Source organism: Muscardinus avellanarius (genome assembly GCF_963383645.1).
Source record: "Muscardinus avellanarius genome assembly, chromosome: 16".
NCBI lineage: Eukaryota > Metazoa > Chordata > Mammalia > Rodentia > Gliridae > Muscardinus > Muscardinus avellanarius.
Genome location: NC_137802.1, coordinates 37414029 through 37485588, shown reverse-complemented (window position 1 = coordinate 37485588; position 71560 = coordinate 37414029). Strand labels below are relative to the sequence as shown.

Genomic DNA, 71560 nt, shown 5'->3' with positions numbered 1-71560 from the left:
TTATTCTAAATTTTTTTAACGTTGGATGCCAATGAACGAACGGCAGCAGAAAGACATTACAGGCCTCATGAGCGCTATGCAGGGCAAGCAATGTAGAAAGATATTCTTACAGGAGCATGGAATGGTCCGGATCCAGTGCTAACGTGGGGTCGAGGGTCAGTGTGTGTTTTCCCACAGGACAAAGACTCGCCGATTTGGGTTCCTGAAAGATTGGTGCGCCATGTACAGGAGCCAATGGAAGATGCCAAGCAACAAATGGATATTGCTAACTCTGTTGGTAATTCACATTGGAATGGGTGAAAAAGATCTTTGGGGAATTATTTCTGCTTTCCCTCTTCCTTTACCTGTGTCCACCATTGCCACCTTTCTAATAGTTCTTTGGTTAATGATAGTCTAGGTTGTTTTATTGATACCTGTTTTCTAACTTTCTGCTGGAATGCTTCTATGCACCCTTGGGCAGTAGTTCCTTGGCCAATACAAGTGAATGTAAATTCCCTTCCAGTTTTGCTGAGACGAGAAAAGAGAGACTTTGGAATTTCTGCTCTTATTGCTGTAGTTGTGGCCTCTGTGGCCGCGGCAGTTACAGCTGCTGCCGCTTTGGCAACATCTATAAATACTGCAGCCACTATGAATGCCCTATCCTCACATGTGGCTACTGCCATGGCTCAGCAAGCTCAAATAAATGGACAACTTAAAGCTGGCATATTAATGGTAAATCAAAGAGTAGACCTGTTACAAGAACAGGTTGACATTCTGGGGCAAATGGCCATGGTACCATGTATTCATAAATTATCTGGATTATGTATAACATATGTGCAGTATCAAAATTTCTCCCAGCCGGGCGTGGTGGCGCACGCTTGTAATCCCCGCGCTTGGGAGGCAGAGACAGGAGGATCGCGCAGGTTCGAAGCCAGCCGCGCGCGCTGGCTTAGGAGACCCTGTTTCCAAATAAAATTGTAAAAATAGGTCTGGGAGTGTAGCCCGGAGGTAGAAGGGCTTCCAGGAACCCCAGTACCACCAAAAAAAAAAAAAAAATTTCTCCCATGCAGGCAATTTGTCTCGTCAATTAAGCAAGACGCTTCTAGGAACTTGGAGCCGTGAATTTGAACACACCATGATTGAGCTTTGAGCATCTATCATTGCAATTAATTCTACCCGCATAGAAGTCGCCACAGTACAACAATGGATGGACTTGATACATGGAACACTGGGTTTCTTAAAAGATTGGGGTGGCATGGCATTCTGGGCATTCTTGCTGGTGGTAGCATGCTGTTTCCTGGTTGGATATATCAGGCGAACTCGACAATGCACACTGCAACAACAGCGCATATTGGTGCAAGCTATGGCAGCCTTGATGTTGGCTCATTTCCTCAGGTTTGGCTTGATATGCTGGATCGGTAGTCAAAGACGGGAAAGATCGTCCCCGGAATCATATCAACCTAAGACAGGGAAACAATCATCTATTGTTCTCCCAAAGACGGGTAAGAATGATCCTTGAGGGTCGACAACCTAAGACAGGCATGATCCCGAGCCTTATTTTTATTTATTTATTTTTATTTATTTATTTTTTTAATTTAATTTTTTATTGGTGCACTGTATTCATACATCATAGTGGGATACATACTTTTGTAGACATACATGCACACAATGCCCAGTCAGCCCCCATCCGATCCCCACCCCATTCTCTCCCTATCCCTCCCTCCCATGCTTGGCTTAGTGGTTGACATCTAGTATTATAGCAATTTATCTAAAATTAAAAATGATAATCTCACATAACAGTTTCATTTGTCTGATACCAAGCTTTTGATGACTTAAAGATAACATTTCAATTTTTCTTTTTGCTTTCTTTCTTACCAGAGAATTTTTTTTCTATTTTTTTAGGTGAAACTATCATATATTTATATATTTATTTTTCAGAAAAAAAAAATCTATCCTAAAATGGAATATGGACTCTAGGTACCCAAAACGATCTTGAAAAAGAACAAAGCTAGAAGATATATATTTTCTGATTTCAAACCATATAAAGCTACAATAATTGAAACAGTGTAGTACTATTCTAAAGGCAGATATATAAACCATTGGAGTTAAATAAAAGCCTAGAGCTAAATTCTTCCCTATATTGTCAAGTTACTTTTGACAAGGTTTCCACGAACATTTGGTGGTGGAAATATTAATCTTTTAACTAAATATTGTTGAAACATAATAATTACATGGAAAAGAATAAAATTGGACCCTTACCTAATCCCATATAAACATATTGACTCAAAATAGATAAAAGACCTAAATATAAATCTTAAGACTATAAACTTTTAGGAGAAAATCTGGGTCATAAAACCTCACAACATTGAAATTGGCAGTAATTTCTTGGTTATGATTTCAATGGCACAGGCAACAGAGGAGTATACAAACTCCCTAAAAAATAAAAAAAAAATTGTATATCCAAAGACAATGTAAACAGAGTTAACAGTTACTAATAGAATGGGATAAAATATTTTCAATTGCTATATCTGAAGGTATATTAATATTCCAACTAGAAATCCTAAACATTAACAACAATAAAGGCAAACAATACCCTTTAGAGATAGGTAAAAGACTAACATAAATAATGAATCTCCACAGATAACCAATCTTAGTTGTCTGTTGGATGGAAAATCTTGTTTCTCTAGTTCTGGTGTGTGTTACCTATTTCTTCTTTGTAGTTAATCTCTTTGAGTATTTTCTCTAGCGCTGGTTTTGAAGACATAAATTCCTTCAGTTTCTGTTTGTCATGGAAGCTTCTTATTTCTCCATCTAATTTGATAGAAAGTTTTGCTGGGTAGGAAATTTTTGGCTGGAAGTTGTTTTCTTTCAGAATTGGGAATATGTTACTCCAAGCCCTTCTGGCTCTCATGACTTGGTTTGGGAAGTCTGGAGTGATTCTAATTGGTTTGCCTCTGAATGTCACTTGGCCCTTTGCTTTTGTTGCCTTTAAGATTCTCTGCTTGGCTTCCACATTGGTCATTTTGACAATTATGTGGCGTGGGGATCCTCTTCTCCGATCCTGTCTAAAGGGAGTTCTATAAGTTTCCTGGACCTGTGTATCGGCCTCTTGCTCGATGTCTGGAAAATTTTCTGCTATTACTTCCTTGAAGAGATTGTTGATCCCTTTGGTCTCACTTTCTTCTCCCTCCTCTATTCCAATTATTCTTAGGTTAGCTCTCTTAAAATGGGCCCATATTTCTTCAATATCAGATTCCTGCTGTCGGATATTTTTTTCTAGATTAGAAACTATGCGTTCATTTTTGGAATGATCATCTTCTAAGAGCAAGATTCTGTTCTCCATGTGTTCTAATCGGTTGTTTGTACTTTGAATTGAGGCCTTTACTTCATTAATTGCATCCTTTATCTCTTTTTGGCTCTCTCTGAGTTCTTTTCGAAGCACCTCTATTATTTCTACAGTTATTTTCCTGATTTGATCTTCTAGAAATCTTTGATTTTCTGTTTTATCGGGTTCTGATGTTGTGGGGTTGTGTGCATTCATTGCTCCAGTATTCTTCCTTTCCCATGATTTTGGAAGTTTGTGCCTTCTCTGGGTTCTTCCCTTGGGTCACTATGACTTCACTTAAGGTGTTCTGGATCTCGAGTCAGTAGTATTTCAGACCCCACTACTGCTTTACTGGGTTGTATCACAGAGTCTCCGACCCAGAGAGTCGATAGAGGCTGCTTTAGACTGTGGGGGATGCCAGGTTGCACGTTCTCCTATGGTGTGATATCGCTGCCACCGCCCCTCTCCCACTGGGTCAAGTCCCAGGGAGTACAGTACTGGGATTTCTCCTTTGTGGCCCGCAATTTGACTCACTGTTGTTGAGTACACAGATGCAGCTGTACTGAATTCGGTGGCAATATGGCGCCGCTGCTATGCCCTCGGCTGTGGGGCTGGAGTTTTTCTTCTTGGTTTTGATTTCCACTCTGAATCCCTGCAGCGTGTGCTGAGCTCGGCCACTGGGAGCTTTAGGTGATGTCTGTGCTGAGAAATCCCGCCTGGCTGTTCCGCAGTGGCTCACCTCAGCTTGCTGTAGCCGTCCCGTGAATTTGCCAGTGCCACCGGCAATATGGCGCTGCTGCCGCGTCTGCCGCGTCCTCGGGCGCAAGGCCGGTGTATCTCCTCTGTGGCTCTGTTCTCAGTCCTCTTTCTCTCTGGAGCCTGGTGATTTTTTGTTTCACTGGTGATGGTGTTTTCTGGCTATGAAAGGCGCTGATTTTGTGGTAATGGAGATTTGTTGTTAGTGGGGCTCTTAAGCCCCGCTTTTCTCGGTCGCCATCTTCCCGGAAGTCTCCTTATTTTTAATAAAACAAAAAGGGGGAAATGTCGGGGCCCTCTCGGCTGGACCGAGATGGCACCCAGGTTTGTTGCCAGCGTGGACTCAAGATGGCACCTAGGCTTGCAGCCAAGTCACGAGGCTCACGAGGCTGGCGGTGCCCTGAACCTGCGCAGTGAGCCCTATCAGGCGTCCTACGGATGATCAGTGACGCAGCGCCTCGTGCTACCACCAGCCCGCCTATGAGAGGGTTAGAAATGTGCATGCCCTAGCTGTGGGAAGCTTGGGGTTGGTGGAGTGATGAGGGAGGGGTTATGAGACTGATATATATTTGCCTGCTGTGCGCATTGAAAGAGAGAGAGAGAGAGAGAGAGAGAGAGAGAGAGAGAGAGAGAGAGAGGGCATTAAAGAGGGAGCATCATCAGCAGACTCAGCATTTGTGTCCTCTTTCCTGGGGCTCTGCAGGATGGAGCCTTAGGGACGCGATAAAAAAAGAATAAAATACATAGAAAAAAAAGCGTAACCAAGAAATTGGAAGACTTGTATGCTCAATACTCCAAAACGTGTTAAAAGAAATGAATAAAAATACAAATAAATAGCTGGGCATGGTGGCACATGCTTATAATCTCAGCATTTGGGAGGTTGAGACAGGAGGATCGTGGTTCACAGATGCCTCAGCTACTTAGTGAGGCCCTTTGCAACTCTGTGAGACCCTGCCTCAAAATAAAGAATACAAAATTGGGCTGGGGGTGTAGCTTGGAGGTAGAATGCCCCTGGGTTCCATCCTCAGAACCGCTAAAATAAAAGTAAATAAATAAAGACATTTTATGTTTGTGGGTTGAAATATTTAATACTGTAAAGATGATGCTACTTCCCAAAGTGATCTAATGATTCCATAGAATCTCATCAAAATTCTAATATCCTTTTTTCATTTTTTCAGAAATGAAAAAGTCAGTCTTCAAGTTCACATGCACCTGCAAGGGTCTTCAAACAGCCAAAGCAACACCGAGAAAGAAAAGTGAAGGAGGACTCATATGCTCCAGCTTCAAAATGTACTGGAGCCATAGTAACTGAAGCAATGAGGTACCAGCATGGGGATAGATATATAGACCAATGAAATAGAATTATGTCCTGAAATAACCCAAAACATCTGTGGCCAATTGATTTTTGAAATAATGCCAAGGCCATTTTAATAGAGAACAAATAATTTCGTCAAAATATGATATTGGGCCGGGCGTGGTGGCGCACGCTTGTAATCCCCACGCTTGGGAGGCAGAGACAGGAGGATCGCGCAGTTTTGAAGCCAGCTGCGCGCGCTGGCTTAGGAGACCCTGTTTCCAAATAAAAATGTAAAAATAGGTCTGGGAGTGTAACCCGGAGGTAGAAGGGCTTCCAGGAACCCCAGTACCACCAAAAAAAAAAAAAAAGATATTGGGATAATTGGGCAATCCCATGCAAATCATGGGGTTTAACTCCTACCTCAATCTATACACAAAAAATTAAGAATGAATTAACATGTAAACCTATAAAACTCTCAGAAGAAAACATAGAAGTAAATCTTCATGACCTCTGATATGGCAATAGATTTTTAAATTTGGCCTCAAAGGCACAAGTAAAAATGACAAGAAAATCCATATATTTGATTTCATTATAAGATCTATGCATCAAATATTATTAAGAATGTGAGATAATAATCACAAAATGGGAGAAAATATTTATAAATTATATATATTCTAATGACTTAATATCCAGAATATATAAAGAAATTTATAACTCAATAACAAAAAGACAAACAACCTAATTTTTTTTTTTTTGGTGGTACTGGGGTTCCTGGAAGCCCTTCTACCTCCGGGCTACACTCCCAGCCCTATTTTTACATTTTTATTTGGAAACAGGGTCTCCTAAACCAGTGCGCTGCTGGCTTCGAACCTGCGCGATCCTCCTGTCTCTGCCTCCCAAGCGCGGGGATTACAAGAGTGCGCCACCACGCCCAGCACAAAGAACCTAATTTTAAAGTGGACAAAAGATTTGAAAAGACATTTCTCCAAATAAGTCAAAGGACCAATAAGCATATAAAAAGATACCCAACATTATTTATCATAAAAAGAAATTCAAATCAAAATTAGAAGACACTGCTTTATTCTTTTTTGGGGGGATACTGGGGATTGAATCTAGAGGCATTTTTACTTCTGAGCTATACCTCCCAGCCCTGTTTCTTATTTATTTATTTATTTATTTATTTATTTAGGGTTTGGGAATAGAACCCAGGGGCATTTGATCTCCGAGCCATACTCCCTGCACTATTTTGTATTTTTATTTTGAAACAGGGTCTCACTAAGTTGCAGAGGGCCTCACTAAGTAGCTGAGGCTGTCTGCGAACCGCGATCCTTCTGCCTCAGCCTTCCCAATGCTGGGATTACAAGTGTGTGCCACCATGCCTGGCTTCTTATTTTTTATTTTGAAACAGGATCTCACTAAGTGTGGAGGGCCTCACTAAGTAGCTGCGGCTGGCTGTGAACCTGTGATCCTTCTGCCTCATTCTCTCAAGTACTGGGATTACAAGCATGCACCATCACGCCACGCTTTACTTTATTCTTGCTAGAATGGTTATGATAAAAAGACAACTAATAATGCCGAGTGTGGTGGCGCCTATCATGCAGGTTCAAAGCCAGCCATGCTGGCTTAAGAGACCCTGTTTCCAAATAAAGTATAAAATAGGTCTGGAAGTGTAGCCCGGAGGTAGAAGGGTTTCCAGGAACCCCAGTACCACCAAAAAAAAAAAAAAAAAAGACAACTAATAAGTTTTGTGGGCATGCTGGTCCACGCTTGTAATCCCCATGCTTGGGAGGCTGAAACAGGAGGATCGCACAGGTTCGAAGCCAGACTCAACTATTTAGTGAGATGAGGCTCTCAGCAACTAAGTGAGACCCTGTTTCAAATAAAATATTAAAAAAAAATAGGTCTGTAAGTATAGCCTGGGGGTAGAAAGCCTCTGGGGTCCATCCTCAGTACCACACACAAAATAAAGAAGTTTTGGTGATGATGGAGAGAAATTCTGGTAAGCGTCATACATTTCTAGTAAGAATGCAAAATGGATAAGTATATCCATTCAACAGAATATTATTGTGTCATGAAAAGAAATGAAATGACAACGATACATTCTTCAACATGGATGAAATTTGAAAAGATATGCAAAAGAAGCAAGACATACGAAAAACAGATGATTCCACTTAATATAAAATATCCATATTAGGAAAATCCATATTAGGTTACTGCTTGCCAGGAACTGGGGAGAGAATAGAATGGGTCATGACTGCTAAAGAATGCAATGATTCTTTTTGAAATTATTAAACTATTGTGGCTTTAAAAAAACTTCATGCTTGCAAAAATACTAAAACCCACCAAATTGTACATGTTATTTTTATTTTATTTTATTTTATTTTTGTGGTACTGAGGGTGGAACCCAGGGGCTTTTCTACCTCTGGGCTATACTCCCAGACCTATTTTTAAATTTTATTTGGAAACAGGGTCTCACTAAGTTGCTGAGAGCCTCACTAAGTAGCTGAGGCTGGCTTTGAACCTGCGCGATCCGCCTGTCTCAGCCTCCCAAGTGCTGGGGTTATAAGCGTGCGCCACCACGCCTGGCTCAAATTGTACACGTTAAATGGTGACTTTTGGTATGTGTATTATGTCTTGAAGGTGCACTTAGCCCGTTAATGTTGAGAAGGCCACTCTGGCTGTGAGGAGGGCAGGTCAGAAGTTGAGATGAGTTGGTACTCTGTGGACCAGGTGACCTGGACTGTGGGAGGAAAGAGGCAGGGAGCCTTGCGCTGTTCATGGTGCTGCCCACAAGGGCCTCGGTTCTTGTGAACCTCCCTGGAAGTCCATTTCCCTTCAGGGCTCTTATTCTCCATTTCAGTCCTATGATCTGTGCTCATGAAATGTCAGCCCCAAGACGGTCTCTCAGTGATTTATCTGCATCTGATGCAACAGTGTGCAGACTTTTTTTTAATAACTCCCATTGCTCCTTCCCTTCAGCAGCCAAAGCCCTACTTCATTTCAAGATTGAAGCCTCTGTTTTGTCCCTCGAGGAATATCCCTTCCCTTAAGATAATCCTATATGTGTTTCTGGTCTGAGAGAGGGTAGGGGAAGATGGAGCTGCAGGAGAAGGTGGCCTAGAAGAGGAGGAGCCCTAAGTCTCCTTGGTCACTTTGCACTGGAGGTAGGCGAGGGCTCCAGTGTCCTTCCCAGGGTCAAGAGGACACAAAAGGCCAGGCATGGCAGTGCACCCCTCTAATCCCAATCCCAGTGTTTGCGAGGCTGAGATGAGAGGGTTGTAGGTTTGAGGACAGCCTCAGCAAGTAGTGAGACTCTCATCAGCCTTGCAATAAAAACCCTGTCTCAAAAAATAAATATAAAAAAACCAGGGCTGGGGGTGTAGTTCAGAGGTAGAATGCCCCTGGGTTCAATCCTCAGGAACACACACACACACACACACACACACACACACACACACACACACACACAGAGAAGGCTCCTGCCAGAGTCACTGTTAGACAGCTCAGGGAAGGGAAAGTATGTGGAGGCTACTGTGCAAGAGTGCTGGAGGAATGGGTTGGAGGAACAGCTGCTTTTATTTCTCGGTACTGGCTCATGTGTTGGGTGAAATTTAGGACACAGGGTGGGAGGTAGAGCAGAATATAGACACACACTGTCCCCTGCCCCTCTCACATCTCCACTGCAGCTTCTTCCCACTTCTCGGAGAAGACTCCACCAGGACCTGCTCTCACAGTCCACCCGCTAGTGTTTCCTTTTCAGCTCTCTTCTCTCCCTTCTCCGCCCTCCTCCTCCTGCCTACCGCCGCCCCCAGCACGCAGGGTTCATTCCGCCTCCTGGCCACCCCTCCACCTGGGCTTGCTGTTCTTCAACCTTGTTTATTATTTACTTCCTCTTGCTCCCAGCATGACCTAGTTTGGAATCCGTTTGTTTCTCTTCCCCTCTTCTCTCTTAGTCCTATGTGAACTGATTCTCTATGAGCAGAGACCGGCGGGCATCAACGATTGAATAGCAGCCATGCCTGGTGGCACACACTTCTAATCTCAGAACTTGAAAAAGGAGGATCGCAGGTTCCAGGCCATCCTTAGCAACTCAGTGAGGCCTTCTGCAACTTAGTGAGATCCTGTTTCAGAGTAAAAGAAATAAAAATAAAATAGGGCTTGGGGTGCAGCTCAAAGGTGTAATGTCTCTGGATTCCATACTCAATACCAGCAAAGAAAAAAAAAAGATTTAATAGCAACAGAAAGGGCCTGGATACTCTCTTCCCCAGACATATCCATGTCCTTCCCTTACATCTCTTTGTTTTATTTCCTGTCAAGAATCCCTTTAAGGAGCCTGGCGTGGTGGCGCACGCTTGTAATCCCAGCATTCGGGAGGCTAAGACTGTCGTGGTTCGCGGACAGCCTCAGCTACTTAGTGAGGCCCTCTGCAACTCAGTGAGACCCTGCTTCAAAATAAAGAATAAAAAATAGGACAGGGGGTGTAGCTCGGAGGTTGTATGCCCCTGGGTGAGGGGGCATCCCCAGACCGACAGAAAAAAAATTCCTTTAAATCAACTCTGTGTATGTAGGTGTGTAGGCAGAGGAGACGTTTCCACAGAGTCTTACGAGTCTATGGAAAGAGTGGTGACTGGTGACATGAATGTGCTAAGGCGCCAAGACGATGCTTCTAGGTTTGTGAATCTGGTCCTGTTAGGAATGAGGATTCTTGGCAGCAGCACTTCAGGATCCTTCCAGCAGCAGTCATGCGTCCAGTCTACCCTTTCTCTTCTCAACTCTCAGGGGTCTGGCCCATGCCAAAACTTCTTCCCCTACCAAACAAATCAAGCTCACTTGAGAAGTAGCTGCGAAGAAAGGCTCTGTGTGCAAGGCAACTGTCCCGCTGTGTCCTACTCGGCTTGTTGAACTCGCGTTGAGATGACTACACACGCACGTGGGTGACAGAGTTGTTCCCGTGAGCAGTACCAGTACACGGCACCGTCACAGAAGAGGTAGTGACTTTTAAGTGCATGGAGGACCTGGAGGTTAAACCGTCACAGAAGAGGTAGTGACTTTTAAGTGCATGGAGGACCTGGAGGTTAAGCCCAGGGGCATTCTACCTCCATGCTACAGCCCCAGCCCGATCTTATTTTAACTTTGAGGGTCTCACTAGGTTGATGAGAGTCTCACTTCTCGCTTAGGCTGTCCTCAAACCTGTGATCCTCTTGTTTCAGCCTCCCAAGTACTGGGATTGTAGGTGTGTGCCACCATGCCTGGCTGAGATGATGGCTCCTGAATCTCTGAAGAGGGGTAGACTTCAGGTAGGAGGACAGGATCGAAAGCCATCCAGATGGGGGTTGGCATTGACAAGACAAACAGCAGTGAGACTCACGGAGCCAAGGAGAAGCTCCGCGTCATCAAAGCAAAGGAGTCTTAGTGGGAGCCAGAATGAGGATGGCAGTTAGTGTGGATTCTGGGCTCAGTCAGACCTGGTTTAGAACCCCAGCTCTGCCTCTTGCTTTCAGTATGGTCTGGGACAATTATTTAATCTCTCTCCTCTCTATCTCTCTGTACTGCGCATTGAACCCAGGGATGTTCTACTTTTAAGCTACACACCCAGCCCTATTTTATTTTTTATTTTGACAGGGTCTTGCCAAGTTGCTGAGGGCCTTGCTAAATTGCTGAGGTTGGCCTCAAACCTGGGATCCTTCTGTGTCAGCCTCCTGAGTACCGGAATTACAGGTGTGTGTCACCATATCTGGTTTACTTACTCTCTATAAACCTCAGTTTACTTACATGTAGAGCGATAATTCATATTGCTTATTATGATTTATAAGCTTGAGAGTAATCTATGAGAATTAAATAGGACAATGCTTTTTTTTTTTTTGCGGGTCTGGGGATGGAACCCAGGGGCATTTTACCTCCGAGCTACAGCCCCTGCCCTATTTTTTTATTCTCTTTAATTTGAAACAGGGTCTCACTGAGTTGCAGAGGGCCTCCCTAAGTAGCTGAGGCTGTCCGTGAACTGCAATCCTCCGGTCTCAACCTCTCCAATACTGGGATTACAATTCTTATAAAATGTTTTGTATAATGCCTGGCATGCAGTCAATGCTTGATAAATGTTTATTATGAGGATAATTACTACTACTACTGTTACATATCACTACTACTACTACTGCTACAATGAATGATGATGATTATTATTACTAGTAATGGCAGACAGGTCTAGAAAGAAAGAGAGAAGCCCAGTTATGAGGAAGCCTCCAAAAACCCATTTGAATGTGAATTCTTTCTTTCAGACAGTAAAGAGCCATGCAAACTTGGCGAAAACATTTTGAACTGGAGGATCAAAATACTTTTTAGGCAGTTGATGAATGCACTGTGATGCACAGGAATTAGCGGGCACAGCCCGGAGGCGGGAGTCTACCCGAAGCCCATGGCAGTAAGTCAGATACAGTGATTTCAAAGGAAGAAATACTCTGCGTGGTGACAGTACATAGAACAAAGGAGCCGTCTGGCTGGGCAGGGATAGTAGACAGAATCAGAGCGAAGAGGAACGGGGGTTGGAGTAGAGAACAAACAGAATGATTATAGAATAACGACACCGAGAAGCTCTTCAGCCCACATCTTTGTTCTTTTTTGGGCTTATAATGCTCTTCTTGAGTTTTTGATTAAAAATTTATGATTATTTATAAAATATGAGAAATTTAAAAATCTGGAAAGGAGAAAAATATATTCAATCAGTCCCATCAACCAGTGATAGCTACTGTAAACAGTAACATTTTGATGTTTCATCTCCGGCGTTTTCCTTTGTTTTCATAACATATCTTAACAAACTTTGTTTTTGTAATTTCTTTTCTTGGTACTGGGGTTCCTGGAAGCCCTTCTACCTCCGGGCTACACTCCCAGACTTATTTTATATTTTTGTTTGGAAAGAGGGTCTTTTAAGCCAGTGCAGCTGGCTTTGAACCTGTGTGATATTCCTGTCTCCATCTCCCAAGCGCGGGGATTACAAGCGTGCGCCACCACGCCCGGCTTGGTTTTGTAATTTGAAGAGGGGTAGAATTCAGTTTGGGGAACAGGATTGAAAGACAATCTGGATGGAGTTCGGCACTGGCTATATGAGAAGCTCTGAGAACAGAGGAACTAAGGTGTTCTGCCACTGACCTACACCCCTACCCCTTCTTATTTTCTATATAAAACAGGGTCTTGCTAAGTTACCATGTACTCTCCTCAAACCTGCAATCCTCCTGTCTCAGGTACTGGCTTTACAGGCATTCACCACAGCCCCTGGCTGTAATTCTCTCTTTAAAATAACAAGCCGGGCGTGGTGGCAAAAGCTTGTAATCCCAGCATTCGGGAGGCTGAGACAGGAGGATTGAAGTTCCAGGACAGCCTCAGCTACTTAGTGAGGCCCTTTGCAACTCAATGAGACCCTGTTTCTAAATAAAGAATAAAAAATAGGGCTGGGGGTGTGGCTCGGAGGTAGAATGCCCCTGAGTTCCATCCCCAGAACCGCAAAAATAATAAATAAATAAATAAATAAATAAATAAATAAATAAATAAGAAAACCCCATATAACTAAGTGTATTTTAGGACACATATTAATTACTAATTAGAATTTCTTAGGTATCATATTTTATTTAGCCACTGTCTTATATTCTCATGCATTTACATTGTTTCTAGTTTATCTATATTATGATAAGCCAAGCGTGGTGACACATGCCGGTAATCCCAGTACTTGGGAGGCTGAGACAGGAGAATTGCAGGTTCAAGGACAGCCTCAGCTACTTAGCAAGGCCCTTTGCAATTCAGTGAGACCCTGTTTCAAAAATAAAGAGACTTAAAAATAGGGCCGGGGTGTAGCTCAGAGGTACAATGCCCCTGGGTTCCATCCCCAGTACTGCAAAAAAAAAAAAAAAAAAAAAAAAAAAAAGTGATGGCATGATGAACATCCTTAACTATATACACTTTTTAAATTAGATTCTCTCTCTCTCTCTCTCTCTCTCTCTCTCTCTCTCTCTCTCTCTCCTAGGAATTGAACCTAGAGGCATTCTATCTCTGAGCTAAATTGCTGAGGACCTCACCAAGTTGCTGTGGCTGTTCTCAAATTTACAATCCAAGCCAGGCGTGGTGGCGCACGCTTGTAGTCCCAGCATTCCGGAGGTTGAGACCTGGAGGATCGCGGTTCGCGGACAGCCTCAGCTACTTAGTGAGGCCCGTTGCAACTTAGTGAGACCCGGTTTCAAAATAAAAAATAAAAAATAGGGCAGGTGGTGTAGCTCAGAGGCAGAATGCCCCTGGATTCCATCCCCAGACCCGCAACAAAACAAAACAAAACAAACACTTACAATCCTCTTGTCTCAGCCTCCCAAGTACTGGAATTATGGGTATGTGCTACCACAGCCCGCAGTTTCTGTTCTCTTAAAACAGATAGTTCATGTGCACGTGCACACACACCAATTTCCTTTGTTATTTGTGTGTGTGTGTGTGTGTTACCGGGGATTGAATTTATGGGCATTCTACATCTAAGCTTATACCCCGCAGCCCTATTTTATTTTTTATTTTGAAACAGAGTCTCACTAAATTGCTGAGGGCCTTGCTAAGTTGCTGAGGTTGGCCTAGGCCCTGAGATCCTCCTGTCTCAGCCTCCCAAGTACTGGGATTACAGGCCTTCACCACCACACCCATCCCTCTGTTACATTTTAATTTTAACTTCTTGAGTAATGGTAAATTTTAGACAAGTTTGAATTATTTTTCCATAGGTAATAAGATGCCATGCACATTTTTAAAGGATGAATATTTAATCACCTAACAGTTTATAAATGTGGTGACATGTTCTAGCATCAGAGCGTGGTGTCTATCATATCTCTTATAATCATAATGAGCTCTCAAGAACGGATGGAGATTCATCTATACTAACAAGAAATTGTGACTGAAGCCGAGAGTGCTCTGTGGTACCTGGGAGTGCGGTGGCAGCAATTATAGCATGCCTTTTCATTTGTGAATAATTGTTTTGTGAGATTTTATCTGGCATATTATAAATGAATTTTACGTACTTTAGTAAGAATTACAAAATAACTGCCTATATTTCTAGGTGATACGATCCCCTCACGTTATCTTCTAACCCATTCTTTCCATCATGACTTATGCATAGTTTGTTCAGAGTAAAAATACCCAAATAAGACAAAAGCACCGGCATCAAAACTAGACAATCCCTGAGCTGTTTCATGCTGTTTTATCATAGAGGTATTTAAGCATCCCCAAAGTAGCGAGTGCTGTACTGAATTCAGATGTACCTATCACCATTTTCCAGCAAGTACTACCAGTTTGCCCATCTTCACACACCTCTCTTCCCTTTCAGGGAGATATTTTCGCTTGGTTTTGTTTTCCCATTATTGGGGATTGAATCCAGGGAAGCTCTACCACTGAGCTCTACCCCTGGCTATCTTTATTTTTTATTTTCAAACAGGATCTCACTAAGTTTCCCAGCTTAGTCTCAAACTTGTGATCCTCCAGCCTCGGCCTCCAGAGTCCCTGGGATGGGCATGTGCCTCCAACACCTACCCGGTGTGGCTTTTCACAGAGTATTGTAAGGCAGGACCAAGACATCTGTATACCCAGAGTGCATCTCTGACTGATAAGAGTATGTGGTGATTGTAATTTTTTTTTTTTTCCGGCGGGTCTGGGGATGGAACCCAGGGGCATTCGACCTCTGGGCTACACCCCCTGCCCTATTTTTTTTAATTCTTTATTTTGAAACCAGGTCTCACTGAGTTGCAGAGGGCATCACTAAGTAGCTGAGGCTGTCCGCGAACCGCGATCTTCCGGTCTCAGCCTCCGAATGCTGGGATTACAAGCGTGAGCCACCACGCCCGGCTTATTTTTTATTCTTTATTTTGAAACTGGGTCTCACCGAGTTGCAGAGGGCCTCACTAAGTAGCTGAGGCTGTCCGCGAACCGTGATCCTCCGGTCTCAGCCTCCCGAATGCTGGGATTACAAGCGTGCGCCACCACGCTCGGCGACTGTAATCTTAATAGGAACAAAGGGCCTAAGATACAATGATGATCGACGCCGGTGGCATTTCCGAAGTCAGTAGTTGAGCGGGAGGGTTAGGTTGGGGCTTTCTCAGGGAGGCCAAAGCATGCCTTGTAAACCGCTGCGCACGCAGCCTCCCCTTGGTTTCCAAAGCCAGGGACTAGGAGTATCTCCTCTGCGGGGGCTGCTGCAGTGAGGTCTCGCGCTGGTCCTGGGGAGTCAGCCCGTTCTCACCCTGCTTCGCATGCCATGGCCACTGAAGAGCTCGAAGGCTTCTCAGTGGCCCGTGAGGACATTTCCAAATGGTTCAATGCTGAAGACTGACTGCCGCTGAGTCAACAAGAGCACGTCTTCCTGCAGCGCCATTTGAGGATATTGGAGGGCAACTATGAGTTTCATGTGAAAATAAGCATGCCAATATTCTGGTCAGTGTAATCCCTTATGGATAATTTTAGAGATAATTCTGTTTTCTATTTGTCTAGAGAGGTTGATCAAGGTCTTTTTTGTGTGTGGGTCTGGGGATGGAACCCAGGGGCATTCGACCCCCAAGCTACACCCCCTGCCTTATTTTTTATTCTTTATTTGGAAACAGGTTCTCACTAAGTTGCAGAGAGCCCCACTAAGTAGCTGAGGCTGGCTTTGAACCTGCGCGATCCTCCTGTCTCAGCCTCCCAAGCGCGGGGATTACAAGCCAGCATTTGGGAGACCTGAGGATTGCGGTTTGCCGACAGCCTCAGCTACTTAGTGAGGCCCTCTGCAACTCAGTGAGACCCGGTTTCAAAATAAAGAATAAAAAATAGGGCAGGGGGTGTAGCTCAGAGGTCGAACGCCCCTGGGTTCCATCCCCAGACCTGCAAAAAAAAAAAAAAAAAAAAAAATATTTGTACGTTTTTTATAATGATTGTTTTCCTTTCTGTTGTCTTCACAGAGCAGTGCCTCAGGCCTCAGGGCAGAGTTTCTGAAGAGTTAGAAAACACAGTTTGGGGACAGAGTAACCCAAAGGAAAAAGAGTTAACACTTGGTTCATGTTTCAAGTGAATGTCTTCTAGACATTGACTTGCTCAACTAAAAAGCATGCTTCTCCCTTATCTTCTATTTTCTATCACACCTTGGTCTTGTCAATCAGTTTCACAAACAAAAATACTTTCATTTTAAAAATCTTCCCAGCCGGGCGTGGTGGTGCACACTTGTAATCCCCGCTCTTGGGAGGCTGGGACAGGAGGATCGCGCAGGTTCGAAGCCAGCCTCAGCTACTTAGTGAGGCTCTCAGCAACTTAGTGAGACCCTGTTTCCAAATAAAATATAAAATAGGTCTGGGAGTATAGCCCGGAGGTAGAAAGCCTCTGGGTTCCACCCCCAGTACCACTAAATAAATAAATAAATAAATAAATATAAAAAATATTCCCAAAGGCTGGGTGTGGTGACAGACACATGCCTGTAATCCCAGTACTTAGGAGGCTGAGATGGGAGGAGTGCAGGTTTGAGGACAGCCTCAGCAATGTAATGAGACTTCTGGCAACTTAGCAAACCTCTTTTCAAAACAATTCTGCCAAAAAAGAAAAAAAAGCCTAAAAACAAAACAAAACAAAATCTTCCCAAAGACTGTCTAGGGATATGTGCATTATAGAAAATTTGCATAAAATTTAAATATAAAACAGGAGATTTCAAGGAAAATTTGTACTTATTCTGAGCTTCCCTGAGCCATCTCTGCAGACGGCCCATGGCAAAGCTGCCATTAGGGAAGAGGTATTTTATGCAGCACAAATCATCTCAGGATCACTACCCCAAGACCATCAGCTTGCTTTGCTTTACACTTAAGCTTGAATTTGTACATGATAATTTCTTTTGTCACACATCTCTTTTCTTTCAACAATGAACCATATATAGTCTCCCAAACTTCTGCCATGAAGAAATATCTTTACCTAGAAATTAGAGATGGGCATGGTGGCAGTACTGTGATCCTAGTACTTGGGAGGCCGAGACAGGAGGATTGCAAGTTCTAGGCCAGCCTCTGCAATTTAGTGAGAGCTTATTTCAAAATAAAAAGCCTGGGGGTACAGTTCAGTGGTAGAGGGCCCCTGGATTCAACCCTCAGTACCACAAAAATAAAATAATTAGTCTCTACTCCGCATCCTTCAAGATTTATGCACACAGGTTGGTCAGGCTTGCAGCCATAACTAATTATTGATTGTGCATTTGTTAACTGATTCAAGCAGATCTGTGAAGCCTGTGATTCACAAGACACTATATCAGGCACAAGAGATAGGGAGGAAGCAGACATAAACCCATGAACAATGACTGCATGGTCAAAAGGGGGAAATAAATGCCTATGATACAAGATAGGGTGTGGTGAGGGAAATAGATTTGTGGGAGCTCTGAAAATGTACTTATCCTCATGATAGGCTCTCCTAAGCTGCATCTCAGAATGGAACTCAACAATGACTTTGATAAACTCAAACCTGATTTTCCAAAGAAAAATAATTCAGGGCGTGGTGTGGTACACTTGTAATCCCAATATGGGAAGCTGAGACAGGAGGATCTCAGGTTCAAGGAGAGACTCAGGAACCTAGCTAAGTCCTGACCAAGCGTTCATGATTTTTTGTTTTGTACAGTCTCTCTCTAGGCACATGGGGAAGATCCCATGGAACTACGGAATGTCACATGGGTGTCAGAGTTTGTCCTCTTAGGGTTCTCACAGACCCAGGAGCTCCAGAAACTCCTCTTCCTGGTATTTCTATTTATTTATGTCACCACCGTTGTGGGGAACCTCCTTATCATGATCACAGTGACTTCTGACCCCCGGCTCCAGATGCCTATGTATTTTCTACTTCGAAACCTGGCCGTCATCGACCTCTGCTATTCCACAGTCACCTGTCCGAAGATGCTGGTGGACTTTCTTCATGAGACCAAAACTATCTCCTACTGGGGCTGCATGGCCCAGATCTTCTTCTTTCACCTCTTGGGAGGGGGGACAGTCTTCTTTCTCTCAGTGATGGCCTACGACCGCTACATAGCCATCTCTCGGCCCCTCCGCTACGTCACCATCATGAACACGCGAGTGTGTGTGGGGCTGGTGGTGGCTGCCTGGGCGGGAGGCTTTGTCCACTCCATTGTCCAGCTGGTTCTGATGCTCCCATTGCCTTATTGTGGCCCCAATGTCCTGGATAACTTCTACTGTGACGTCCCCCAAGTTCTGAGACTGGCCTGCACGGACACGTCCCTCCTGGAGCTGCTCATGATCTCCAACAGTGGGATGCTGGTCCTTATCTGGTTCCTCCTCCTTCTCATGTCTTACACTGTCATCCTGGTGATGCTGAGGTCTCACTCGGGTCAGGCCAGGAGGAAGGCGGTGTCCACCTGCACTACCCACATCATCGTGGTATCTATGATCTTCATCCCCTGTATCTACATCTACTCCCGGCCCTTCACTCCCTTCCCCCTGGACAAGGCCGTGTCCATCAGCTACACAGTCATGACTCCCATGCTCAACCCCATGATCTACACCCTGCGCAACCAGGAGATGCAGGCAGCCATGAAGAGGTTAGGCAAACGCTTGGTGGTATGTGGCAGGGAGTGAACTTGATGTGGGTGACTTCGAATGGCAAATCTTCTCTCTGAACTTGTACTATCCTGTGTGAAAAATGGTGGGGACTCTTTGTAAGGTACAACAAATCAGATTATACTAACAGTTCTAAGGACCTACTCCCGTGTTGGGTACTGTGTTGGGCACTTCTGCACTTTTATCTCACACCTTCTCATAAAACAGATAGTGGGTATATCCTTATTATATTAGACAGCTTTACAAATGAGAAAATTCTGAGAGCGGTTACTTGCGCCAAGGTAAACGAGTAAGTGAGTAGCCAAACGTGGTTCCTCTGACTCCGAGTTTTTAGAGGGAGAAGACAAGAATGGTATTTGAAACTCAGACTCTCCCTCAAACCGCCAGTGAAAACCTAGTGTTGCTTATCTGCAGATGGTTAGCTGTGATGAGTGGTCCACTGTTCCATCTTAACTACCGATGGTCACATTCTTTTCTGCTCCTGTCTCTCCACCTCGGTCCCCACTGTGGTATTTAGCAAGTGGTCTGACTCAGCATCCTATTTCCCATTACGACATCTGCCCTTGTTTTCATTCCTTCTCCACTAAATACATCATGGATAATCTTCAAACCATGCAACTTACTGCTATGTTTTAAATGTGCTTTCTCAAAGTTCACATGTTGGAAACTTAATTCCCACATTCATATGTTGGTGGTATTTGCAATGGGGGGTTGGGGAGGTACTGAAGGGTGAGATGAAGTCATAGGTGGCACTAGTGGCTTGATAAGAAGAGGAAGGGAGCCGGGCGTGGTGGCGCACGCTTGTAATCCCTGCACTTGGGAGGCAGAGGCAGGAGGATCGCGCAGGTTCGAAGCCAGCCGCGCACGCTGGCTTAGGAGACCCTGTTTCCACATAAAAATGTAAAAATAGGTCTGGGAGTGTAGCCCGGAGGTAGAAGGGCTCCCAGGAACCCCAGTACCACCAAAGAAGAAGAAGAAGAAGAAGAAGAAGAAGAAGAAGAAGAAGAAGAGGAGGAGGAGGAGGAGGAGGAGGAGGAGGAGGAGGAGGAGGAGGAGGAGGAGGAAGGGAGGCTGAGCTGATTCTCTTGACCCCGTATGAAACCTCCCCCATGTCATGACACAGCTAGAAAGCCCTCATCCAATGCCGGTACCCTGATATTGGACTTCTCAGCCTCCAGCACTAAGAAATCCATTTCTTTCTTTATAATTTATCCAGTTGGGCGTAGCAGCAGATGGAGTGAGACAGTTGGCCAAGGTGAGAGCAGTAAGAGGTGAGCCTCTAAGGTGAGTAGGTCACAAGGAGTTCTCTCTTGTGAGTAGTAGTTGCTGTCTTACTCTTTCGGCCATGGGAGGACACAGCAATCCTCTCCTCCTAAGGATGCAGTGACCAGGTGCAGTCTTGGAAGCAGAGAGCAGCCTTCAACAGACAACCATCCCTGCCAAGATGTTGAGCTTGGACTTCTCAGCACCTAGGGCTGTGCAAAAATAAATTTTTTGTTCTTTATAAATTTCGCCGTTTCAGGTGTGTGTGTGTGTGTGTGTGTGTGTGTGTGTGTGTGTGTGAAACTATGGATTAAACCCAGGAGCCTTCTACTCCTGAGCTACGCCCCCAGCCCTTTAATTTTTTTTGTGTGTGTGTGTGTGTATGGTACTGGGGATAGAACCAGGGGCCTTCTACCTCTGGGCTGCACTCCCAGACCTATTTTATAATTTTTATTTGGAAACAGGGTCTCACTAAGTTGCTGAGAGCTTCACTAAGTAGTTGAGGCTGGCTTTTTTTTTTTTTTTTGCGGGTCTGGGGATGGAACCCAGGGGCATTCAACCTCTGAGCTACACCCCCTGCCCTATATTTTATTCTTTATTTTGAAACAGGGTCTCACTAAGTTGCGAAGGGCCTCACGATCCTCCGGTCTCAGCCTCCCAAATGCTGGGATTACAAGCGTGTCCCACCACGCCTGGCTTTGAAGCTGGTTTTGAACCTGTGAAATCCTCCAGTCTCAGCCTCCCAAGTCCTAGGATTACAAGCATGTGCCACCATGCCTGCCTCTAAAAGTTTTTTTTTAAAATAGTATCTTGTTAACTTATCGAGGGCCTCACTAAGTTGCTGACTTTGGCCTCAAACCTGTGATACTTCTGTCTCAGACTCCCAAGTACTAGAATTATAGATGTGCACCACCATGCCTGGCTAAACTTTTATTTTGAAGTCATTGTAAGTTCACTTGAAGTTGTAAGGAATGATAAAGAGCTCTTATGTATCCTTTATCCAGTTGTTCTCAATGGCAACCGCTGCAGACTAAATATTATGTCCCCAAAATTCATGTGTTGAAACATAATCCCCAATATGATGATATTTAGGGTGGTGGTTAGTTCATGAGGATGGAGCCTTTAGGAATGATACTAGCGCCCATATAAAAGAAGCTCCAGGCAGCTCCCGCTTCCTCCCACCACGTGAGAACTCAGGGCCAAGTCAGCTGTCTATAAACCAAGAAGCTGACCTTCATGACACGCCTGGTAAACCAGCACTTTGGTCTCAGACTCCCCAGCCCCCAGGAACTGTGAGAAGAAACTCTCTGTGCTTACAAGCCACCAATCTTTGGTGCACCGCTGCAGTGGTTCAAACAGGCTGAAGCCTAAAGTGTAATATAATATCACAGCCAGGATGTTAACACCAGCACAATCAAGACATGGAAGAAGGGACTTTAAAAATCCTTATAATTGATATCCACAAAAAGTTGAGAGAGGTATTGCACTCATGAAACAAGATTAGGATGCCAGTCTAGAAAGGTGCAATCAAGGCTGGCATGGAGCTCAGTGGCAAAGCATTTTCCTTGCATTCAAAACACCCTGAGTTCAATCCCCACAACCAAAAAAGGAAAAGAAATAGCTAAGGGGAGAGGCACAGCCAAAGAGAAAAGTTCTTGGAGGCCGGGCATAGTGGTGCACACTTGTCATCCCAGTACTTGGGAGGCTGAGACAGGAGGCTTGCAGGTTCATGGCCAGCCTCAGCAACTTAGTGAGAACCTGTCTCAATAATAGAAAATAAAATAGGGCTGGGAGTGTAGTTCAGAGGTAGAACCCCCAACTCAATCCCAGCACCCCATACAGATGTGGTTTGTGGCATACTGTGTTTTCCTAGGATGATCACATTAACACCTTCCATTCTGCATTCTCTTCTTTATAATATGACTTTCATTTTTTTTCTCATTGACTTTTCTTTTTTGGTACAAGGGATTTAACCCAGGGGGTGCTGTACTGCTGAGCTACATCTCCAGGCCTTTTTATTTTTTATTTTAAGACAGGGCCTTGCTAAGCTTCAGATTGTCTCAAACTTGTGATCCTCCTGCTTCAGCCTTCCAAGCAGCTGAAATTACAGGTGTAAGCCATGCCTGGAACATTCTTCTCATAGAGAGGGAGGATCTTCAATTCTTCCCCTTGGGTCTAGAAGTGAACTCTGTTAAAAAAAAAAGTCACCATTTTTACAACAATCAGTTACAATTGTAAACAATCAGTTTACAATTCCAGTTAATTTGAGTTTTTATTAATTCTTCATAATGAGAACATATATGGATTTCTTGCACCAATTCTTATAATAAAGGGAGTAATAATTCACAAGCAAAGAATTCTAAGGCTTAACTGGGCGCAATGGCACATACCTGTAATTCTTGTACTTGGGAACTGATACGGGAGGTTGAAACCCTCAGCAACTTATTTTATGTTTCAAAATAAAAAGGGCTTGGGGGTGTAGCTCAGAGGTAGAGTGCCCCCAGGTTCAATCTCAAGTAAAACAAAAACAAACAGAGAGAGAGAGAGAGAGAGAGAGAGAGAGAGAGAGAGAGAGAGAGAGAGAGAAGTGTTCTAGTGCAAGTAGAGTTGGATACTGGTGGGAAATCAACCATTCATCTATCTGGTGGGCAAAATAAAGGACATGGTTTATGAGTATTAATTTACTGCTGTACTATAAAAATAATTTCCCACCTATTACTTTGACTAAGTAAAGATTAATTCAGTTTAAAAGAAGAAGAAATCACACCGGGCATGGTGGCACACACTTGTAATCCCCGCGCTTGGGAGGTGGAGACAGGAGGATCGCGCAGGTTTGAAGCCAGCCATGCTGGCTTTAGAGACCCTGTTTCCAAATAAAAAAGTATAAAATAGGTCTGGGAGTGTAGCTCGGAGGTAGAAGGGTTTCCAGAAACCACAGTACCACCAAAAAGAAGAAGAAGGAGGAGGAAGAGGAGGAGGAGGAGGAGGAGGAGGAGGAGGAGGAGGAGGAGGAGGAGGAGAAAAAGAAGAAGAAATCAAACCAGTTTTCTTGTGACTTATGTGAGCAAGAGCTGTCCATTGTGCTGAAGAGCAAGTCGATGGTTCTTAATGTCTGGTCCCTTGAACAGGTGGTCAGTATCAATGGAGAACTTGTTACAAATGCAGATTGTTTACCAATAATCTAATGGATGAAATTCATGCCATAATGGATGAGAACATTTGGGCTGGGCACACCAATCTGCTTCCTAATAAGGTCTCCAGATGATGCTCTGAAGCGTAGGAAATCAATGGTCTAAGAAACAGGTTCTAATACTTGCAGAAACTCTCTTTTGAAGACTATCTTGTTCTCTGAAATGTTGTCATGCAAATCCTACATTCCAAAAAATCTCTAAAATTTTCCATGTCCTTGGTACTTTGGTTCTCCAAGGAGGACCTCTCAAAGAGTATTTGTTTTGAGACATCTAGAAACTTTTTAACAACTCCCATTGCTGCCTCCTCCCCAGTGGAAATCAGCCCAGCTCTGATTCCTGAGCCCTGTCCAATAATTCTTCCCCAAGGATTTGCCTCCTTACTCTAGGGTCCACGAACACTAGTACCCTTGAGGAACGGCCAGGGGCTGGAAGCAGAGGCTGCGGCAGAGGATCCCCAAGAAGATGTAAGATCTGAAGCCCCGTTCTGGGCCAAAGGAAGGTGTGAGAACAGGGTTCGCTCGCCTGCAATGAGGCAGTTGCTAGGGGCACCTGGCGACATCTGCTAGAGGGTGGGAGTAATAAGAGAGTGGCGGGCTTAGTGGGAGGTTAGCCTACAGTATAAGGAGAGACTCGGGAAGTACTCAGGAGGAACGTGATGGTGAAAACAGATACTCGGGTCACGCATGGGAACAGCCAAGCATAGAATTGGTCTTGTGATTTCGAGCCAGGATGCTGAGAGCAAAGGATAAATAGGGTGCGGAGAACTGCCACAAAACTCCCCACATATAACAAGGTCCCATAATTACCTGCCAAAACATTAAGTGGGCAAACTCTTTTTTGAGGAATTACTGTCAGAGTTGCTGTCATAGATGTGGAGTCTATTGTGTTAGTAAGTTGATTAGATAGTAAAGCCGGAAAATAGGAAAAAAATGATAAGTGCTATTTTGGAGGTGTTTATAAATTGTTACTAGAGAAATGAACAATTAATTCTGCGTGGAAGAGATGGAGGACCGAGCCAGAGAGAAGGTGATATCTCAGTGTTTCTAGGTTGAAAAGACAGCAAAAGGTATTTGAAGAAACAGAAATCATTACCAAAGATACATAAATAACTAAATAGTATCTTTAGAAACTATGAATTTCTTAAGCAGTAACTGGTTCCTGGGTGACAGGGATACTGATTAGAAATGTATATGGGGAGCCAGGTGTGGTGGTGCACGCCTGTAATCTCAGTGCTTGGGAGGTTGAGACGGGAGGACTGCGGGTTCGAGGCCAGCCTCAGAAACTTAGCTAGATTCTGTTTTGAAATAAAAAATAAAAAGATCTGGGGATGTAGCTCAGAGGTAGAATGTCCCAAGGTTCAATCCCTAGTACTAAAAAAAGAAAAGGAAAACAGAAAAGAAAAGAACAGACAGAATAGTATATGAAACACAAACACCAGTTCAAATTAGAGCACAGTCAAAGAAATTAACTGTAAAGAATGCCTGAATCTTAAAATAAGAATGTTCAAACGGGTGTGGTAGTGCACGCATGTAATCCCAGTACTTGGGAGGCTGAGGCAGGAGGATCACAGGTTTAAGGACAGCCACAGCAAGTAGTGAGACTCTCATTAACCTAGTGAGACCCTGTTTCCAAATAAGAAATAAAATTGGGCTGGGGGTATAGCTTGAAGGTAGAGTGCCTCTGATTCAATCCCTGGTATCCCCCTCCGCACAAAATACAAGCTTTTAATAAGCAGGGAATTTTTTTTTTTTTTTTGGTGGTACTGGGGTTCCTGGAAGCCCTTCTACTTCTGGGCTACACTCCCAGACCTATTTTTTATACTTTTTTATTTGGAAACAGGGTCTCATAAGCCAGCGCGCGCGGCTGGCTTCGAACCTGCGTGATCCTCCTGTCTCTGCCTCCCAAGCGCGGGGATTACAAGCGTGCGCCACCACGCCCGGCAAGCAGGGGATTTTTTTTAAAGTTTCTTTTTTTGTACTTTTGTATAGAAAAATTTAGTCTCTTTATCATAATTTCTTGTATTTTTATTGCTTTTTAAATATTGATATTTTCTTTTTCTCAAAATTCTATAAATTTTTATACACATATAAGGGTTTTGGTGTAAAGAAAATTTAAAAAAAAGAAAGGATGTGGGGCAACATCTCATAGCCTGGTGTGAAGGGCTGAGAGGGAACGCAGGCAGGTGGGTAGTATTTCTTTCTGCCTGCGTCTACCACAAGGCATTGTGGGTCACTTCTAAGGTGTGAGTTCTAACCGAGGGCCCTAGCCAGTCATTCAAGGTGACGGCAAGACAGGATTGGGATCAGATCAGCACTCAGGGCCTTGTGGCCGCTGGGAAAAAGCGCAGATGTGACGCACACGTGAGTGCAGGGCGAGGAGAGGACAAATGACAGACAGATGAACAGGTGAGGGAGCAAGGCCTGAGTTGGAGACGGGGCGGGGCCACGTGCCCACCTGCGCTCTCCTCCTCGCCCCATCGGCTTTTCCAAGGGCCCTTTCCCTCCCTAACTCCACCATTTTCATTCTGCCACCCTTCACCCATTCTATTATCTCATTTTTCCTCCTTGTAACCTTCCTTTATCTATTCCCATTTCTTTCCTTTCAATTCCTTCCTTTTTACCCTTAGATTTAGTAACATTTTCTAAAATTGCTGTCTTTTCAGAAGAGACAAGAGTCCTCTTTGAACAATATCCTTCCTCTTTCCTTCCTCTTCCTCTCCCTTCCTTCCTTCCTTTCTTTATTTTTTTTTCTATTCCTTAGCCAAAAATATGGAATGCTTCACGAATTTGCGTGTCATCCTTGCGCAGGGGCTATGCTAATCTTCTCTGTATCGTTCCAATTTTAGTATATGTGCTGCCAAAGCAAGCACTTTTCCTTCCTTCCTTCCTTCCTTTCCTTATTTTTTTCTTTCTTTCTTCTTTCTTTCTTTCCTTATGGTACTGGTGATTGAACCCAGAGGCATTCTACTTCTGAGCTACATCCCCAGCCCTTTTTATTTTTTATTTTTTGTTTTGAAATAGGGTCTCACCAGCCGGGCGTGGTGGTGCACGCTTGCAATCCTCACGCTTGGGAGGCAGAGACAGGAGGATCGCACAGGTTCGAAGCCAGCCGCACTGGCTTAAGAGACCCTGTTTAAAAAAAAAAAAAAGTATAAAATAGGACTGGGAGTGTAGCACAGAGGTAGAAGGGCTTCTGGGAACCCCAGTACCACACACACACAAAAAAAGACAGAAATAGGGTCTCACTAAATCGCTGAAAGTCTCACTAAGCTGCTGAGGCTAGCCTTAAACTTGAGATCCTCCTGTCTCTACCTCCCAACTACTGGGATTGCAGGCATGGGCCACCACACCGGGCTCACCATCTATTTCTTATTCTAATAAACTTCTCTACCCAACCTTCCTCTTGCCTATACATATGTTCTACAGAACCTCACCAATTAAAGGGTCCCTTCGTTGAGAAGTGGGAATAAACGGGACCAGTCCAGGCACCTAGCTGTGTCCAGAGGCTCTTGCACAAGGACTTGCACATCCTATGCCTTCTGCCCTGCAGTCGGTACCTGAGCCTCGTGAGGTAATGAGAATGGCAAGGATGTGCACAGATGGGCACAGATAAGTTGTGAATTTAAGACCCAGGTCTCTAGGACGTTATGATTGAATTGTGGAGGAAAACCAGACACGTGAAAGGCTTGCTAATGGTTTACTGTATTAACTGCTGTGTGAAGTCAGGTGTGGTGGTGCACACCTGTAACCTCAGGACTCAGGAGGCAGGCATAGGAGAATCACAGGTTTGAGGACAAACCTCAAGTAGTGAGACTCTCATCAACCTAGTGAGACCTTGTCTCAAAATAAAAATAAAATAGGGCTGGGGGTATGGTTTGGATAGAATGTCCCCGGGTTCGATCCTCAGTAACACACACACACACACACACACACACACACACACACACACAATGTTGTGTGAAACTGCTTTAAAAACCTAAGGACTGGAAGAAGGGAGGATGGCTTTAGACCTGGAGTCTTCACAGAGGAGAGTGAGGACTGTTAATTATTCCAGCCACTTTTTAGGAACTTTTCCTCCCCGGTGCTAGGGATTGAATCCAGGGGCACTCTACCCCTGAGCTACACCCTCAGCCCTATTTTATTTTTTATTTTGAGACAGGGTCTTGCTAAGATGCGGAGAACCTCTCCAACCTGCAATTATCCTATCTCAGCCTCTCAAGTCCTGGAACTACAGGTATGCACCGCCTTGCCCTGCTCGAGGTACTTTATATGCATAATTCTGCTTAAACCCACAGAGAATGTTGGAAGAAAGCCTCCTATTCCCACCGTACAGATGCAGAACCTGAGATTCTGACAAAATAAGTTACTCATGGCCAAATCTCAAGGAAACTGAAGATCTGAAATTGACTCTGGATCTGTCTGACTGCAAGTGTTTTCCCAGCGCTCTATCTATCTTTGAAAGGCAGGCTGCACAGGCTTCTGGACGGCTGGAGGGCAGCTCATGAATGTGGACTGCAGCACCTACCTACGGATTCTCCAGAGTCAAGGCAGCATCTCCTATCACACGTGAGGACGCCCATCACATGGACCTGGATACTGGTTCTGATCCCTGAGCCCTCGCAGAGAAAGTAGTGGCTTCATGCATCTATATCTGTGGTCCATCTTCTTTAGGTGGACACCATGGACCCACAGAACCTCACTTGGGTATCGGATTTTGTTTTCCTTGGACTCTCACAGTCTCCAGAGCTCCAGCTTGTCCTGTTTCTGCTCTTCCTATTTGTCTACGTCACTACCATTGTGGGAAACACCCTCATCATAGTCACAGTGACCTCAGACTCGCGACTCCACACACCCATGTACTTCCTGCTCCGAAATCTAGCTGTCATAGACCTCTGCTTCTCCTCAGTCACTGCACCCAAGATGCTGGTGGACCTCCTCTCTGACACGAAGACCATCTCCTTCCAGGGGTGCCTGGCCCAGCTCTTCTTCTTCCACTTTCTGGGAGGCGCCATGGTCTTCTTCCTCTCCGTGATGGCCTATGATCGCCTGGTCGCCATCTCCCGGCCTCTGCACTATGTCACCATCATGAACACTCAGCTCTGCCTGGGTCTGGTGGCGATGGCCTGGGTTGGAGGCTTCATCCATTCCATCGTCCAGTTATCTCTGATACTCCCGCTGCCCTTCTGTGGCCCCAACATCTTGGATAACTTCTACTGTGATGTCCCCCAAGTCTTGAGACTGGCCTGCACAGACACGTCCCTCTTGGAGATCCTCGTGATCTCCAACAGTGGGATGCTAGATGTCGTCTGGTTCTTTTTCCTTCTGATCTCCTACGTGGCCATCTTGTTGATGCTAAGGTCCCACCCGGGGGAGGCGAGGAGGAAGGCGGCGTCTACCTGCACCACCCACATCATTGTGGTGTCTATGATCTTCATTCCGAGCATTTACCTGTACGCCCGGCCCTTCACCCCATTCCCCATGGACAAGGCTGTGTCCATCAGCCACACGGTCATGACGCCCATGCTCAACCCCTTGGTCTACACCCTGAGGAACCAGGAGATGCAGGCAGCGCTGAAGAGACTAAGGATGCGCTGGCTGGCCTGTAAAAAGGCGTGACTGTGAGCAGGCCACTTCCCTTCGGCCTGTTTCCCTTTGTAAAGTGGGGAGGGCTGTGACATCTACTCGACTGAGAGCCCTTGAATGTGTCAAAGGAATGTGTTCTTTTGTGAGGAAGGTTCTAACACTCCTGCAAGCATTTGTCCCTGGGGAACAGTTCACACCCTCCTTTGTCCCTTCTGGGAAATCTTTCTTTATAATAGCACTCCCCCGGAGCATTTCTATTTTCTGGATCTCGTCTCTCATCATTTTGTTCTGAGTCTAGAGTACTGGAGAGAGCCTGAGATTTGTGGTCTCGATCCTCAGTTTGGAGCTGTGACCCTTCACTTATCAAACTGGTGACCTTGGCTAAGCCACCTAAACTCTCCTGTCTCATGGCTTCTTCCTCAGCAAACTGAGGAAACAGTCCTGGCTCCAACAGTGTCACAGATTTGCTATAAGATCCAAATTTTTCAAAGCGCAGGAAAACATTTTGGAACTCATAGAAGCGGTGGAAAGATTCTTGTGATTATTATCCTTGACATCTACTCTTCTAGCAGTTGAATCATGTTTCGGAAGCAGGGCAGAGATTCCTATGTGAGGTGAGAGAGGCCTAGAGAGGGCCCGTGACATGCCCGAGAGCAAGACCACTCCAGGCCAGGGTCACACTACAAACCGTGACCCCTGCCAACCTCCACTGGCAGACTCAACAGTCCTTACAGCTGGCAATCAGAAGACCCATTCAGGGGGGAGAGGGCACCAAATATAGTTTAAATGTATACTATTTATGTTCAATAAAAAAATTGTTAAAAGAAAAAAATAACATATCTGGAAATAAAAAAAGTGTTAATAAACAAAACTGGTGAAATCCAAAAATAAATAAATAAATAAATAAATAAATAATAGTGCAATCTGCAAGTATTTTTGCTGGCTCCTCTTAAATAAATAATGTACATGACAAGTTTTTTGGTTTGCTTTTTAAAGTAGGCATCTAGGAAATATATAAAAATGACTGTGATGTGTATGATTTTGATATATAATAAAAATACAACAGAAAAAAAAGAAGACCCATTCAGTTGGCTGCTCATTCATTCACCTCCATTCACATGCATAGATATGCATTTGGAGCAAAACGCAATACTTAATCCATAGAAGGTGCTCTCTAATGGCTCGTGGACTCTAACTTGTCGGGTCTGTTTCCACTCCTCCTTCCTTCTCCCCTCCCTACGTGGATTGCAGGCACAGTCTTTACATCCATCCAGGCCTCTTCTTTTTCCAGTTCCCTGGTGCCTTGCGCTCTCCCCATCTGGAGCTCTTTGCCACACACCCATGATATCTCTCCTTCACTACCAAATTTGGGGTGTTGGGTCAGACTGTTAGGTAGAGCTGAAGAGAAGAAACAGGTTACAGTTTAAGTTGCCAGAAAATGTAGCCTGAGCACTTTTCAAGCAGAAGAGGAGGGGTGCTGTTTTAAGGATCTGAAGGTGTCCTGGATGTAGTGGAGCCAGCTGCTGTGGGATTAGAAAGCTGCCGGGAGCCGGGTGTGGTGGCGCACGCTTGTAATCCCAGGACGTGGGAGGCTGAGACAGGAGGATCTCAGTTTGTGGCCAGCCTCAGCTACTTAGCAAGACTCTCTGCAACTTAGTAAGACCCTGTTTCAAGAAAAAGAATACAAAACAGGGCTGGGAGCATATCTCAGAGGTAGAATGCCCCTGGGTTCCATCCCCAGTACCACAAAAAGAAAGAAAGAAAAAGAAAGAACAAAAGGAAGGAAGGAAGGAAGGAAGGAAGAAAGCAAGCCATCAGGAATGACATAGCTGCTCTTCCTTTCTTCCTTGTCTGTGACTCATCTTGCATGTAGCCTATGTGGGAGTCTCAGCTCCACAATCCAGCTTGTCTGCCGTCCCTTTCCTTCCTCCCTCCCTTCCTTCCTTCCTTCCTTCTTTTCTTCCTTCCTTCCTTCTTTCCTTCCTTCCTTCCTTCTTTCCTTCCTTCCTTTATAATGGGGATTGAATCCAAGGGAATTCTACCTTCAAGCAACATCCTCAGCCATTTTTGTATTTTCCTTTTGACCCAGCATCTTGCTAAATTACTGAGGCTATCCTGGAACTTGCAATCCTCTTGCCTCAGCCTCTCAAGTACTGAGAATACAGGCCTGTGCCTGGCCCATTTTACTTTCTGAAGCTGACTAGCTCAGTCTGTCCGGGTTTGAATTCCAAAGTCCTATCAGAATAATCTGATGGGCAGAGGCTGAGCCATGTGTACCCCTTGGCTGGGGGATATGCGGGTCTCATGACATAAGTGTGACTGACTATCCAGTCTCCCTTTAGCGGAGTAAGGGTTGTTCCCAGAGAAAGAGTATATGAGTGGACGGATCCTCCCAACAATGTCTATCATGAAAGCAATAAGAAGGGCACTCCTTAAATGGCACTGTCTAATGGGTTTGTCTGAACATTCATGATTTTATTTGTTTGCTAGCCAATTATTTATTGAGTACTTACAGCTTACCCTTTGGGTCCTATTTTCTCCTCTTGACCTGGAGGTTCTTAGGGGAGGTTCCTGACTTTGTTTTGGTTGATCCAAGGAAAGAAAGAAAAGCCATGTCTACCCTTGTTGGGCAGCCTGGGGAAGAAAGGCACCCCAAGGGAACACACATGGCAGTAGATGTGGCTGGCCCATTAGGAGCCATGAACAAGAGTTGAGGAAGCCGAGGTGAAGAGAGAGCTGAGCACAGAAGGGGAGGCCACTGGGGCGGCAGGGCCGGTGACTCTCCCTGATGTTCCCTCACAGATGCAGGGACATGCAGTGGAAGGGCAGTAGCCTCTGTGCAAATCAAAAAAGCAACAATAAGGACACCTGTAATTCTAGTACTTGGGAACTTGGGAGGCTGAGACAGGAGGATCACAGGTTCATGGCCAGCCTCAGCAACTTAGTGAGGCCGTCAATAACCGAGACTCTGTTTAAAAATAAAAAAAGAAAACAGGACTGGGGGTGTAGCTCAAAGGTATAATGCCCCTGGGTTCAGTGTCCAGTCCCACCATCAAAAACAACAATGAAGTCACGGCAAATGGCTTCTTATTATCATCTAGCCTGGACTTTTGAAACCCCAGAGGTCAAATACTTCTCCCTGCCTAGTGGTTTTCCACTCATCACTCTGCCCTTCAAAAGCTCTGTGTGTGTGTGTGTGTGTGTGTGTGTGTGTGTGTGTGTGTGTGTGTGTCAGTTAGCAGCAAGCTCCAGGGCCATGGTGGGCTAAGTGCACCTGGGCTGAGGGAGGAGGAGAGCTGAGATGGCCTGAGCCTCCCCTGCCAGGGAACAGAAGGGAGAGCCCTGCTACAGCCTCCCAGGACCTGGGCGATGGAGCCCACGGGCGTGGCCTGCCCCACGGCAAGGACTGACAGAGAAGCCATGAGACCAGGAGCCGGCTGCTCTGCTGTGGGAGCATCATGAAGGAAGGACACGCCATTCTCCATTTCTTCCTCCCACTCGAACAGACAGTAGATACTGCAAAGAGGGAGGAAGAAGAGGAAGAAAGCGACAGCCCGCACTCCTCCCTGCCACCCAGGCTGCTGCTACCCGAGGTGAGGGGCAGGGGGCCCTGGAATCAAATGTAGGATATTTTTAATAAATAGGTCCATCTTGACCAGGATGAGACTATTGTACTTGTTAGCCCCCCCACCCCCCAAAAAAAAAGGGACGGAATGTCACAGATTTGGACTGAGATGCTTTTGTTTATTTTCTTTGGTTTGGATCCTGGGAATTGAACCCGGGGGCATTGTACACCCAGCTACAGTTAAATTGCTGAGTCTGGCCTTGAACCTAGGCTTCTCCTGACAGCCTCCCAAGTTCTGGGATTACAGGCCTGGGCCACAGTGCTAGGCTTAAACTGAGACGTTGTTAACAGAGAGAGTCACCCAGCAAGAAGCAGAGGCTGACAAGGCTCCTTTGGGAGCAGTTTGAAGAAAACAAAAATTATTTTCTGTTTATTTCTCTAGTGAGTAGAGACAACTTGCTAAATAGATCACAAGGCGGCCGGGCGTGGTGGCGCACGCTGTAATCCCCGCGCTTGGGAGGCTGAGACGGGAGGACCGCACAGGTTCGAAGCCAGCCTCAGCTACTTAGTGAGGCTCTCAGCAACTTAGTGAAACCCTGTTTCCAAATAAAGTGTAAAATATGTCTGGGAGTATAGCCTCCCCTGGGTTCACCCCCAGTACCACCACACACACACACAAAAAAAAATCACAAGGTGTTTCTCAAGCCTAACTATTGTGGACAAAGGCAAACTGTACTGGGATCTCTAAGGCTGGCTCAAACTCTTTATGTGGTGTTATTTAAGTATGTTATGTTCAATTACAATGCTGGGTACAATTTCCTTATTCTCTCTTCTAGGACTCCAAAAGCAAATAAATGTGCTTAGAAAATACAAATTTAAAAAAAATTTTTGTTTTTGTTTGTTTGTTTGTTTGTTTTTGGTACTGGGGATGGAACCCAGGGACAGTCTATCTCCAAGCTACACCCCCAGCCCTGTTTTGTAGTCTTTTTATTTTTTGAAACAGAGTCTTACCGAGTTGCAAAGAGTCTCACTAAGTAGCTGAGGCTGTCCGTGAACCGTGAGCCTCCCAAATGCTGGGATTATAAGTGTGAACCACCATGTCCGACTCAAATCAAATTTTAAAAGTTCACTGACATTAGCAATGAATTTGTCCTGAATGCTCTGGCAGAGCTCTTTTAAATGCAGTATGGTCATTTTTCCAAGCATACAAATTTGGGACTCAAATTTCCCTACCACTGTCCTCTTGTTTTTTTTTTTTCTTTTCTGAGTGTATGTGTGTGTGTGTGTGTTTGTGTGTATGTGTGTGTGTGTGTGTGTGTGTGTGTGTGTGTGCGTGCGCATACATGCGTTACTGGCGATTGAACCCAGGGGAATTCTACTTCTCACCTACAACCCCAGCCTTATATTTTAATTTTTGAAACAGCATCTCACTAAGTTGCAGAAGACTTCACTAAATTGCTGAGACTAGCTGTGAACCTGCGATCCTCTTGTCTCAGCTTCCCAAGTATTGGAATTGCAGCATGTGCCATCGTGCCCAGCTTCCTTTTGATGTTTCATTTAAACAATGGTTCATTTGAAAGGCATCAAAGCATTATTATGAGAAGTACTTTTTAAAAGGCAAGACTATTTGAGGCCATCTCTGTTGTAAACCCATCTGCAAACCTGAAGATTGAAATCATGTGATAGTATTTGGCTATTAAAAACAATAGAGTCGGGCGTGGTGGCGCACGCTTGTAATCCCTGCGCTTGGGAGGCAGAGACAGGAGGATCGCGCAGGTTCAAAGCCAGCCGCACATGCTGGCTTAGGAGACCCTGTTTCCAAATAAGTATAAAATAGGTCTGGGAGTGTAGCCCGGAGGTAGACGGGTTTCCAGGAAGCTCAGTACCACCAAAAAAAAAACAAACCCAAAAAACAAAAAACAAAACAAAACAAAACAAAAAAAATAATAGAAGCATGCCTATAATCCCAGTACTGTAGGGTGAGAAAGGAGGATTACAGATTTGAGGACAGCCTCAGCAACTCAGTGAGACTTTCAGCAAAAAAAAAATCGACAACAAAATTATTTATTTTGATTTTTCTATATATGATTGTACATATTAAGGGGGACCTGAGGTCTACAGGCCAAGTCAGCAGTGAGCTCCATGGCCAGGTCCTTCGGCTCCAGCCAAATCCATCACACACGGCCGGGCACGGTGGCGCACACTGTGACCCCAGCATTTGGGAGGCTGAGACAGGATCGTGGTTCGAGGACAGCCTCAGCTACTACTTAGTGAGGGCGGCCCTTTGCGCCTCAGTAAGACTGTTTCAAAATAAAGAATAAAAAATAGGGCTGGGGGCGTAGCTCGGAGGTAGAATGCCCCTGGATTCCATCCCCAGTACCACAAATAAAACAAAAACAAACAAACAAACAAACAAACAAACAAAAAACAACCAACACTGCAGCCAGGCGTGGTGGCGCATGCCTGTGATCTCTACTACTTGGAAGGCTGAAACAGGAGGACCACAGGTTCAAAGCCAGCCTTGGCAACCTAGCAAGGCTCTCAGCAACCTAGTGAGATCCTGTTTTCAAATAATAAATAAAATCAGACTCGGGGTGTAGCTTGGAGGTAGAATGCCTCTAGTTTCAATTCCCAGTACCAAAAAACAAACAAACAAAACAAAAAACAAAGACAAAAAAAATCACTGCTGCCAAGATGGACACAGAGGGACGTAAGAGCCACTCTTGCCCGGAGCCCAGCACTTGTGGCAGATTCAGGACAGCCTCTGAGGGGCCACAGGCTACATTAAACAACAGCACATTTATGGCTGATTAAAGTGTTTCAGGGAAGTGAGGAGGGGCTGAGAGAGCCTTACCCTTTCCCGTGGCACCTACAGAAGACAGCATGATGGTGGGTAGGACAGAGAGAATGGACAGCAACTTTGCCTGGCACTAAGGGCCCCAGCTGCCGGGCTCCTGTCCTCGGCACTTGGCGCCTCCAGTGGCCGAGGGATTGGGACCACCAAGGTCACCACCCTATCGCCACAGCTGCCAGACAGATGCTGGGAGCAGATCCTCATTTTGCATTTTTAAGTCTTTAAGATTGTAAGTGCCCCCAGACAAGAGATGTGTTCACTCACATAGGTATCTGAATTCCTACAGCCTTCATCCATTTATTCTTTCTGGTTATTGAGATACTAAGATGCAAAAGCAGGTAACTGTGGGTCCTTAGCACAGCAATAAATAAATAAATAAATAAAGTATAAAAAATAAGGCTGGGGGTATAGCCCAGAGGTAGAATACCCCTAGGTTCAATTCCCAGTACCACAAAAAATAAAATAAAATAAAATAAAAAATAAAGTGTATGGGCCAAGAGGGACTGAGGGAGGATGTAGCCTCCCTCTCAGGCCTCCACCAGATCGTATTTAGGTAGCTGCTCCTTCTGGAGTAGCTTCTACTTCCAGGAGGCCCTCTGGGCTGGCTGCAGAGTCAGGACAATTGGAGCTGTGCAGCCTGCCAGACTCCCCTCAACCTCTGAGGACCCCACCTTTTTCTGGCCTCTTGTCCCCAGTCCCCAAGTAGTCTTGTCACCTCCTGCCACCCTGAGAGTGGTCCCGCCTCGTGCCCACCCTGCGGCTCCCCCCTCTACATCACCTGATGTGGGGCTCTCAGTCTCCTCTCTGTACTGCTCTTCCAGAAGGAGCAGGAGAAGAGCTTCCTGCAGAATCAGGAGTGGCCAGAAGAAGCCACAATGTTCCCAGCACCCCAGGCTGGAGGCTGGAGGCCTTGCTCGGGGTCTACCGGACTGCGTTCAGTCACCAGCCCATATAAGAAATAAGAGAAAACCATCTGGAAAAAAATGATTTTTTTGGTACTGGATATTGAACCCTGGGGGATTCTACCTCCAAGCTACATCCCCAGCCCTTTTAATCTCTTATTTTGGAACAGTTTCACTGAGGTGCTGAGGGCCTTGCAAAGCTGCTGTATTAGCTGTTTGGTGTGGGCACCAAAGAATCTATCCCAAGAAAGAAGAAAGACTAGGAACAGTTATGTGTAATTCATTTAGTCCTCCTACTGACCTTGACAAGCAGTCATTACAGCCGTGTGTGTGTGTGTGTGTGTGTGTGTGTGTGTGTGTGTGTGTAACCAGGGGTGGAACCCAGGGTCTTTTTTACCCCGGGCTATACTCCCAAACCTATTTTATACTTTATTTGGAAACAGGGTCTCACTAAGTTGCTGAGAGCCTCACTAAGTAGTTGAGGTTGGCTTCAAACCTGTGCGATCTTCCTGTTCTGGCCTCCCAAGTGTTGGGATTACAAGCATGTGCCTCCCATACCCAGCTACAGCCATTTTATATAGGAGAAAATAAGCTCAGAGACAGCTACTAATTTGCCCAAGTCCACCCAGGTAGAAAGTAGTAAAAACATGAAATTAAATAAAAAATGTAGCCAGGTGTGGTGGCACATGCTAGTAATCCCGGCACTTGGGAAGCTGAGACAGGAAGATCACAGGTTTGCGGCCAGCCTCAGCAACTTAGCGAGGCCCTTTGCATTGTAGTGAGGCCCCAGTTCAAAATAAAAAGTGGTGTCGGGGGTGTAACTCAGAGGTGGAATACCCCTGGGTTCAGTCCCCAGTACCACACAGGTGTGCAAGTGCGCATGCGTACACACACACACACACATACCACAATTTTTTGGTGTGGTGCTAGGGATTAAACCCAGGGGCATTCTACCTCTTAGCTACATCCACCGCCCTATTTTTATTCTTTATTTTTTGAAACAAGGTCTACTAAATTGTAGAGGGCCTCAGTAAGTAGTTGAGGCCTGCCTTGAACCTGCAATCCTCCTGTCTCAGCCTCCCAAATACTGGGATTATAATCATGTGCGACTACACCTGACTACACACACACACACACACACACACACACACACACACACACACACGTTTTTAATGTGTCCCTTCTCCCCACTGTTCTACCCCATCCAGTACCTTTAGGGGTACTGAAGGCTAAACTCTCTTCGGTCCCTACCTCCTGCCTCTCTTTCTTGATAGAACCTGAAGCCCCAGCCCTGGCTGATCTTTCACCATGTATAAAGTGGTCCAAGGACTTCCTACTGCCCACTCCACTTAACCCAGCACCGAGCAGATGCACAGCAAGCAGTCAAGAACCCTGAGTTTCTTCTCTTAAACTTGGGTGCTCCAGACACCTGAGAAGCTGCAGGCGCCCCTGCTGGAGGACGGGGATCACCAGCCGCCCAAGGTTTCCCCTTGGACACTGGCTCCCTCCGTAACATCCCAGAAATATCATCCCATGTTAGCTCTTGTGGTTTCCTCTGATCCCTACTGAAATCCAGTGCCAGGTTTGGGATTGGATTACCTAATCTGAGCTCCGCTGAATAGTGAACCAACCTTGGACGAGTCATGGTTGCTCAACTTTAAATATACTAGGTGTAATTTTTTTTTTTTTCGGTACTAGGAATTGAACCCAAGTTGTTCTACCTCCGAGCTACACCCCAACCCTATTTTATTTTTAATTTTGAAACAAGGTCTTCTCAGTAAGTTGTGAAGGACCTCACTAAGTAGCTGAGGCTGGCCGTGAACCTGCGATCCTCCTGTCTCAGCCTCCCAAGTGCTGGGATTACAAGCGTGCGCCACCACGCCTGGCTTACCAGGCGCAATTAACATGCCATGAAAGTGCCTCGCCAAGGCTTGTGAAGGTTCTGAGAGATATTTATGCAACGGTGCCTGGTAATGAAACATCGCATGGCTTTCCTTGTCCAGTCGGAGGACATTTGGTGAGTTGTGGTTCAACAGATGACATAGGCCTGGTGCGTCTTCAGGTGGTGGCGTTGCTTACCTTGACTGTCCAGTGCATCCTGCGGCCTGGTCCTGGTACAGCATCCTGATAGCTGAGAAATCAGTGTGGCTAGTTCTTAGAAGTTTCTCACATGAAACTCTGTGTGTGTGTGTGTGTGTGTGTGTGTGTGTGTGTGTGTGTGTCACTGGGGATCAAACCCAGGGGCATTCTACCTCCAACCTACACTCCCAGCCCTATTTTATTTGTATTTTGAAACAAGGTCTTGCTAGGTTGATAAGAGTCTCATTACTTAGGAGGCTGTCCTCAAACCTGCAATCCTCCTGCCTCAGCCTCCCAAGTACTAGGATTACAGGCATGTGCCATCACGCCCAGCATGAAATCTTTTTTTAAAATAGTTTTATTGAATTGTTTCTCGGCCTTTTGGCTAAGATCTAGTATCTGTTCTTATCAGTTTAATATCTGATACGTGCTCTGAGTGTCCTCATATGAGCACGTATATGGATCTTTGGAAATAGGAGATGGAATAGGAGCTTTCTTGCTCCATTCACTCCATGCATCGACTTGGTATTGCAGTGCCTCCAGGAACGGTGCACCATTTAAAAAAAAAATAAAATAGCCGGGCGTGGTGGCGCACACTTGTAATCCCCGCGCTTGGGAGGCAGAGACAGGAGGATCGCGCTGGTTCGGAGCCAGCTGCGCTGGCTTAAGAGACCCTGTTTCCAAATATAAAAATATAAAATAGGTCTGGGAGTGTAGCCCGTGGGAGTGTATCCCAGAGGTAGAAGGGCTTCCAGGAACACCAGTACCACCAAAATAATAATAATAATAATAATAATAATAATAATAATAATAATAAACTAAAAATAAAATAAAATACAAAGTTTTATTGAGATATAATTAACATACCACAAAATCTACCTATATGAAGTATACAATTCAATGATTTTAGCATATTGAGGGGTCTGGGGCCATCACCAGGACCAATATCAGAATGTTCTCATCACCCCTAAAATGTGCGTGTCCATGATGGCCACTCCCTGTCCCCCCAGCCCCTGATGGCCACTCATTGACTTTTTGTCTTTACATATTTGCCTATTCTGGCCCTCTCATATATGCAGAATCCTAAGTCCTTTTATGAGTTTTGAAATTTTATTCATGCTTCTCATTTGTCCTTTCTCTTGTTCATTCATTCTACAAACCTGATTGAGTTTTTTATGTTCTGAGTACTATGGCTAGCTAAAGCACGAGTCCAATAACATGCAAAGTGTCAGATTTGTGGTTTTGAGGTTTTGTTACAACAGCCTTTTACATTAGGACGTACTCTGCGCATGGCCACCCCGTCACGCTGCAGATTAAAGGACAGTGATCTAGTGTTTGGATCAGCAAGGATCTTCGAGTTTGGCCCAATGGTGCCTGACCACAGAGCTTTCTCTGGAGAACTTGTGGAGAGAAGAGAAGCTAACAGATTGGCACAGCTGACGCTGCCTCTCCCTTCCTCTACAGAGGACAATGGCTGGTGCTTCTGCGGGCTCTCCCAGCCCCGGAACTTGGCACAGCTTAGCCGGGCACTGAAAAGTACAATCTGGCAAGGGAGTTCCTGGATCTGCGCAGGACACCTGACAACACTGGAACCTGGGTTGGGGCCATCATGGAGCCTCTTTGGCTGGGGGCCCAAGTGGGACTTCTTCTGGCACTTTTCTTTTTTTTTTAATGTGTGTGTGTGTGTGTGTGTGTGTGTGTGTGTGTGTGTGTGTTTACTGGAGATTAAACCCAAGGGCATTCTACCTCCTAGTTATATTCCTAGCCCTATTTTTTTTTTTTTTTTTTGGTGGTACTGGTACTGGGGGTGGAACCCAGAGGCTTTCTACCTCCGGGCTATACTCCCAGACCTATTTTCTATTTTATTTGGAAACAGGGTCTCACTAAGTTGCTGAGAGCCTCACCAAGTAGCTGAGGCTGGCTTCGAACCTGCGCGATCCTCCTGTCTCAGCCTCCCAAGCGCGGGGATTACAAGTGTGTGCCACCACGCCTGGCTTCCAGCCCTATTTTTAATCATTTATTTTGAAACAGGTTCTAAGTTGCAGGGGGGATCACTATGTTGCTGAGGCTGGCCTTAAACCTGTGATTCTCCCGTCTCAGCCTCCCAAGTACTGGGATTACAGGCACGTGCCACCATGCCCAGCTTCCATATTGGATATGGAATTTGCATAGGTTCAAATCCAGCCCTGGCCACTTAAAATACTGTGCACTAATACTGGGTAACTTATGTAACCACTAAGCCTGTTTCTTCATGAAATTTGTAAGAACTGAGTGAAATGCTGTGTGCAAAATATCTGGTACACAACAGATGCTCATGCTCCTTCTCCTCCATTTCTTGACCACCTGGGAGGTTCTGCTGGCAGAAATGGGGTGTTCTCACCGAGAGACAACACAGAGGCCTGCACCAGATTTCCTTGTCTCGAATCATGTGTGACAATGCTGGTATCACCACCTCGAGGTACATCCCGGGCCAGCATCCGGCCCTGTGACTCTGAGCTGCGGCCGTATTCCCAAGCTGAACCTGTCAGCCTGGTGAGGCCAATGAGGCTTCTGCAGGTAGGGGAGCCTGGGATGGGTCGGGCCCTCACATCCTTCCTGGACAGATGGCTGAGTCCTCTTAGGTCTCTAAACAGACAACAGAACTTGTAGCTAGGGACAGGGGCTCTTTCCTAGCTGCTTTCTGATCTGCTAGCTTCCGGGCTGTCAATCCAAGAGCCTAGGACTTTGGGGGACAATTAGGAAGTGTCCAACTACCCTCAGCATGGTCACTGACACCCTAAATCAGCTCCACTCCTGATGCACAGCAAATCCCTCGTGTAAGAGTTCTGGCATTTACACAGGAGTCTGCCAAGCCCAGCCCTGGAGTCAAGGGGAAGAGACTGAGGATGTTTTCCCACAGAACAACTGTTTCCCGCTGGTTGCTTTTGCTGGCTACAGCTCAGTTGGCTTCATTGGCTGAGAACGAGGGCAGAGACGCCTAGTGGTGATGGACCCACCCACCTCGGGAGCCAATTTTTTGTTATAATCAGCACCTGGTACAAGGACCTGCCAGCCAAGCCATGAGGCCTTGAGGTCCCAGCAAGAGTCAACTGGAGGGTTTCCAGCACTTTCTCTTGTCCTCGCCCCAACCACTACCATGACTAGACGATGTGGTCCCAGCATCTAGCCACCCCACTGTCCTCCTGAGCCTGCAGGCTGGGCAGCGCGCTCTACTTTACCAACAAATAAAGCACTGCTGAGGGCAGGGGCCGCCTTCTCTAGGTTGGGTGGGGTAGTGTGTGGCGTTTTGCCCAGTTGAAGACAATAACTGCTAAGAAGCAAATTGGCATTCTCCTTAAAGAGGAGGGGCTGAATTAAGACAGGCATAAAAGATACTCTGGGGGAGGGAAAGTCAGAAAGAGCAAAAGGGCGGGAGCATCAGAGCCCCGACATCAAGCATACCCCAGCCAGGTAAGTGACGTGAGCAGAGAAATAGCTGACAGAATATGAGTCAACATAAATAGTTTTCATTTGAGCAAAAAACAATAATAGACACCGCCTAGCTAGCAGGAAGGACTGGAACTGCTTTCAGCCTTCATTTATCCCAGAAGTCAGCTGGGAAAGTCAGTCAGTCACATCCCAAACTCAGCAAGCCCCAAGCAGCTGCGGAGAGCTACCCTGGAAAGAAGGGGCTGAGACTCACTGGCCAAACCTGAGATCTCTCTTGCCCTGCTCTTTTCTTGGAGGAAGGCAGGCTCCATCTTTAAAAGATGTAGAACCAGAGATCCCTGTAGCCTTCTGCAACTGAGATTGACAGGCCGGACAGGAGGCTTATGCCAAAGACAAGCTAATTATGGGGTCACCCAAAGCAGCTTCCATTAAAAAGCCTTCTTTGTTGTGGTGCCCATGTATAGTAGCTAAAATATGAAAGGGGGGGCACAGTCTCTTTATGTCCACATGGCAAGAAGACCCTGCGGAAGCCCAGGCAGAGAGGCAGGCCTGGGAATTTCCCAGCTCTTCCGGTCCTCAGCAGCCAATATGGTTTCCAGTAATAAAGGGATAGCCCAGATATCCTTGTCTTGTCCTCTTGCGCCACAGGCCAGCATGGCGGTGAGTTAGGAGAGCAAGGTTCCCGAGGGGCTCACGAGGTCCTGGGGGAGGCTCTCTCGGGCCTCCTGCATGCGGCGCCGGGCTCGGCGGAAGGCCTCTGCAAGGGAAGGAGAGTCTGCTGTGTAGTCAGGTGCCACGGTGCAGGGGGATCATGGCCTCTGCTGACTCTGGGTGGCCAGCTGCGGGACGGGAGCACCTACCCAGCACATTGTGAATGGAGCTCTGCTGGCTGAACCCTTCCAGACGGTCCAACACGCTCCGCATCCTTTTCCGGAGAGAGCTCGATTCCATGAAGGCCCTGCAGGAAGCCCACAAATGAACACAACTGCTCTCCGGCCCTGAGGGCAGAGAAGCCCAACACAGAGGGCGAGGCTACTCACCTGGACTGTTGCAGACAGTGCAAGCGGAAGGTGACGCTGCCTGTGGTCTCTGTGCGGAGTCCAAAGCGGCTCAGGCGCTCCCCCTGGGTACAAGGAGACCGCATCTGTCTGCGCAGACCCTGGGCCCAGGCGCCAGGCTACCTCACTGCAGCTCCAATTCCCACTTGGGGAGAGCAGCACTGTTGGGGAAACCTCATTCCATCACCCGAGCCCGCCACCACAAAGCTGGCTCCATGTGCCCAACTAGCTCACAGAACATCACAACCTTGCTGTGAATAAGCAGGCTTGCATGTTTGCCGCCAGTCCTGGCTACATTTGAGTACCCAGGTCTTCAGTAACATCATCCGGATCTAACTAGGGCCAGTGATCTAGGGGCCAGTGATCTAACAGGCACTGGAGGAAATCTCTAGGTATACCATGTTCCAGAGATCTTCTAGGATAGCAGTTAGCTATTTGTACCTGATTAATGTGGCCACGACTTCCAGCTTAAGCCATAGGGAGTTAAGGTCTAAGTAAAACTGAAGCAAGGGAGGGCCCAGACTCCACCTTCTACAGAAAAGCAATAGGAACATAAGTTCCCAGCATGAAGTCTCCCCAGGGGCAGGTCACCTTGAAGGTTCCTGGTATCCGCACGTAAGACAGGTCTTCCAGCTCCAGAGAACCACCAATAAAGAACCTCCTGAGCTCGGCCACGGGGCTGAGGTCCACAGGCCTCCACGTGGAGACTGTCAGGGTGTGGGAGCCTGTCAAGGGAGGAGGAGATGGGGCCGGGCCCACCAAGGACAGATCGCCCCTCTGATGCCCCAGCAATGACACAAGCCTTGACACTGCTAAGTCGCCTGGTGTGATGGTGACCTGACCTCTGGTGAAGTTTATGGCTGAGGTTAAGAGTGCGTGTTTGAAGATCAAGCAGAAATCCAAAGGTCTGCTCTGCCAGGATCACGTGTGCCCAGAACAGGCTTCTTAACCTCTGAAGCCTCCTTCTCTTCATCCAGCAAGATGGAAACAATAACATCTCCACCTCACAAGAGGTTGGGAGAGTAGATGAGAAGCTTTAGTACAGCGCCTGGCACTCAGCAACAGACCATCACTTTTACTTCAAAACAAATGCAAGCCGGGTGTGGTGGCGCATGCTTTTAATCCCTGTACCTGGGAGGCTGAGACAGGAGGATCACACAGGTTCGAAGCCAGCCTCAGCTACTTAGTGAGGCTCTCAGCAACTTAGTGAGACTGTTTCCAAATAAAGTATAAAGTAGGTCTGGGAGTATAGCCCAGAGGTAGAAAGCCTCTGGGTTCCATCCCCAGTACCACCAAACAAAACAAAACAAAACAAAAGAAATGCGGATTCCTTCAATACCATGTGCAGAAAGCCCACTCACCATGCAGCTTCTCCCTCTAGCCTATAAATTCAACCAGAGGGACATGGAGCACATAACAGAGACCACCGGGCTTCTGGAAGGTAATTCCAATTTCACTAGGTTCTTGCTGATGGAGGAGGGAGAGATTCCTCAAAGAAACAAGGACTCTTTCGAGTTAAATGCTCCTAAGTCCTCATTGTTCCTAGTTCTCACCAGAAGCACTGGAACCCTTTGGGAGTGTCAGTTCCTAGGGCCCAGGGAATGTAAGCTACCTGAGGGGCAGGGCAAGCGGTTACCTGGGGTGGAAGGCAGCACCACGGCCCCGTAGCCTTCCACACGGTACCTCTGCCAGAAGTCCAGTGAGAGGACCTCGCAGTAGAGCACAGGCCACTCTGGAAGGGCATCTAGGAGCAAGCAGGGACACGCCAGGTCAGGCCTTCCCCAGGACGGGGCTGGGGCTGAGCAGACCGGCAGCTCATGGTCACCGCTGAGCTACTTACCAGCAGATTCGTCCTCATGGAGGAAGAGGGCCTCAAATGTGAAAGGGTAGCAGAAGTAAGCCACCTTGTCCTAAAAAACAGTGTCACTTTATACTTGGTGTTGCAGGATGGGCAAGACCTCTCTTAGAATCTGTTCTCTCTGTGGCTGATAACAAGATCACCTTCACACAGAAAAAAAGGAAATTACTACCCGGTGGAAAATACGAGGCTGAGAAGCAAAGGGACAACCCAATACAAGCTGCTGCCATTCTCAAAACGAGTGAGAGAGGCCCCTGGACAGGCACCCTGCAGAGCCCACATGGAAGGGTGAAGCCCACTCCCAGCTCCTCGCCACGATGCATGGCTGTTGGCCTGATAAGGCCCCGATGCCACCCAGTGAGCAGATGTGTGTTGCTGATTAGGTACTCTCTCTCGCCCTCCATACCATTCCCAGGGACTTGGTGGCACAGGTCTGTGTTACTCCTGAGAGCTGCTGGAATGCGGGGCCTGACCAGTCTGAAAGACAAAGACCAGACAGTAAGTTCACCTGGGGGAGAGCAACGCCCCGAGAGAAAGCGAAGTTCCCTGGTCATCACTGGTTCACGTAATGAACCGTTTGCTACCTGCCTCGTGCCAGTGTAGCCTGGGGCTATGCTGGTGACCAGGTAAGTAGAGCCCCGTCTCATGGAGCTAGCATTCCAGTACACACGGCAGGGAGACAGCTGAGACCCGCAAGAGACTGGGGTGGTGACAAGCACTGTACTAAAAACAGGGCAGGGAGAAGGGGCTGAGAGGCTGGGCGGCTCATCTAGAGTGAGGTGAGAAGGCCTCACAGTAGTGACACGGGCCTCCCAAATGCAAGAGGAGGCAGCCAGGCTGAGATCCAGCAGGAAGCGTTTCAGACAAAGGAGATGGTCTGAATGGACTGAAGATGAAACTGAAGTTGACGGTGTTGGAGAATAGGAAGAATAACTGGGATGCTGTAAGGGGAGGGAGCAGGAGCCAGCCCGTGCAGGGCACGGGGACTGGGTTTGACTCTGAGTGGGAGGGAAGTTGTTGGGGTTTTCAGCTCCAACAAGACACAGGTTCACATTTTTTTTGTCTGTCTGTTTGTTTTTGCAGGTCTGGGGTTGGAACCCAGGGGCATTCGACCTACGAGCTACACCCCCTGCCCTATTTTTTATTCTTTATTTTGAAATCAGGTGTCACTGAGTTGCAGAGGGCCTCACTAAGTAGCTGAGGCTGTCCGTGAACCGTGATCCCCGGGTTTCAGCCTCCCGAATGCTGGGATTACAAACGTGCGCCACCACGCCCGGCTTGCACAGGTTCACATTTTTCAAAGTTCAATGTGGCTATGGCATATGTAGCAAAGGAAATGCAGGTGGGCGAGGAGGACAAGAAGGTAAGTCAGAAACCTAATGCACTGACCCAGGCGAAGATGGCGGTGGCCTGGTACAGGCTGCTACAGCGAACAGACTCAGGATGGCTTCTGAAGACAGAGGTCCCTGGTGGACCGCGCCACAGGGACTAGAGAAGACAAGCAGTCAAGGGTGTCCCAGGTTTGCGGCATCAAAATGGATAATAATAACTTTGTGCTATGATGGGGAAGACCAGGAAGGGACATCTGAAGGGGAGCTGAGAGTCAAACAGAAATGACCTGCGGCCACTGGACATGAGCCCGGGTCAGGGGAGAGGCTAGGGCTAGAGACAGGGCTCTGGGGGTCTGAAGTACAGATGGGATCTAAGGCATGGGACGGAGACGATCACCTGGAAAGACGAGGTAGAGAGGGATGGCGCCTGGGCACAGCCCTGGACACGCTCCTGACTTAAGATCAACAGGAGAGGAGGGATCAGCCAAGGGGCCTGGCGAGCCCCCAGTGGGAGGGAAGCGAGGAAGGCAGAGCCAGAGACAAAGCGTCTCACGGAGAAGAATGAACATGTCAAATGCTGCAGAGAGGTCGAGCATGGTGAAAACAGCGCACGGCGGGACCTGGCAGCACGTGGCGCGCTCTATGACCTGGGAAGAGCAGAGCCAGTTCTGGTGGGGACGGAGGCCTGGGACTGTCAGAATGGGGACAGAAGGAGGATGTAAGAATACCACTTACGAGCAGTCGGCAGTTCCACAAAGAAGTGGACGTAGAGGTTGTCATACTCATAGCCTTGGGCTGAAACTGAGAGAGAGAGAGACGAGGAGTAATTTTAGCTCATTTTCCTCCCACCCTTGGCACTTAACGCAGCCCCAAGAGCCCGGCATGTTCTGGAGACGAGCTTTCTGAGGGCCGGGAACCCTGTGTGTTTCCAGGAGAGGCTCGCCACCGACTGCAGACAGCCCAGGTGTGGAGAAGCCCAGGCGGCGCAGATGACTCAGGGCTCCATCGGACTCTGGTCCAAGCTCATGGGCTCTCTGTCCGACAAGACACTTACCCACCTCTCCATTCACAAAAAGCCGGAGGGTACCTGCGTCGGTCTACAGTGGAGAGAAGAGGAACAGATCAGGAGGCCTGGAGGGAATCAGCGCTTTTCCTCCAGCCCGTCCCCAGCTCTGCAGAAGACCTGACGCCAGAGAGCAGGCCCCGGGCCTCCCTGCTGTGCCTCACCACTACTGCTGCTCCTGGCACTTAAAAACATGTAGGGGGCAGGGTGGGGCGGCGCACGTTTGTGATCCCAGTACTTGGGAGGCTGAGACAGGAGGATTGAAAGTTCACAGCCTGCCTTGGCTACTTAGTGAGGCTCTCAGCAACTTAGTGAGACCCTGATTCCAAATAAAATATAAAATAGGTTGGAGATGTATCCCAGAAATAAAAGACCCCCAGGTTCCATCCCTAGTACCACACACAAAATAAATAAATAAAACACACATAGGGAACGAGTACCTCGTTTAAACGGCAGGAAGGGCAGTGCAGTAGGGCCTTACTAAAGGTAAGCAGCAGCAGTACCCTATGGCATGCAGTGCAAGAATGACCCTGGGACGGCTGAGGTCAAGAAACAGAGCTTTCTTTGTAATTATTTGTGTCTCTGTCTTATCTTTTTTTTTTTATGGTACTGGGGATTGAACTCAGGGCTACTCTACCACTGAGCTACATCCCTGACCCCCCTTTTTTTTTTTAATTTTGAGACAGGATCTGGCTAAGTTGCTGAGGCTGACCTCAAACTTGCAGTCCTCATGCCTCAGCCTCCCAAGTTGCTGTTATTACAGGTGTGTACCACCATGCCTAGATCTGTCTTAACTAACATGTATGTGTAGTACAGGTGTGCACCATCACACCTAGACCTGTCTAACATGTGCGTGTGTGTGTGCTGCTAGGGATTGAACCCAGGGGTGGCATACCTCCAAGTTCCATCCCCAGCCCTATATTTTAGTTTGAAACAGAGTCTCACTAATTTGATGTGAGCTGAGACCAGCAGGTAGTTCCATCTTTGTTTCCAGAAAAAAAAATGGAACTCCTGGGATAAGAGCAGACACAGAACAGGACTCTAGAATAACTGACCAGAACTGTTTTGCTTTGGGGTTTTAAGAGCCAAAATATTTGACAAGGAGAAAATATATCCTTTCTCTTTATGGGGCATTTTGGGAAATATATACATATAGAGTGAGGAAGACATTTTTCACCTTTATATTTATTTTTAAAAGTAAATACAGCCGGGCATGGTGATACCCACTTGTAATTCCAGCATTCAGGAGGCTGAGACAGGAGGATTGCAGGTTCATGGACAGCCTCAGCTACTTAGTAATGCCCTCTGCAACTCAGTGAGACCCTGTTTCAAAATAAAGAATAAAAAGCCGGGAGTGGTGGCGCACGCTTGTAATCCCCGCGCTTGGGAGGCGGAGACAGGAGGATCGCGCAGGTTCAAAGTCAGCCGCGCTGGCTAAAGAGACCCTGTTTCCAAAAATAAAATAGGTCTGGGAGTGTAGCCCGGAGGTAGAAGGGCTTCCAGGAACCCCAGTACAACCAAAAAAAAAAAAAAAAGAATAAAAAATAGGGCTGGGGGTGTAGCTCAGAGGTAGAATGCCCCTGGGTTCCATTTACAGTACCACACAAAAGAGAGAAATATAATCATTAATGCATTATCACTGATAAAAAAAATCCCAAACCACCTCACTTTGGGGATAAAAGTAACAGTCCCTGACATATTCATCACTCAATACTCCTCTACTACCTTCCAAACCCCTCCCATGCCTAGAGAGCCACCCACAACAAGTGTGTACCCCTTCAGACTTCTTTTCTTTAATATACTATATTAAGAGTTCTATATCCCAGGTGTGGTGGTGCATACCTATAATACCAGTACTTGAGAGGCTGAGACAGGATGATCACAGATTCAAGGGCAGCCTCAGTAACTTAGTGAGACTGTCAGCAAGCTAGCAAGACCTTGTTTCAAAATAAAAAATAAGCCAGGCGTGGTGGCGCATGCTTGTAATCCCCGTGCTTGGGAGGCAGAGACAGGAGGATCGCGCAGGTTCGAAGCCAGCCACACACGCTGGCTTAGGAGACCCTGTTTCCAAATAAAAATGTAAAAATAGGTCTGGGAGTGTAGCCCGGAGGTAGAAGGGCTTCCAGGAACCCCAGTACCACCAAAAAACAAAAACAACAACAACAAAAACAAAATAATTTAAAAAATAAAAAATAAGCCGGGAAGGACTTCCGGTAAGATGGCGACCGAGGAAAGCGGCACTTACAAGTCCCGCTAACAATCGAACTCTATTACCACAAAACCAGCGCCTTTCAGAGCCAGAAAACACCACCAGCAAAGAAATAAAAATGGTAAATACAAGGGACAGAGAAAAAGGGCTGGAAAAACAAGACACCAGAAAAAAACCAGCCCGAAGGGCCGCGCCCGCCGCGGGGCGGAGCTGCCGGAGGAGCCGGAGCAGCCAGAGCCGCAGCGCAGAGAAGTCAGAGCTGCGGCGCGAAGCGGAGCGGCCGGAGCAGCCGAGCGGAGCGGCCAGACCAGCCAGAGAGGAGCGGCCAGAACAGCCGGAGCAGCCAGAGCCGCTTCGCGGAACCGCCGGAGCGGCCGGAGTGGCCAGACCCGCGGTGCGGAGCAGCCGGATCCGCGGTGCAGAGCAGCCAGAGAGGCCGGAGCGGCCAGACCCGTGGTGTGGAGCAGCCTGAGCCACAGCGCAGAGCGGCCGGAGCGGCGCGGCTTACATCTCCCCTAGCAGCACCAGGCTCCAGAGAGGAGGGGGACTCAAAACAGAGCTCAAATCCAGAGAGGAGGTACTCTGGCCTTGCGGCCTAGGATGCAGAAGCAGCGTCTTACTGCTGGCGGCAGCGGCGAATTCACCAGACGGCCCTAGACCAACCCACACAACCAGCCACCAGACGCCTGAGAGGAGGGGTGGACAGCGAGTCAAGGTAAGCCGCTGCTGAACAGCCGGGCGGCAGTCAGCAGTTTCTCCGGTGCAAGGAGCGTCTAAAGCTCCCAAGGGCCGGGCACAGCACACCTGGCAGGGACTCAGCGGAGCTCAAAACCAGAGAAGAAATAGGCCACATCACGGCCGAGGGCGTGGCAGTGGTGCCATATTGCCAGTGGCGGCAGCAGCGAATCCACCGAGTTCACTACAGCTCCATCAGCGCACTCAACAAACGTGAGTCAAATTGCGGCCCCAAGGGGAGAAATCCCAGTACTGCACTCCCAGGGACTTGCGCAGATAGTCTCCCTGGGTCGGAGATTTTAGCAGTGCAGCCCAGTGGGGGAGTGGCAGTGGCAGAGATATCATACCATAGTCACAACTCCCCGCTAGAGAACACCCAACTTGGCACCCCCCACGGTCTAAGCAGCCTCAATTGACTCCCTGGGTCTGAGACTTTGTGATACAACTCAGTAAAGGAGTAGTGGTGACTGAGATACCACAGACTCGAGATCCAGAACATCTTAAGTGAACTCGTAGTGACTCAGGGAAGAACCCAGAGAAGGCACAAACTTCCAAAATCATGGGAAAGAGAAATAACAATGGAGCAGTGAATGCCCACAACCCCACAACATCAGAATCTGATAACACAGAAATCCAAAGATCTCTAGAAGATCAAATTAGGAAAATAACTCTAGAAATAATAGAGGACTTTTGAAAAGAATTTAGAGAGAGTCAAAAAGAGATAAAGGACGCAATTAATGAAGTGAAGGCTTCAATTCAAAGTATAAACAACAGATTAGACCACATGGAGAATAGAATCTCGCTTCTTGAAGATGACCATTCCAAAAATGAACGCATAGTTTCTAATTTAGAAAAAAAAAACCCGACAGCAGGAATCTGACATTGAAGAAATATGGGCCCATTTCAAGAGAGCTAACCTAAGAATAATTGGAATAGAGGAGGGAAAAGAAGGTGAAACCAAAGGGATCAACAATCTCATCAAGGAAGTAATAGCAGAAAATTTTCCAAACATAGAGCAAGAGGTTGATACACAGGTCCAGGAAACTTATAGAACTCCCTTTAGACAGGATCAAAGAAGAGGATCTCCACGCCACATAATTGTCAAAATGACTAATGTAGAAGCCAAGGAGAGAATCTTAAAGGCAACAAAAACAAAAGGCCACGTGACATACAGAGGCAAACCAATTAGAATCACTCCAGACTTCCCAAACCAAGTTATGAAAGCCAGAAGGGCATGGAGTAACATATTCCAAACTCTGAAAGAAAACAACTTCCAGCCAAAAATTTCCTACCCAGCAAAACTATCCATCAAATTAGATGGGGAAATAAGAAGCTTCCATGACAAACAGCAACTGAAGGAATTTATGTCCTCAAAACCAGCGCTAGAGAAAGTACTCAAGGAGATTAACTGCAAAGAGGAAATGGGTAATACACGCCAGAACCAAAGAAACAAGAATTCCCATCCAGCAGACAACTAAGCAAAGAAGAATAAACAGTATCTCAAACAGAAATAAGATCTTAACATGTTGGGAATTAAAAATTATCTCTCTATAATCACACTGAATGTAAACGGCCTCAACTCCCCAATAAAAAGACATAAAGTGGCAAAATGGATTAAAAGCCAGAATCCATCCATCTGCTGCTTACAAGAAACACACCTTACAAGTAAAGATAGGAACAAACTCAAGGTAAAGGGCTGGAGCAAGGTTATCCATGCTAATGGTACTCGAAGACAAGCAGGAGTAGCAACTATGATATCAGACAAGTTAGACTTCAAACCCAAACTTATTAGAAGAGACAAAGAAGGTCACATTTTACTGGTAAAAGGAATAGTCCAGCAAGAGGAAATAACAATAATCAACATCTATGCCCCAAACATAGGGGCAGCTACTTTCATAAATCAAACTCTTTGTGACATGAAGTCACACATAAATCCCAACACAATAATACTGGGAGACTTCAACACACCTCTCACAATACTAGACCGATCTTCCAGACAAAGGGTCAGTAAAGATATCTCAGAACTAAAGAACACCATTAATCAAATGGACCTGTTGGACACATATAGAATATTTCACCCAACTACAGCAGAGTTCACATTTTTCTCAGCTGCTCACGGAACCTTCTCCAAAATAGATCACATCCTGGGACACAAAATGAGCACTAGCAAATTTAAAAAATGTTACATACTTCCCTGTGTCATTTCAGACCATAATGGAATGAAACTAGAAATCAACTATAAGAAGACCCAAAGAAACAACATAAACATGTGGAGGCTGAACACCACACTTCTGAATGAAGAATGGGTCATAGAAGATGTAAGAGGTGAAATCAAGAAATTTCTAGAAACAAATGAAAATAAAGAAACAACATATCAAAACCTCTGGGACACTTTGAAGGCAGTATTAAGAGGAAAACTTATAGCACTGAGTGCTCACATAAGAAAAACAGAAAATCTTCAAATAAATAGCCTTACGACACACCTCAAAGCCCTTGAAAAGCAGGAACAATTGAACCCCAAAGCCAGCAGAAGACGGGAAATTATTAAAATTAGAGCAGAAATTAATGAAATAGAGAATAAAAAAACAATACAGAAAATCAACAAAACCAAAAGCTGGTTTCTTGAAAAGATTAACAAGATTGATAAACCACTGGCCAACCTAACTAAAAAAAAGAGAGAATCAACCCAAATTATGAGGATAAGGGATGAAAAAGGAGACATTACTACTGACAGTGTAGAAATCCAGAGGATTATCAGAAACTACTTTGAAAAACTATACTCCAACAAAATGGAAAATCTGGAGGAAATCGACAACTTCCTAGATAAATACAACCTTCCTAAACTGAGTCAAGAAGATATAGAACACTTAAACCAACCAATAACAATCAAAGAGATTGAAACAGCAATAAAGAGCTTACCATCAAAGAAAAGCCCAGGACCAGATGGTTTTTCAAGTGAATTCTATAAAACCTTTACAGAAAAGCTAATCCCAATACTACTCAAACTATTTCGGGAAATAGAAAAAACCGGGACTCTCCCAAATACATTCTATGAAGCCAACATCACACTAATACCCAAACCGAATAAAGACAGTTCAAGGAAGGAAAACTAAAGGCCTATATCTCTGATGAACTTGGATGCAAAACTATTAAACAAAATACTAGCAACACGTATTCAAAACCACATCAAGAAAATCATTCACCATGACCAGGTAGGGTTCATCCCAGGGATGCAAGGCTGGTTCAATATACGAAAATCAATCCATGTAATTCATCATATAAACAGAATCAAAGACAAAAACCACATGATCATCTCAATAGATGCTGAAAAAGCATTTGATAAAATTCAACATCCATTTATGATAAAAACACTGCAGAGAATTGGAATAGAAGGAACATATCTCAACATTATTAAGGCAATCTACAACAAGCCCACTGCCAGCATCATATTAAATGGGGAAAAACTTCAAGAATTCCCCCTAAAAACTGGAACGAGACAAGGATGTCCACTATCACCATTTCTCTTCAATATAGTACTAGAGACTCTAGCCAGAGCAATAAGGCAAGAAAAGGAAATCAAAGGAGTACAAATAGGAAAAGAAGAACTTAAGCTTTCACTATTTGCTGATGACATGATACTATATTTAGAAAACCCAACAAACTCAACCAAAAGGCTTATAGAACTGATCAACAAATTCAGCAAAGTATCTGGATACAAAATCAATCTTAAAAAATCAGAAGCTTTCCTGTACACCAACCATAAATCCACTGAAAAAGAAATTCAGAAAACACTTCCACTCAGGATCTCCCACAAAAAAATAAAATATCTAGGAATAAATTTGACCAAGGAGGTAAAAGATCTCTACAAAGAAAATTATAAAACACTGAAAAAAGAAATCGAAGAAGATCTTAGAAGATGGAAAGATCTTCCATGTTCATGGATTGGCAGAATAAATATCATTAAAATGGCCATCCTCCCAAAAGTGATCTACAGATTTAATGCAATGCCCATTAAACTACCAAGATCATTCCTCACAGACATAGAAAAATCAGTCCTTAAATTTATCTGGAATAACAAAAAGCCCAGAATAGCCAAGGTAGTTCTCAGTAACAAAAACCACGCAGGAGGAATCACAATACCTGACTTTAAACTATACTACAAAGCCATTGTAATAAAAACAGCATGGTACTGGCAAAAGAACAGATATATAGACCAATGGAGCAGAATAGAAGACCCAGAAACAAGCCCACACACTTTCAGCCAATTGATTTTTGACAAAGGGGCCAAAAACATACACTGGAAAAAAGATAGCCTCTTCAACAAATGGTGTTGGCAAAACTGGTTAACCATATGCAGAAAATTGGATGTTAATCCCACTTTTTCACCCTGTACAAAAGTCAACTCACGATGGATCAAAGACTTGGAAATTAAACCAGAGACTTTGAAGCTCCTTGAAGAGGGCATAGGTCCAACACTACAACACATAGGCACAGACAAACATTTCCTCAATAAGACCCCAAAGGCACAACTAATTAAAAGGAGAATCAATACATGGGATTGCATGAAACTGAAGAGCTTCTGTTCAGCAAAGGAAACTATCAAGAACCTCAATCGAGAGCCAACAGAATGGGAGAAGATTTTTGCCACCTACCCCTCTGATAGAGGACTAATATCTAGAATATACAGAGAACTCAAGAAACTCAACACTAAGAAAACAAAGCATCCAATAACAAAATGGGCAAATGAACTAAATAGACACTTCACAAAAGAAGAAATTCAAATGGCCAATAAATGCATGAAAAAATGCTCAACATCACTGGCAATCAGAGAGATGCAAATCAAAACTACCCTGAGATTTCACCTAACTCCAACTAGAATGGCACTCATTCAAAACACAAACAACAACAGATGCTGGTGAGGATGTGGAGAAGTGGGAACTCTAAGACATTGTTGGTGGGATTGCAAATTAGTGCAACCACTTTGGAAAACAGTATGGAGAATCCTCAGAAGAATGGGAACACACCTACCATTTGATCCAGCAATACCACTGTTGGGTATCTACCCAAAAGAAAAGAAACCAAACTACCAAACTAATGCATGTGTATCTATGTTCATAGCTGCACAATTCACCATAGCCAAACTATGGAACCAGCCAAGATGTCCATCAACAGATGAATGGATTACAAAACTGTGGGATATGTACACAATGGAATTTTACTCAGCCATCAAAAAAAACTCAATTACATCATTTCCAGGGAAATGGATGGAACTGGAGGACATTATGCTAAGTGAGATTAGTCAGTCACAAAAAATAAGAAATCAGATGCTTTCCCTAATATGTGAGAGTTAGGGAGAAAAGAGGAGCAAACAAGATAACCTAAAGGAAGAGAAAGGAGGGGAAGAGAAAAATCTCTAAAGCACACAATGTACCTAAACATATTGAAGTCAATCACTAAGCCAAGCAAGGAAGGGAGGGACAGGGAGGGAATGGGGTGGTATTTGGGTAGGGGTTAAATCAGCGATGAGTACATGTTTGTACACACAAGTTTTTTACCCCAATAAGTTGTATGAATATAATGCACCAATAAAAAATAATAAAAAAAAAAATAAGCCGGGCGTGGTGGCGCACCCTTGTAATCCCAGCATTCAGGAAGCTGAGACAGGAGGATTGCAGGTTCACAGATAGCCTCAGCTACTTAGTAATGCCCTCTGCAACTCAGTGAGACCCTGTTCCAAAATAAAGAATAAAAAATAGGGCTGGGGGTGTAGCTAGGAGGTCAAATGTCCCGAGTTCCATCCCCATACCCACAATAAATAAATAAATAAATAAATAAATAAATAAATAAATAAATAAGGCTGGGGTGTAGCTCAGAGGTAGAAGGCCTCAGGGTTCATTCCCCAGTACCAAAAAAAAAGAAAAGAGAAGAGTTCTATATCAATAAGAAAATTTAAAACACATAGGACTATGCCCTCTATGTTAGTCTTTAATTTTCTTTTTACACTGCAGACAGAGTATGTTTTTTTTGTTTGTTTGTTTTGGGTTTTTTTGTTGTTGTTGTTTTGGGGGTTTTTTTGGTGGTACTGGGGTTCCTGGAAGCCCTTCTACCTCCGGGCTACACTCCCAGACCTATTTTTACATTTTTATTTGGAAACAGGGTCTCCTAAGCCAGCGTGCGCGGCTGGCTTCAAACCTGCGCGATCCTCCTGTCTCTGCCTCCCAAGCGCGGGGATTACAAGCGTGCGCCACCACGCCCGGCAGCAGAGTATGTTTTGAAGATCTTTTTCTTTTCTTTTTTTACTTTCTTTTTTAATTAATTAATTGATTAATTTTGCAGTACTGGGGATGGAACCCAGGGGCATTCTATCTCCAAGCGACACCCCCAGCCTTATATTTTATTTTTAATTTGAAACAGGGCCTCACTAAATAGCTGAGGCTGTCCACAAAACGCAACCCTCCAGTCTCAACCTCCCAAATACTGAGATTACGAGCATAGGCCACCACGTCCAGCCTTGTTTTGGAGACCTTCGAGAGAGGCACTATCACTCATCCATGGCCAGAATGCTGTGGCTAAGCACAGCTCACAGAGCTGCCAGAGCCAAGTTACTCACCATCTCAAAGTCAGTGCCCACGAGGCTGTTGAGATACTCCTTGTGTCGGCCATAAAGCTGAAGAAACAAACCAAACCAAACCTCAGGGTGCAGCACAAACCAGGCCAGGGTTCAATTCAGAATGGGAGAAGAAAAGCAGGAATAATGGGAAAAGCCTAAGCATCCCAGCCGCTGCATCTTAAAAGTGCATCTTAAAGCGAAGCGCAGGCCGGGCGTGGTGGTGCACGCTTGTAATCTCAGCACTTGGGAGGCTGACACCAGAGGATCGCAGGTTTGAGGACAGCCTCAGCAAGTAGTGAGACTCTCATCAATCCAGTGAGACCCTGTTTCAAAATAAAAATAAAATAGGGCTTGGAGTATAGCTCAGAGGTAGAAGCCATGGGTGAAGCAGAGAGACTCTGGGTCTGGGCAAATCCTGGCTCTCAAAGGGACAAGCTCCATGTCCACTTAGTTCCTCAATCTGGGCTTTCTCATTTCTAAAAAAGCAATGATAAAAGTGTCTGCCTCAAAGAGCTGTTGTTAGGTCTAAATGAAATGTATGTGAAGCACCTGGCCCAGAGCACGGCAAATGCTCAAACGGCCACTGTTTTTATCTTGCAATAGGATCAAAATAAGTCCCATCTGTCAGCCACGTTTCGCAGGTGGGAAGAGGGCTGAGAAGGGAAGGGGTCTTCCCCAGCAACTGTGGACACCTGCCTCAGACGTGGCCTCGGCCCCCAGGCACAGGGCTCCCCCTCTGGGACTCAGAATGAACCAGCTCTTACATCCTTGAACACGCGCTGCTCCCGCTCTTCCTCCTCCGGCTGTGCGAGCGAGGACACGTTGTCGATTGTATACTTCCACAGCTCCTGCTTCTCCCCCTCGGTCTCAATTCTGTAAGGTCAAAGCCACAAGAGGACCACCTCTGATGACAGAGATGGGCGCCTTGAGACGGGGCCCAGGGTGAGCTGTCAGGGGCCACACACAGCACCTGAAGGACATGACGACGAAATGGCCATAACGATGACCAGGAGAGGGACAAAAGTGGCAAAGCAGAAAGGGCAGCAGACTAGATTCAGGGAGCATAGGTGCTGGGCCTACTCCCACCTAGAAGTCATGGTGAAACCCTAAAGCCCAACATCCTGGGCACCCATTTCTCTCACCTGAGAAAATGGACAGGCTGGTTGAGGCAATTTACAACTTATAGCTCTGTTGTCTGAGACTAGAGATGAGGAAGTCAGCCCAGTCTTGCTGAGTCCTCCCCCTGTTGTGATCAGTCCCATACTCAGCAGTGCAGAGAATCATTTTCCTTTAACTATACTGATGAAGAGATCATTTTCAAATTGGTTGCGCATTTTCTGAGAGTTTCCTAATAGCCTATAGCCCAGAAGAGAATGAACTCTTGCCTGGGAATGTGAACGTTGGAGCAGATGGAGGGCTTTCCAGGGATCACTGCAGGGGCAAGAAGGGAGCTAGGGGAGGGATGTCAGCCTCCACTACCCTTGCTTCCTCTCCTCACCTGTAGGGCCCTTTGAGGCCAGTGAAGTCAGGTTTCACTGTGATCACGCCATTGCTGTCCACCTTCAGGGTACAGAGGACGTGTTCGTACGTCTTATAGCCAAGCCTAGAAACCAGGAAATCAATGGCAAGCTCAGGATCACTGGTGCCACCACCAGAAAAAGGGACGAAGCAGGCAGCCACTGCAGGGGAGAGGACGGAGGACACGGGAGAACTACCGCGGTGAACTGCTTCCTTCTGAGCATACCAAGGAGAAAAAGACCCTTCCTCCCATGTGTCCCAGATGACTATGACAGGAGGTGACGGAGAGTGACAGAGAGGAGGAGGATTTGAGCTGGCAGCAGAAGCTTCACTCACTTTCCGTATGGCCCCAGGTCTGCCATGATGTACATTGTCTGAAGAGGGGTGTTAATGACGTGGTTGTTCCTGACAAACTCTTCTGAAGGTTCCCAGGTGACGATGCGTGACTTGAAGATGCCGCCCTCCCTGCGAGGAACCACAGGAAGGGTCACTCCTGTGGCACCCTGAAGAGTCAGAGAGGAGTATGGGAAAGCACAGCCCAGTGGGGGTGGATGGGACACTGAGAACACCGGTGCAGGTGGACACAGCTCGCACTCACATCCCTCGCCTGTCCTGCCGTCGCCGCCTGACATTTGCCATCCGCTCCACCAAAAACGATGGCACTTCGCTGGCTGCCGTGGTCATTTTCTGACAGTGCTGGGGAAAGAGAGCAGCCGTGTGAAAGCCATCTTTCAGGGGCACAGGGGCCAAGCCCCGGCAGGGGAGTCTCCCTCCTGAAATCTACCAAGTACAGCGACCTGAGTTATACCTGCCGATGGAGGGGAATAGGAGCACAAAACAGCCAGAGAAGATGCCTCCGGTGTCTTGACTTGCCCCAAGAGTTTAGGTGAGTTACTTATGCGAATATCAAAACTGATCTGCATTCTCTGAGCATATACCAACACTAAGTTGGGTTACTTTGCCTGGTAGATATTGAAGTTTACTAGGTGGTTGGAAAATGCCAAATGCCAAATGAAATACAAGTATTTTATGGAAAATCCCCCCTGAGTAATAACCATATTTTTATTTGCTTTTGCAAAACAGACAACCCAAACTTTATAAGCTACCAACCCGCGAACCCAAATCCTCCTGTCTCAGCATCATAAGTACTGGGATTACAAGTGTGTGCCACTATGCCCAGCTTGTGAACATTCTACTTCTGAGCTACACCCCTAGCCCAACATTTTTATTTTTTATTTTGAGAAGGAATCTCACTAAGTTGCTGAGGGTCTCACTAAATTGCTAAGGCTGGCCTTGAACCTGCAATTCTCTGGTCTCAGACTCCCAAGTACTAGGATTACAGGCCTGCACCACCTCACCCATCTACACACCAATCTTTCAAAAACACTCTTCTTACATCGACTACTTGCAGAGTCCTATAGGGTCACAGACAAAATATAAAAAATAAAAATCAAGCCAAGCATGGTGGTACACGCCTGTAATCTCAGTATTTGGGAGACTGAGACAGGAGGATCGCAGGTTTGCGGCCAGCCTCAGCTATTTAGGCCCTCCGCAACTTAGTGAGACCCTGTTTCAAAAATAAAGAATAAAAAATAGGGCTAAGGGTGTGGCTTGGAGGTAGAAGGCCACTGGGTTCCATCCCCAGTACTGCAAAAATAAATAAATAAATAAATAAATATCAGAACATATACGCTCTACCTTCGGAGTTTAAAATCTCCCTGATAAGAATGAACATATACAGTGACTTAATAAAATGTCAAGAAAATCCACAAGGGCATGTTGGGACAGGCAAATTAAAGACATGAGCCATTCCTGGATGGCTGTACTCAATTCTTCAAAACCATATATTCATCTTGGCTGAATTTTATCTAGATGATTCTAGACACCACCCACCTGTTTTCTCAGTCGGCACACTGCCAGGCTCCCTCCACCCGAGCCTTCCAGAAGGCAGAGAGGGGAGCAGCAGTCACCCCACCTGCGACCGTACCCACTCCATTCTAGCCTGGAGCCGGCAGCTCCTAGCAGCTTCTAGACAGGCTACCTGTCTTCCCTTTCCAGGCTTCTGATTTAACACACAGAACTGTGAGGCCAGAAAACCAGGGGAGGCAAAGAAAGGAAATCATGGCACCTTTGAAAGAACAATACCTCCTCCAAGTTGGTGTATCTGTCAGAGTCAGTGTAGGTGAAGATTCGTCGGTTCTTCCTGCCATTGGAATTCTCCAGCTTCAAGATCTCTTGGCGGTACTGATAATCCAAAGGGCTCTGACAGGCTGCCTCATTTTGGTACAAATCCACTTCAAACTGAGGTCGCCACAAGGAAACAGATTTAGTGAGAACACTTCAAACTTCTGTTCCTGTAATTGTTTCGTCCAACCACTTCTACAGAGTTGATGCTATTTGACATATTTTCACAACCAGCTCTCACTTATTAATTTTGGGGGGCACTGGGGGTTGAACCCAGAGGCATTCTACCTCCAAGCTATACCCCCAATTTTCTATTTCTTATTTGGAAACAGGGTCTCACTAGGTTGCTGAGATCCTCACTAAGTTGCTCAGACTGGCTTTAAACCCATGATCCTCCCATTTCAGCCTCCCAAGTACTGGGATTACAAGTGTGCACCACCATGCTTAGCTAAACTCTTACTTACTAGAATAATGGAGGTCAAGGAGATAAGAATGTTAGAGCTAAAAGCAGCTGAAGTGATGGTCTAATCCAACTCAGCCACGGCAGATGGCATCCAGCCCAGGGTAAGAAGTGCCTTACCCAGGAACATAAACCAAAACAGTGGCCGTCAGTATTTTATGTTGTCCCATCAACACAACAGGGGAAAGCACAAACTGTTAGACCTTCTCTGGAAATCAGCAGAGCAGTAAGTATCACCAGCCAGGTGGAGGCAGACTGAACTACGTGACACTGGCTCACCTGGCTAAAGAGCTTCTCCTGCCATCCAATCACGACTTCTTCCTCTTCCTCTTCCTCTGGCCTGTGTCCACCTCCAAAGACAACAGAGTCAACAGCCTGAGACAAAACAGCATCACTTCTTGCTCTGGGGCCAATTATAACCCAAGGTCCCTCTCTTGGATCTCACAAAACACTGCCTGGAGTTCATTGATTTTTTAAGCACTCAATCGCAACAAAGGCTAAAGAGGCTGTCGATATAGCCTGGTTAGTATGAGCAGAAGCAACGATTAGAATCTGACGTCTCAGTCACTACTTTAGTTTGAATAAAAGGTAGCCCAGCAGGTAGAAAATATTTTATCTCACCGAGCATCAGAAACTGAAATTTAGATATATGCTTAGAGCCGTCCCCTTCTCAATCCTAACTGTCTGCATTTACTAGATAAAGAGCCCTAGCATTTTTCCTGAAGCCATATATAGCGTCACAAATACTATAATTTAGGAGACCAAGCATCAGGAAAGGACAGGGAAGGCAAGTAAATGACTATTTAAATAACCAGATCTAGCTGGGCGTGGTGACACACACTTGCAATCCCCGCACTTGGGAGGCTGAGACAGGAGGATCACACAGGTTCAAAGCCAGCCTCAGCTACTTAGTGAGGCTCTCAGCAACTTAGTGAGACCCTGTTTCCAAATAAAATATTAAAAAATAGGTCTGGGAGTATAGCCCGGAGGTAGAAAGCCCCTGGGTTCCACCCCCAGTACCACCAAAATTAAAATAAAATTTAAAAACCAGATCTAGAGCCGAGTGTGGTGGCACATGCCTGTATTCCCAGCATTTGGGAGGCTGAGACCTGGATCCTCCTGGATAGTGGTTTGCAGACAGCCTCAGCTACTTAGTGAGGTCCTCTGCAACTCAGTGAAACCCTGTTTCAAAATAAAGAATAAAAAATAGGATTGGGAGAGTAGCTCGGAGGTAAGATGCCCCTGGGTTCCATCCCCAGTACTGCAAAGAAAGAAAGAAAGAAAGAAAGAAAGAAAGAAAGAAAGAAAGAAAGAAAGAAAGAAAGAAAGAGATCTAACACACTGTGGATGAGTGTGCCTTTTTCAGAGATATGAGCATCACAGTCCACCAGCTTACACTTGCCCTCATTTCTAAATAGAGACAACAAAAGCAGAAACACAAGTGACCTAAAGAGGACCTTGTCCTGTCTCCTTCACTCTTTTGGCTTCCTAGATAAGGAAATTTGTGAGAACACAGTTGAGGCTCACATATACATTTTTCAAGTATTCTCCAAATTTTAAAATTGTTTTTCAAAGTGTTTATATCTATATTTAGAGCCTGAAACATAATTTTCTTGGACAAAAAAAAAATGCCACAAATGGTATTTACATTGCCAGGCAACTATATAACATATCAAAAGTATGGTATTTGTTATTTAACTACGTTTGGCCACAATTTGGACTAGTATTTTTTTTCTTCTTTTGTACTTGGGGTTGAACCCAGGGTCATTCTACCTCTGAGCTATACCCTCAGCCCTATTTTAGTTTTAATTTTTAAACAGGGTCTCACTAAGTTAGCAGAGGATCTCACTTAGTTGCTGAGGCTGATTGAAAACCTGCAATCCTCCTGTCTCAACCTCCCAAGAACTGAGATTACAGACATGTGCCATCTGTAATACAGCTTGTACCAGTATTTTACGGCGTGGGTCATGCCTTATTAAATTTCATACACAATAAAGTGTAGTAGTTAAGGGTGCCTGGGTTCAAATCCTGGTTCCAACATTTACCAGATGGGTGACAATGGACCAGGAACCCATCTTTATGCTTTCCATTCCTCCTCTTTAAAAAAAGATGCGGGTTTCTCTTAAGACTACACATCTGCTCTGAGAGGTACTTCTACGGCCAGACCCTCTTCCAGACCCCCAAGAGGTAGCATCACCACAGTAACACCCACTGGCAGTTGGATGAGGCCTAAAAGTGGCCAAGTCTATGAGGTCTTTCCCCGACTGGGCAGCAGGCTGGTAATGAAGAAAGTTGCTTGATGTGATTCTTTGCAGATGAACTCTGTTTAAAAAAAAAAAAAAAAAAAAAAGGCCCAGACACATTACAAGACACACAACCAGGAGATGAACACAGCAAGAATGAGGAAACAAAGCACAGAGACGGCCTTGCAAAGGCGTGCTGGGTGCAAACAACTGAGAAGGTCTAGGTGGGACGTGGGTACCACGGGGAGCAAGTTAGGGTGGGAGGCGGTGTTGGGGACACGGCCCTGGGGAACTTGGGGGCGACAAGGACTTGAAAGGACTTGGGTGGGTCTGGAGGTGTGCTTGGAGGCTGCAGTAGAGAAGGGTCTGGACAGGACGAGAAGTGCGGAGATCAGGGAGGAGCTGGTGGGGATGGAAGGCAGAGGGGGGCCTCAGATCGCCGGAAAGTTTAGGCTAAAATTATCTAAGAGCAGGAAAGCCTGGGGCCCCAGGGCTGGGCCGTGCGACTACCGTAGGCGCAAGTTGCGCACGGGGTCCCGGGAACGATAGACTGCCTCCCCCGTGTCAGTACTCCAGACGGTGTCCGCCATGACAGCTGCGACGCGCAGCAACTGCGTCAGAAAGCGCGCCGCCCCCAGGTCTCCTAGCAACGGAGACGCTGGGTTCGGGAGGCGGCGGCGGAGCTGCGCGCGCAACTGCCCACGAGCCGCCCCCAGTAGATGCAGCCCAGGCCGAGCGTTCTCTGGCGCTCTAGAGCTTTCTTGCAGGCTCGTGGGGCTCACTAGTCACCCGAATGGGATCAAGGCTCACTCACACCCGCGACGTGACTTAATTCGGTCTACAAACGAGGAAACAGGCCCAAACACCAACGCACTTCCTTTGGGCGCAGAAACAATGATGGAAGTCCAGACCAGAGGACCCTAATCCACACTCTCCACTTCTTCCACTGTGCCACTCCGCCTTCCTCCGAATGTGCATGACCAGAAGAATACACCTATTATTCTAAAGGAGTCAAGGAAGGTGCTGTCAACGCAGACACACAAAATAAATTTTTGGAAAATAGAAATGTCAGATTTATTAGTCATGTTGGTATTCACTGAGTCAGAGAAAGAAAAAAATCAAGGAAGCCAACAGTAAAAACAAGGAAGCCAGGTCTAAGGAAGGAAAAGGTGTTTTTGTGAGCTGGTTCTTACCCTGGGTGTGTAAGTTCTGGACCAGTAAGCCAATTCTGACACCACACCAGCCCCTTGAAATGCCAACAAAGTGACATTCAGAAGTCAAATTATGCTTCGTTGAACTTTATTGAACACGACATAACCCGAGTCTGGCTCCCTGGCACCTTGGGGATGTCACATCTGCCAACCGTTGACATCTGCTACTCCCCCAACAGAGTAAGCAATTGTCCCCTGATTTCAGGATACTTATGTCAGTTTGATTATATGGCATTAGACGCCCTGGATGCCTTAAGCCACTAGACTCACCATAAGTAGCAATATTTATTTAGAATTCATGCAGCCTGAGTATTTTACATTGTCCCTAATCCTTTTAGAACCCCCTTTAACTAGGTATTTCCACTTTACAGATGAAGTTAGTGGAGGCCAGGGGTTAAAGGGCTTGCCAAGGTTGTCCTCTAGTTAAAGTGATGAAAGCCAGGCGTAGTGACCCACGCTTGTAATCCCAGCGCTTGGAAGGCTGACACAGGAGAATCACACAGGTTCGAAGCCAGCCTCAGTTACTTAGTGAGGCTCTCAGCAACTTAGTGAGACCCTGTTTCCAAATAGAGTATAAAATAGATCTGGGAGTATAGCTCGGAGGTAGAAAGCCCCTGGGTTCCCCCAGTACCACTAAATAAATAAAAATTAAAAAGTGCTAAAAGTACTGAGATTCCAGACCAGGTTTGCCTGTCTTTGAAGCCAAACACTTTCCACTCTTATAGCCTCTCATCTACCAGTTTATTCCAGTTAATTATGTGTTATTATAAGAACACATAATTTCCAACCTAAGAAGTAATTATTTAAACAGGTGAAACTATGGAGACAAGATACCAACTCCTTTAAAAATGGTCAGTCTAAAGCCGGGCGTGGTGGCACACGCTTGTAATCCCAGCATTTGGAAGGCTGAGACAGGAGCATCACAGTTCGCAGACAGCCTCAGCTACTCAGTGAGGCCCTTTGCAACTCAGTGAAAGCTTGTTTTAAAATAAAGAATAAAAAATAAGGGTGGGGTGTAGCTCGGAGGTAGAATGCCCCTGGGTTCCATCCCCAGTACCACCACAACAAAAAATGGTCCGTCTAATTTTTTCTTTCTGAGGTTGTGAATAAATAGCACTGTACCACACGAACAACCAATGATAGAAGCAGAGCCTGCATCAACAGCTTAGTGGGGTTTTTTGTTTTGTTTTGTTTGTTTGGTACAGGGGATTGTATGCTGGAACATTCTACCTTTTTTTTTTTTTTTTTTTTTTGGTAGGACTGGTGATGAATCCGTGATGGATCCTAGGGTCATTCTACTTCTGAGGTACACCCCCATCTCTATTTTTTATTCTTTTTTTTTTTTTTTTTTTGGTGGTACTGGGCTTCCTGGAAACCCTTCTACCTTCGGCCTACACTCCCAGACCTATTTTTTTATAGTTTTATTTGGAAACAGGGTCTCCTAAGCCAGCGCGTGCGGCTGGCTTCGAACCTGCGCGATCCTCCTGTCTCTGCCTCCCAAGCGCGGGGATTACAAGCGTGCGCCACCATGCCCGGGCTTATTCTTTATTTTTTTTATTTTTTTGGTGGTGGTACTGGGGTTCCTGGAAGCCCTTCTACCTCCGGGCTACACTCCCAGACCTATTTTTACATTTTTATTTGGAAACAGGGTCTCCTAAGCCAGCGCGTGTGGCTGGCTTCGAACCTGCGCGATCCTACTGTCTCTGCCTCCCAAGCGCGGGGATTACAAGCGTGCGCCACCATGCCCGGCCTTATTCTTTATTTTAAAACAGGGTCTCACTGAGTTGCAAAGGGCCTCACTAAGTAGCTGAGGCTGGCTGTGAACTGCAACCCTCCTGTCTCAGTGTCCCAAATCCTAGGATTATAATCATGCACCACCACACCCAGCTCTACCAATTTTTTTTTTTGTGTGTGTGTGGTACTGGGGGTGGAACCCAGGGGCTTTTCTACCTCCGGGCTATACTCCCACACCTATTTTTATGCTTTATTTGGAAACAGGGTCTCACTAAGTTGTTGAGAGCCTCATTCAGTAGCTGAGGCTGGCTTGGAACCTGTGCGATCCTGTCTCAGCCTCCCAAGTGCTGGGATTACAAGTGTGTGCCACCAGCCTGCCTCGCTCTACCATTTTTAAGTTAGTTAGTTAATTAATCAATTAATTATGCTGAGGGTTGAACCCAGAGGGCATTCTGTCTTTGAGCTACACCCACAGCGTGTTTTTTTTTTTTTAAAAAAGCAGGGTCTTTTTTTGTGCTAAATAGCCATAGTTTTTATTTTGTATAACTTTAATACTGGAACATAATTACTGGGAGAAAAAAGCCTCCACCCTTTTATTACCATTTCCTGCCATTTAAAATTGCACACTACTGCTGAATTAAAAAAAAAACAAAACAGTGGAACAGAAATCATCCGGACCCTGAATCAACAAACTAATTTATAAATTAAGTCCCAAGTAAACAGGCTTGTGAAACAGGGTCTTGTTCAGTTGCTGAGGGTATTGGTAAATTGCTGAAGCTGGCCTTGGACCTGTGATCTCAGCTTCCCAAGTACTAACTAAGATTATAGGCATACTCAATGGCACCCAGCTAACAGGTTGTGTTGTTTGTTTGTGGCTGGGAATTGAACCCAGAGGCACTCTACACATTGAGCCACATCCCCAGACCTTTTTATTTTATTTTATTTTATTTTCATTTTATCTTTATTTTTAGTGGTACTGGGGTTCCTGGAAACCCTTCTACCTCCGGGCTACACTCCCAGACCTATTTTATACTTTTTATTTGGAAACAGGGTCTCTTAAGCCAGCGAGGCTGGCTTCGAACCTGCATGATCCTCCTGTCTCCGCCTCCCAAGCGCAGGGATTACAAGCGTGTGCCACCATGCCCGGCGATTATTTTATGTTTTGAGACAGGGTCTCACTAAGTCGTCCAGGTTGGCTTCAAGCTTGCAATCCTCCTTGCTCAGCCTCCCAAGTAGCTGAGATTACAAGTATGTTTTACTGTGTCTTTCAGGGCAGATGTGTTAGTGACTAATTATCTCATATTTGGAGGCGGGGCAAGTAATATCTTGATCTTTCCTTCATTTTTGAAGAACAGGTTTGATGGATATGGAATTCTTGGTTAACAATCTTTTTCTTTAAACCTCTTGAATATGTAATCCACTGCCTTTTGCTCTCTGAAAAGTTAGGGAAGAAAGAAAAGAGGAGGAAAGGAGAGGAGAGGGGAGGGGAGGGAGAAACACACTAGCGCTCTATGGCAGATCAGGGCTTTATTGAGATAAAACCTACAGAGGCAGGTTTCCAGGCTGATGGTTTATATATGTTATTTTGGAGTGAAGTTCAAATTCTGGCAGACAGTTCTTAAGGTGGGAAAGCAGGGAGTCCTCAGGACAAGAAAGGGGTTATTTAAAGGTCCCTTGTAGTTTGTGCCAAATAAGATATGGGGACTTTTCCAGTAAGTGGGAAGTGTTCACAAAATGGAATTGCTTTTGCTCTGACCAGCCATCTACACTTTCCATGGTTTCTGATGAGAAATTAGCTGTCAGCCTCATCAAGGATCCCTTGTATGTGAGGAACTGATTCTTTCTTGATGATATTTTTCAGATACTTTTTGTTTTGGGGCATTTTGATGACAATATGCTTAGATACGTATCTCTTTGAATTTATCCTGCTTATGGTTTGTTGAGCTTTTGGCTCTATAGGATAATGTTTTTAATCAAAATGGGAAAAATTTCAGTTGCTATTTATTCCAATATTCTTTCTGACCCTTTTTCTTCTTTGATTTATGAGTTTGTATTATTTGTATATTAGTATGTTTGATGATGTCCTCTAGGCTAGGAAAGCTCTGCTTACTTTCAGCCAGACTTTTCTCTGTTTCTCAGAATGGATTATCTCAATTGGTTTATCTTCAAATGTGCTGATTCTGTTTTCTGCTAGTGCTAATCATTAGGACATGTTTTATAGTGCAGATGTGGTCTAGCTCAGTGTTCTCTGTGTACTTGTAAAGACTGTGCATTCTGCTGTTGGCCAAAATGTTCCTTAAATATAAATTAGCTCAAACTGGTTAGTGATATCATTCAGATTTTCTATATATTTACTGATTTTCTGTTTGCACGCTCTGTCATTTACTATAAATATTTGTCTACTACTTTCATTTCCATCAAATTTTGCCTCATGTACTTTGAAGTTCTGTTTTTGAGTGCATAAACATCTAGGTTTATTTTGGAACAGTGTCACACTAAGTTGCTGAGACTGACCTCAAACCTGCACTTCTGCCTTAGCCTCCTAAATACTGAAATTACAAGTATGTGCCATCAAACTCAGCTCCATTCTTATTTTTTTTATTTTTAATTTTTATTGGTGCATTGTAATCATATATCACATTGGAATACAAGACTTGAGAGGATATACAAGCACACATCATCCAATTAGCTCTCATCCAATCCCCATCCCATTCCCTCCCCCTCCCTTGATCCCATGCTTGATTGGTGATTATCTTTGATACATTTGTTTACATACCTCCTGAGTTTTAAAGAGGTTCCATCCTCCCCCATTCCATCCCCTCTGGTCACCTTAATTGCTTTCCTATAGGGCCCTTTCTATAACTCGACCTCCTCCTGTTACCCCTTTCCTCCTAGTTATTGCTAATTAGGGGAAGCATCTGTTTTTATTTTCTGCGATATTTCTCTGTGCATGCCACATTGCAAGTTCCGATTCCACTCTTGACGGCCCCAGTAGAGGCCTGGCCACCTGGAGGACTCTGATCCTGACCTCGCTGGCTCCAGCACTGGCCTTGCCTAATGGGAGACCCTGATTCTGGCCTCGCTGGCCCCCGCACTGGCCTAAGCCCTTGGCTGGCTCCAATCCTGGCCTTGGAGGCTCCAGCACTGGCCTTGCCTCATGGCAGGCTCCGATCCCAGCCTCACTGGCCCCGGCACCAAACTAACCCATCGCCAGGCTCGGATCCTGGCCTTGGAGGCCCCAGCACTGGCCTTGCCTCATGGCAGGCTCCAATCCCAGCCTCGCTGACCCTGGCACCGGCCTAACCCCTTGGCAGGCTCCTACCTGGCCTCAGAGGCCCCAGCTCCGGCCTTGCCTCATAGCAGGCTCCGATCCTGGCCTTGCTGGCCCCGGAACCGGCCTTACCCCTTAGTGGGCTCTAATCCAGGCCTCGGAGGCCCCAACACCGGCCTTGCCTCATGGCAGGCTCCGATCCCAGCCTCGCTGCCCCCGGCACTGGCCTAACCCATCGGCAGGCTCTGATCCCAGCCTCGGAGGCCCCGGCACAGGCTTTGCCTCATGGCAGGCTCTGATCCCGGCCTCACTGGCCCTGGCACTGGCCTAACCCCTTGGCAGGCTCCGATCCCAGCCTCGGAGGCCCCAGTGCTGCGCCTTTTTCCCAGTCTAAAACTGAGCAAGGCTTGTTTTAGCAGGAACGCTACACGGCAGACATTCCCTGGAACGGGCACGCGGCATCTCCTTCTGGGGAATAGTATTAGGCATGGGAATTTGGGGATTTTTTGGAATTGGCTTTGTTACCAAAAAGATACCTGAGACTTATGTTATTAATGGCTTCAAATAGTTTAAAATAATTCAAGATTTACTCCCTGAAACTGTAACATTTATATATGAGTTGCACCTAAATTTCCAAATGACTGATCTAACAAGAATTCTAGAAAGACTCAGAAAATAACAAGCAGAACAATCCTTAATGGCAACCGATCCTCCCCAGGCCTTTTCCAAACAAATATTAACAATAAACCTAAAACAGAGCCAAGAGTATTAAGTTGTTCCTACTGTTATGAATTCTAAAAGGCCAGCATGTTTAATCAGAGGTAGGCTATGGTAGAGTGGCTACTGACCCCACAATAACCCTACCCCCTTTTGGTTGTACAATGGGTGCGTGGATAGCCACAGAATAGATGGGTACCCAAGCACAGCCTTGGGACATGGGAAAGTATGATATGTTCCTCTCCTTAGTAGTGCCTATTGATTAAAAATCAATGGTATATATTAATCAGAGAGTATAATGCTTAGCATAGGATATTATTTTGATATTATATTAGTAGTTAATAATAAACTTCTGATATTTTCTATGGTTGCTTGTAAGAGGAAATGTTCCCTTGAAAAAGAACCTGGCCGTTTGTCACCTTGCCTTGATGTATTAGTTCTTTGTATACTTATTGATGGATTAATTTTAGAAAAAATTGTAAGAGTAGAATGTAGCCAAAAAAGAAAATATAAAACGCTTGCCAAAACCAAAAGTAAATAGAGCAGCTTCACTCTCCATTGCGTCTGTGTGCTGTTTCTCCACCGCACTTCACTGACTCCTCACTCCACCGCTCGCGGACCCCCGACTTGCTAGGGCTAGACCCCGGCACCCCAGCACCAGCCTTGCCTCAACACAGGCTCTGATCCCAGCCTTGCTGACCCCAGCACCCACCTAACCCTTCGGCAGTCTCCGATCCCAGCCTCAGAGGCCCCAGCACCGGCCTTGCGTCACGGCAGGCTCCAATCCCGGCCTCGCTGGCCCCGGCACTGGCCTAACCCCTCAACAGTCTCCGATCCCGGCCTCGCTGCCCCCGGCACCGGCCCAACCCCTCGGCAGGCTCCAATCCCGGCCTCGGAGGCCTCAGTAGTGGCTTTGCCTCACAGCAGGCTCCGATCCCGGCTTCACTGGCGCTGGCACCGGCCTAACCCCTCGGTAGGCTCCTATCCTGGCCTCGGAGGCCCCAGCACCGGCCTTGCCTCATGGCAGGCTCTGATCCTGGCCTTGCTGGCCCCGGCACCGGCCTAACCCCTCAGCTGGCTCTGATCCGAGCACCCTCTTCACTCAGCAGGTTGCCCCACATTCCTGAAGGTGCATGGTGGTAGCATTCTGCCTCTGGGGTTATTTCTTCAAAAGTTCCAGGTGTAATGCATCAGATCTCTGCCTCCCCTGAGTACTGGCCGCTGCCATTGCCACTGCCTCCACCATTTCAAATCTTTCCCAAGCTCTTTTTCTACTCTGAATGTTGTCCAGTGTTCCTAAGCATGTGCGATGGTAGCATTCGACGTTTGGGGTAATTTCTCCAGAAGATAAGGTTGGTAGGATCAGATTTCTGCCTCTCCCGAATACAAGTCTCCACCGCCATCGCAGCAACTGCTTCCAACACCGCCTTCCTCCTAGGTCTCTGCTAAACTCTCTCCTTACAGGTGATGTCCAGGATTCTTAAGGATGTAGAGAAGAAGCAGTCCTCCTTCGCAGGGAATTTTTCCAAAAGTTCCAGTTCAGTTGGATAAGTTTTATCTGC

At 46.0% G+C, this 71560-nt stretch overlaps 3 protein-coding genes across 4 annotated transcripts; 2 read left to right on the top strand and 1 right to left on the bottom strand.

The window, feature by feature from the left end:
• Window positions 1-18013: 18013 nt before the first annotated feature.
• Window positions 18014-18949, top strand: LOC308274755 (olfactory receptor 4D1; the record flags this gene model as incomplete). Its single annotated transcript, XM_080712605.1, has 1 exon — window positions 18014-18949. One exon carries the CDS (start codon window positions 18014-18016, stop codon window positions 18947-18949), a length of 936 nt encoding a protein of 311 aa, XP_080568731.1.
• A 9115-nt stretch (window positions 18950-28064) lies between these two features.
• LOC308275676 (olfactory receptor 4D2-like) lies at window positions 28065-29000 on the top strand (the record flags this gene model as incomplete). The annotated part of the gene is made up of 1 exon (XM_080714033.1): window positions 28065-29000. The coding sequence occupies one exon, from the start codon at window positions 28065-28067 to the stop codon at window positions 28998-29000; it is 936 nt and encodes a 311-aa protein (XP_080570159.1).
• A 13461-nt stretch (window positions 29001-42461) lies between these two features.
• MKS1 (MKS transition zone complex subunit 1) lies at window positions 42462-63664 on the bottom strand (the record flags this gene model as incomplete). Of its 2 annotated transcripts, none has more annotated exons than XM_080713623.1 (18): window positions 42462-42553; window positions 42657-42754; window positions 42837-42919; window positions 43446-43579; window positions 44491-44598; window positions 44695-44764; window positions 45119-45189; window positions 46779-46844; window positions 47098-47140; window positions 56661-56717; window positions 57425-57533; window positions 58159-58263; window positions 58515-58643; window positions 58777-58874; window positions 60324-60479; window positions 61102-61172; window positions 63035-63144; window positions 63576-63664. In XM_080713623.1, 18 exons carry the CDS (start codon window positions 63653-63655, stop codon window positions 42462-42464), a joined length of 1680 nt encoding a protein of 559 aa, XP_080569749.1. The 2 variants fall into 2 exon arrangements, with proteins under 2 accessions (XP_080569749.1, XP_080569748.1); XM_080713622.1 differs by having other exon boundaries at window positions 61102-61157; window positions 63020-63144; window positions 63576-63655.
• Window positions 63665-71560: the final 7896 nt, after the last annotated feature.